At 36.7% G+C, this 72,089-nt stretch overlaps 2 protein-coding genes across 2 annotated transcripts in view; both read left to right on the forward strand.

The window, feature by feature from the left end:
• The first annotated feature begins 17,458 nt into the window (after positions 1-17,458).
• On the forward strand, positions 17,459-39,488 carry LOC134383899 (cystathionine gamma-lyase-like). The gene is made up of 13 exons (XM_063105407.1): positions 17,459-17,548; positions 17,680-17,853; positions 20,913-20,994; positions 22,239-22,334; positions 24,269-24,378; positions 26,559-26,690; positions 30,190-30,247; positions 30,702-30,779; positions 32,042-32,194; positions 33,964-34,085; positions 35,382-35,434; positions 38,562-38,700; positions 38,986-39,488. The coding sequence occupies exons 2-13, from the start codon at positions 17,686-17,688 to the stop codon at positions 39,010-39,012; spliced, it is 1,218 nt and encodes a 405-aa protein (XP_062961477.1). The 5' UTR covers positions 17,459-17,548; positions 17,680-17,685; the 3' UTR covers positions 39,013-39,488.
• A 30,096-nt stretch (positions 39,489-69,584) lies between these two features.
• Positions 69,585-72,089, forward strand: part of LOC134383886 (cystathionine gamma-lyase-like) — a 22,008-nt gene continuing 19,503 nt past the window's right edge. The window contains exons 1-2 of the mRNA XM_063105388.1: positions 69,585-69,686; positions 69,818-69,991. Of these exons, the coding sequence (XP_062961458.1) occupies positions 69,824-69,991 (168 nt within the window). The 5' untranslated portion in view covers positions 69,585-69,686; positions 69,818-69,823. The remainder of the gene's footprint in view (positions 69,687-69,817; positions 69,992-72,089) is intronic.

The following is a 72,089-nucleotide window of genomic DNA, read 5'->3' on the forward strand; positions in this document are numbered from 1 at the left end:
TAGGACTTAGTTTTCTTACTGGTAAAACCAGGGAAAGAACTAAAAACATCTCTAAAATCTCTTCTGTATTAGTTTTGTATTGATACTATAACAAATTACCACAGACTTAGCTTGAATAACATAGATTTACTACCTTACAGTTCTGTAGGTTTAAGAGCATGGAGTTCTTCTCTGGAGGCTCTAGGGGAGAATCCATTTTCTTGCTCACTGGATTGTTGGGAGAATTCGGTTCCTTGCAATTGCATGGCCGAGATCTCCATTTCTGGCTGGCGGTTATCTGAAGGTTGTCCCCAGCGTCTAGAGACCACCACATTCCTCGGCTCCTAGCTTCCTTTCTCCAGCTTCAAAGCCAGCAACAATGGGTCAAGTTCGTCTCCTGTTTTGAATCTCTCCCCTTTTGTCCCATTTCTCTGACCCAGCTAGGAAAGATTGTCCACTTTCAAGAATGCATGTGATTAGAATGAGACTACTTGGATAATCCAAGATGATTTTCTGTCTCAAGGTCCTAAACCTTAATTACATCTGCAAAGTTCCTTTTGCCACGTAAAATGGGTTCATGGGTTCTGAAGATTAGGGCGTGAACAGCTTTGTGGGGGCTATTATATTCTGCATTACCACACCTTCCAATTTTAACATTTTCTTATTTTATGGGGACTAATGTTGAACAAAAGTAAGATAGTGAAAATTGGAGAGGCAGCACTTTGGTTTCACATGCTTAGAAACAATTTTTAACTTGGTCCACCCTGTAGGTAAAAGTTTTTCCCAAGCAGAAGGGAGAGGTCATGGTCTGGAGTAGCCCTGATGCTTCTATGCATTTGAAGGTCTTCCTCTTTCTAGGAGCATTACCTAGGAGGCTAGAAACAGCTAGAAGAGGGTAGGGGTGGGGATTCTGGCTAGGAGAGAGTAGGGGTGGGCTCAGAGCTAAATTTCCAGGTTCTTCTGGAAAAGTTCACAGCCTGCTTGTGTACTTTCTAGTCTGGCATCTGGTTTCACTCCAAATTGCAAAATCAAGCTGATTACGTTTTAGATTGATTATCCCTCACCAGACTTGGTGTAATGGCATACAGCACTGCATTCTTCCTATACCCAGGTCATATCCAAGGTTGACTGAGTCTTAAGATGTGCCTCAGACCTTGGTGGATTCTCACTTACTCCTCAGACCTGTGACAAGCAGGAACCACCCTCTGTATTGAGGTGGATCTAACCTGGTGGTGGGAATGAGCTGTGCTGTTTAGACCATCACTGCCATGTGATTTTCTAACCTGGACACCAGAGGCCAGATTTCCAAAATTAAAAAAAAAAAAAAGTGATACATCTGGAGTGAGAAAATTAGAATCTTCAGCAGCCTGGACATCCCTCCATTGTCCCACTCACCTATCTGCTGGAAAATGTTAGAAATAATTATTATAAAGTGTAATTATTTTAATTCTCAAAACCACATATTTTGTAATACTGTGAAGTATACCTTATACTACATCTCATACACTATGTTTATCTCTAGAATACATTTTTTTTTTCAAATATAAAATAGGGTTACAAGTATGAACTCCGGAGCCATGCTGCCTGAATTTGAATACTGATATTACTTCTCATGTGACTTTAGGCTAATTATTTATCTCCTCTCTTTCCTCATCTCTAAAATAGGGATAGTAAAAGTTAATAACCTAATACCCTGGATTATTTTGAACAATAACTGATATATATAATATTTGTAAAGTGCTTAGCACAGTGTCTGACACATACTAAGCACTCCATAAATAGTGACAATAGAGAATTATATTGTTGCTTTAAAAAACTGAAATAAGAGTTTATTATTGAAACAGAACCATTATTATCCCCATGACATCTAGAAGGAACTTGAAAGTGGTCACTTAGCTAATTAGGGTAGATCCAAGAGCAGAGCTCATTTCCTGCCTCTATCCTAATCCATGCTCCTGTTTCTCAGACTCCTCATAGTCTGTATATGCAATGATGTAGGATGATTTTTTTTCTTCCAATCTTAGGGGAAATCTTTAGGAGAGGAGCATTTGTCTTGTCTCTCCATTCCCCAAATCAGTTATAACCAAATTTGACTATGCTTTTGCTGTGCCATTGCAAAATATGCTTTACAGTTCCTCTTCTGATTTTTCGCTTTTCAAACTGGTAATACTTTTAACATCCCTGGAAGTTGTGAAAATGTGTTTTCCTGCTTCTATGTTTTCTAAAAGATTTATTATTTCAATAATCCTTGGTAAATCTTTAAGTGCATCTGGTCTGGTGCCCAGAGTTTCATTACCAGTGTCAGAAATAGAAAACGACAATTGGCTTATAGGAGGTGGGGAGCATTTCCTAACCAAAAAGCCCTTAAGTACAGTCAGAGAAATCCACTGACATATTTCACTCAAGTTCTCAATAAACATATTCAGCCTGATTTTCTCAGCAGTTCAACAAAATTATATTGTTGGTAAGTGTGTATCTAGATAAGCAAGAGGTTAATTTTAGGAATCCCTCTTTTTTTTCCTTCTTCCTTTTTAAGTAGTTCTCCGAAGTAATTGATTTTAGGGGGTAATATGAGACACAGAAAAAAAGGAAAATAAAAAAATAACCTATAAAAAAATGATAATGACAGAGTCTTCTAAGTTGTTTTGTACTAAATAAGTTTTGAAAATATTAAGCCCCTTTGTACAAAATCTTTCAAAACAAAAACGTCTAAGAGGATGGTTTTTAATTGCAAGAAAATATATGTCATATTCTTTTTACTTTTTCTTAATTCTCCTTGTTTCCTCAAAGCCAAATTTTATCAGTACTTAGTGGATATTGTTTTATTTATTTATTTATTTATTCATTCATTCATTCATTCGTTCATTCATTCATTCATTCATTCATTCATTTATTTCCTCTCCAGTATATTAGTTCTGCCTTCCCCAAATGTCTCATCATCGAGCAAACTAGTCCAGAGGTGTTAACATGGCAGTGGCAGGGTTCTAGGTGAGACTGGAAATGCTCAAGGCTCCTCGAGACCTTGGTCTGGAATTGGCACAGCATCACTTCCATTGCATCCTGTTGGCCAAAGCAAATCACAAGACTAACTCAGATTCAAGGAGTAGGGAAATGGACTCTACCTGCTCACAAGAGGAACTGGAAGTCGTTGAAAGGGAAAAGATAAACAATTAGGGACTGCTTGCAATTAATATATCACAATAATGAAAGGAGTTGTCTAGAATGTCTTTGAGCCATGTATACCTTCCTCTCAAACCTATTAGGTGCTGCCTCTGGCCATGACAGAGCTTCTTAGGATACACTGAGGAGGGATAATGAATAAATCTTTCTCTGCTACGAGACAGAACTAGGAAGTAAGTCACTGAAAGGAGACTAATATATGTAGTATATATGTAATTTAAATTTTACTTTAAAAAAAATACTTGTATTAGGAATTACCAAAAATGACTCTAGCACCGGTCTTCTTACATTCATTCCATCAATGGAGAAAAACGACATTATGAAGAAATGAACACTAAGTTTTCATTCTCTGTAAACTTCTAATAAACAGCAAATCCATTCTGCATTACTTAAAAAGATATTAAATATATATTTAAGCTACAGAAATGGACATTTGTACTTCATTACTTCTGCTTGCAGATGATGTTCATGTTTCTTTCAGATCGAACTCACAGCTCTCAATTTTTATTGTTTTTACCCAGAAAAATCTTCATCTAATGTTTCAGAGCTTTTATGATGTGATTCTGCTAGCTCTCTCTCACTTCCAGTTCCTTTGACGGTTTCTTTTCTGATGTTTTTTGACCCATTCTCTTCTGTGGTCTAGAGAAACATAGATTTGCTAATTTCTCTGCCTGATAAAGTCTGTTTTGTTCATCAATACCATCTAAAATGCCATGATTAATTCTGAGGCCATATTCATATGAAAAAAGCCAAGGGGCGAATTTTGTGTAAATGCAGTGGTTAAAAGAGAGGGATTTATATAATAAAAAATTGTGATTTCATGAACTAGTGAGTTTTGGCCTCTACACGGATTTTTATTTAACGACTTTGTTGTTGAAGATGCACTTTCTTCCCTCACAGCACAATTTCTTCTCTTGTTGATAAGACTGGCAGTGAAAGGATCCTCTGTGTTTATGACATAAAAGTCTGCTGCTACTTCAAGGAAAGTCACACTATGCTTTAATATTACTTCCTTTCATTGAAGAATCAAAATTGATATGGAAGAAAATGTATGAGATAGTTTACTAAGAGGATAAATTATTACTGCAACTAGCAATGGAAGTGATACAAGAGGGAAATAGATAAAGGCTTTCAAGTCATAAAAGAAAAATCACATTTCTTATACCTCCTTGATACTGAAAAAACTTTGTTAAATATTTTTTAAAGATATAGAAGAAAAGAACCAAACCCCCAACCCCTCCCGTCTGTTTCTGTAATCAGGATCACATTTACTTCCTCTGAACATGCCTTATGACTTGGTCTCCCTTTGCTTTTGTATCTCAGGGTCTCTTTGGGGTGAGTGATGATGGGTAGCCAAAAAGACCATTTGTCCTGGGGGTTTCCTTCAAAAGTGGCCTTAAATTTAGACTTCAAATGAAATAGGCATGCATAAACAGATGCTACATTTTTGTAACCTCACATCTTTGCACTTATTTTTACTTTTTAGTACATTGGGAGCCTCAAAATTGAAATATCTCTTGACCTGTGGGAAGGACTGCTTTTCTTTGAATAATAATTTCCTTCCCTTGTTTTTATTACCTTCTGTCAAAATCTAATCCATCCTTCACAAGCCAGCTCAAATATGCCCTCCATGAAGCCATCTCTGGTCTTCTTAGCTGGAAATAATTTATCTCCCCTGTAATCCCATATTACCGATATATACATCTTAATGTCTTTGCACTAGGCTGTGGGCTTCATGTGAGCAAAGGTCTAGTCTTATTCTTCTGTTATATACTTAATGTCTCTTAAAAATTCCAAAAAACTAAATTATTTTTGAGTGAAGGCCTATGATTGCTGTGTTTTGAGAGGCATCTTCTATTAAATGTTATTATTCTCTCTGTCCCAGTCTCTCTTTCTCACTTTCTGTCTTCTGCCTCATGGCTAGCTGGAACCATGGAAGGAATGCTTTACATGCTCTGAAGTCAAAATTTCTGAGCTCATAAGAGTTTTCAGAAAAGAACATGGGATCTGTCATATGTAAACCAGTCTTTGCAGAATTAGATTAGGTGTTCTATGTATTTGCCAAGATTTCCACTAATTTAGCCTCTCCAATATCAGTTTAATTTAGTGTGGAAGCTCAAGAGGTCTCTGCCTAGCTAGCAAATCATTCTGGGCTATTTCCAATGTGGTTAGTGACATCTTCACTTCAGTGTCAGAAAAAAACATTCCCTGGAGTTTTCAAAGGTCATTGAACAGAAGTCCAATTACTTTCTAGATAATGTTTGGCAGTATCATTACGAAGTGGTTTCATTCTGATTGTCTTCCTATTTTTATTGCTCTACCCTACTCATCTTTATGGGATTCTGTCTGCAGTAAACACTATGCCTCTAGGAAATCTTTGCATCACAGAACATACTGGTTCTGAGTTAGTTTTCTCAAGACAATAATTTTAGCACATAAGCCAGCTCTCGTTTGTATAGGTGACATTTTCTCAGGCTTTCCAAGGTCCAGGAAGGTGATCTTGTACACTGACTGAATTTCTCCCCTCTAGAGGGACAGCAATTTTTCTTTCGACCAGCAAGTTAATTTGCCCTGCAGAGCTTTGGAAAAACTCAGGAATATCAGATAATCCAAAACGTAGGTATAAAGTGATAGGTAAAAAAAGGCCCCGCATTGGGGTATAATTTATTAGTCTTTAAAAGTCTTCAATAGTCTGTAAAAGGTTAGATTGCACTGGTCTCCTCCCCCATGGTGGCTAATTAGGTCACTGCCTCTCTTCACTCCTACAGAAGCCTAGAGATTTAGTCTCTGGAGAAACTGACACCAAGGTGCTTCCAAAACCAAGCAGTGGCCTGGTTTTTTGCCTTGGGGTTGTAGTTTGCTGTCTCTGAATTGACAGCTAAGAAGTACTAGATATGAGAGGAAAGTCTTCAGCATGAGACACCAAACAAGTAATCAAACAAACAAAAAAATGCCACACACACACACACACACACACACACACACACACACACACACACACACACACACACACACACACACACTCTCCAGAGAAATAGAGAATCACTGTAGGAAATAGACGATGCAGAGAATGGAAGAAAACTTCAAAGAAATAAAGTCATTAACCTCAGAAAGGTCAAGGCCATTATCCTTAGAAAGTCATAATCATTAATAAAAAACAGAATACTATAAAAAAGGAAAAATCAGAATAGGAAAGAACTCTAGGAAGTTACAACTCTGCTGGAATTTAAAAAAATTCAAAAGAAGAGTTGGCAGGTAAAGTCAAGAAAATCCCTAGAAAAATGAAAAGACAAAATGATAAATAATAGGAGGAAAAAGATGAGAAAATAGGAAGATTAATCTTGTAGGTCCAACATCCTGCCAATATGGGTTCCAGCAAGTGAGAACGGCATAAACAGAAGGGAAGAAATTGTTAATTAAATAGTACCAGAAAACTTTCCAGAATTGAAACACTTGTGATTACAGATTTAAAAAGCCCACTAAATTCCCAGCAAAGGAATATTGACAAACTCTTGCCAAGGGTAATAATCATCATGATATTTCTATAGAAAAAACTACTTCAAAAATTTTCAGAGAGAATAAAGTTTATTTACAAAGGATAGCATCAGACTGTTCAACAAGAATTTTAAAAGCTAAAGGACATAATTTCATGTATGAAAGATAATTAGTTGGATATTACAGTGGAACAAAGCCATTGTGAGATATAAAAACTCCCAGACCTTTACCTCCTACACACTCATCCTTAAGAAGATACTGAGAAATGTGCTTCAACAGAATAAGGGAATAAACTAAAAAATAAAAAGAATTTGGATTTAGAAAACAGCAGATCCAAAACAAAGGTGAAGGGAATTTTCAATATGCCAACAAAGGGAATTCTCAGGATGATGGTTGTTCTAAAAAGCAGTCAGTCTGGATTGGAACAGGAGGTCAGGGGTCAGGAGGAGGGCTGTCTCTAGCCAAACATACGGAATTGAGAAGTTATTTGGCAGGTGTAATCAAATTGAAAAGTATATTGCAAGGCTCCTACAGTGTGTGGGAAATGAAGTGAATGAGAAAAATTTGTACAAGAAAGTAAATGTAGTCATGATACCCCACTTGACTCAGCAGTGATGAATATTTACATAATTATAAAAAAAAACCCTCTGTATTTGGGTTTAAATTGGAGAGAGAGAGAGAGAGAGAGAGAGAGAGAATTTTATCGGGAAGAATAGAAGAAGGGAAAGAGGGTAAGTGAAATAATTTACCATATTGAAAAGTTAGTAAATAACTAAAATCTGATGAGTTGAGAGATAGTGATATATGCATGCTATTTAGAGTTCCAAAAGTAAATATTAAAAAAAACTGTTAAAACTGCAAACAGGACAAGAAAGGTAGCAGGCAAGGAGAACACGGAGTTAACTATTTTTTTTGTTATGATCCTTTCAGCATTTCATAAACCTAAAATTTTTTTGTAAATGTAGTAGTTTGATTAAAAATTAGAAGTGATTAGAACAACTCATTGGGGAAAATTCTGTGTATAATCTTTTTTGTTGATTCTTGATGGTTTCAAAGTAGTTCCATCTAAGAGATGGTAGTAAAAATTTAATGATTATTCCTAAAATTTAAATGTAAGGATTCATTGGATAATTAAAAATAAAAGCTAGAAATCTTAGAAAAGTCAATTTACAATGGTTAAGAGCCACCACACACTTTTCATGTCTTTTAGTAGGATGCACCAAAGTGATCAAAATCCTTGTATAAAGATGGTGTATTATATTTAGAAGGGACCATAGAAATCATTTTGTATTTTATCATTTGTTCTTTTAAGATATTTTACATTGAAAAAACATCCTATTGCCTTGAATAAAGTGTGAATTATATTTTGTTTCACAGCCAGAAATTGATTGTATGAAGAACCAAGTGGTTTGTTACACAATGATACTTGTAGGACTGAGCTGAGGTTGCACATGTCACTTTTTCATCAGTTAGTTTATTCTGTCTTATATAACATTAAGATTGACTTGCTCATTTAAGAGTTGCCCTTATCAAAGGATCCTGCTTAAGTGACCTGAGAATTAGGGCTGTCTTTTCCTTTCAAGTCCTACTTTCTTGGGCTCTTGGATCACTGTGAGTAGCGTGCCAACACCAAAGACATAGCTCTTGGGAAAGCCTTTAATTAAAAATATTCCCCTTCCTGCTCCATAGGCTGAATCAGGAAGTTATTTCAGGTACTAGAAATGATTTGCTGTCCAGTGTGCACATCCAGTCGGGTGAAGGTCTGCAGGGGACTGTATGATCTGTAAGAAGACAGTGTGTGCTACTGGGCAAATTGGAAATAATTACTCTTTCACAGAGAAGTTCTTTGAAGTTGCTGTATGAAGTCAATGCCCAGCATTAGGAAGCACCCACATGAAAGGGTTCTTTCCGTCATCACGGTTGTGCTTACAGAGGGATGACTGCATCGGGTCATTCATCTTCTTTCCTTGGGCAAACAGGTTGTGGAGTTCTGTGCCATGCTTGGCATGTGTCCCCTTCCTATGCCACCAGATTTCAAAGAATGTTAAATAAGATCTGCTTTGATCAGCACATAACTGTTCTTCTGTGGCTTCTCTCAGAAGTCAGACCCATGAAAATGAAATACCTTTTAGAAAACTAGCATAGTTTAACCTCTGAGAGCACTGGGAGCAAATTGAACTTAGAATGCTGACATGTAGCAGGTGACTGCTGAAATATGCCAACAAATGAAGCAGGGAACAGGAGCTGGGGGCTCCCCTCCACGTGGAAGGCGTTCTGAGAGCAAAGCGGTCCCACAGTTTTGTTTTCTGGATGCCAAAACCTACCCTTCACCAGAAGTTAAAAGATTCTTGGGGAAATAAATAATATTCCAAATTTGATACATCTGTGGCCTGAAGAAATGGGAGAAAGTCCTGCTTTACACTTGGGATAAATAGATATATATATACACACACACATACACTCACATATACACACACACATATATGAAATTTTATATATAAAAACTTATATATATAAAAATATAAATAAGTTTTTTTTCCAAATTGAGTTGCTGAGTTTATTCAGATCATATACACCTGTAGAAATCCTGACATCTTTCAAACATGTCTGGAAAGGCTTTGTATCTAACTGAATTGTGTGACAGAATGTTTTATATGTAGGTCATGTCCAAACATGTATTAGTGCATTTATATTTAAAATAAAACTATATAGTTTGCAATAAAAGAAAACCTCATGCTCAGCCGTTATATCCAACCAAGTATTATTGGTTTCTCACGTTCCTCTCTCGTCTTGGAACTCGCTGGGCCTATTTTCCATTCTCTAATTTAGAAATGACAATACCTACCAAATTGGGGTTTTGGAAAATAAAATACTATTATGAGATCTAACTTTGTGAACTGAAAAGCACTACACAGCAAAACATCTAAATCTTAGTGGGGTTTTTTTTGATCCAGAAATGTCATTTTATTCTAGATAATCTCAAGTGTGGAAAATGATATACAAAAAAATTATTCACGTAATATTTCTAATGGTAAAGTTTGGAAATTGCCATAATGTCCATCAACAGGGAACTGATTAATTAAACTATGGTACGTCTATGGAATGCTATGTAAGAAAAGAATGAGGGGACTTCTGTTTCCAGCCATGATGCTGTAATAGAGACAGGATTTACCTCCTACCTTTTCTTTTTTTTCCTTAATGCAAAAAGAACTCTTAAAGATGAATTAGAAAAATCTAAGCAGAAATTTGGTGAAGGGCATGAGCAGATAAGTCACCCACCCCAAAGAAATACATGTGACTAATAAATACATTCTAAGATGTTGTTGGGGGTTGCGGGGGAGTCCTTGGCTCCTGTCAGGACCCCAGGTAGTTGGCTCTAGCACCCAGGTGGGTGGGGGCAGGGCTTGAGGTCCACAGCCCCTTGGGGTATATTTTATGTGGAAAAAATATTTTGTCTTTTAATCTGAAGAAATTGGTTTAAAAAGTTAAGACTCCATTAAGAGATGTATCTTAGTTACCTTGCTGCCAGAGCAGCAGTCTGAAGTTTATCAGCTTGGAGTCAGGTGTGTCTGTAGCCATTCCTTTTCCATTCAATGACACAGTGATTCAAATTCAGGCTCTAGGTACCAGTTTGAAAGCTTGTCCATCTGCCTTCCCTGATTCCTCTAGTCCATCCTGCCCTCTCTCCTTCCTGCTTTCTTCTGCAATTTATTTGCTGTACCAGACATTGGCCTTAAACTAGAAAACACTTTATTGTTTTCAGATTGTTTAAGACATATGAGGGTACTTCAAAAAGTTTACTGCAAAATAGAATTAAAAGATAATACGAATCTTTCCATGAACTTTTTCAAGTATCCTCGTGTTATTCTTGCCTCTATAATGAGATGGTGCAGTTTTTTGATGGCAAGATAGATGCTTTATTTTTCTTTTAATTTTCTGTTATTGCTTAGTACACCTAGCACTTGGCAGGTGCTCAACATTAGGTTGTCTTATATAATTTTATCATCCAAATTGAGACCCTATTAAGAGTGAAAGGGGATGCTATTAGTAGATATGCTAAATCAATAGGTACATATTGGAACATAAGATCAGTTTATCAATGCATATTTTTGACATGGAATTAATTTCTCCAGTGGTTTCCTACTCACGATTTTAAATTTTTATATCATTCTTATTTCAGGAAACTTCCTATTGGTAGTAGGACAGTGTCACTCCCTTTTAAAGCCTTAAAAAAAAAACCCCGAAAAACTGAGATTGTGCTTTCTAAAACCACATTATATGTCTCATGACTTGTTCTCTCTTTATGAGCCATTACATTCTTCATTAATCTACCAATTCGTTTAGCAATAGAATTAGGCAGTATTTCTCCCTTTGAAGAGTATTTCCCAACTCTTGAAGATAGACTTCCCAAGAAGTCATTCTAGCCAAGATATTTCAAATTATACTCCTATTCCTGGATATTGGTTAGTAAATCATTAGTAGGTGTATAATCTGGGGTGGGAGAAAATAGTTTATGGTTATTGAGGTCTGATTATATTCTGGTCACATTACACTATATCTCTAACTATCACGAAGTAGTGCATTCTTTTCTAAACATTGTTTTGTGAAATATTAGGTCTTTGGATGTGTTATTTAATATTACATGAAAACAGCATTCTTTGATGAAGTACACTTCAGAAGTGCTATGTTAAAATTAAAGTTTCTTTACTGCAGAAATTCACCATCTTTAATAAGCAAGCATGCATTGTCAATTTCCAAGAGAAGTCTACAGTAAGCATTTATTGAACCATGGAACTCACTCCCCGTCTTCTTCTTTGACCCTGTCTCCTTTATCCTGAATCAAAGAGCATCAGCTATGCCTTATTTTCTAAAGAATACACTTTGAAAAAATCTAAATTAGTATTACATGTTTCCTTTCCAGATAGAAACAGGCTTCATTACAAGAGAATTCTACAAAGCAGGCTGTTTCCTGATTATAACCACTTAACCAGGCAACTTTAACTACTCTGATATTTGCAACTGGTGACTTAGTAAAGATAACAGAATGGTTTGTTGGGAATCAATAAACCCAGAATTTGTAACATGAAATGTTTACTTCACGTACTTATACTTACAGATTTTAAAGAATTACTAGGGTTTCAGAAATAACCCTCAAGTTTCCTTGCCAATAATCTACTAACACCCATTATCCATTAAAGCAGAAAAGTAGTTTCCGTTCTGATCCTGTTTTTATCTGTTCAGTATATCCCGTGTGGATTCTGTCCCACATACTATGATCTGTCAGTTTCCTCCTTTAAGGCTCTTATTATGGAGCCAGTCTTTGATTATGCACTTCCTTGAAGTGCAATCTTCAAGTATCAAGGTCTTATTAATAGTCTTTTATAAAAGGATATGCCTTCTTCTACTATGTTTGGCAAACCACTGGCTGCTATTTACTTGCATTAATACATAAAAATGACTTCCTGATGTTTCAGTTCTCTGTTGCACATGCTGTATTAGTGGTGGGTTGTTTTATATTTGCTTTGGCAAATTCTACTTGCACTCTGAGTTGAAAATAGAACCTCCTCCCCCTATGTAAAAACCACAGCTGTCATGAGATTAAAAATCCCTTGTTAGCAGTAGTTTCTTAGTGGTATTGTTAAATCCTTCAGCCTCTAGATTAATTTAGCAAACATATAATGAAATCTCTATATGTGCTGTGCCTGTGGTAGGCACAGCAGGAACAATGATAAGACATTTTAAGCCCAGTATTGTATATCTCTGGGTATACAGAGATATACAATATTGCATATCTCTGAGTGGGACAGAGGGAAAATTGAGTTTACATCTGTTTTTGTGTGCAAAGATGCCAAAAAGAGAATGAGGAAGAGAATCTTGGGATAAAGATTGAAAGGAGTGGCAAAAGCATACAATATCTATAATGGCCATTCAGTGAAGTAACTGAAAAATTGTGGCCATCTAATGGAACTTCTGATTGCTTTGAAGGATCAGAGGAGAGAGTCTTAAAGTACTGCTCATTTCTTTCTCATAAAAAAAAAAAATCAGTGAAGAAGTTTAAAATTACTTTTTACTATTTTCTTGACCTATCTTCCACACTAGAATTATTTTATGTATAGAAATTCTTTTGAAATTGCCTCAAGAGAAAACTGTTACAGCAGAAATGAAAGATGGGTTGCAGAAAAGGATGAAGTTAATACTTTTGAAATATTTCATGCTTGGTTTCCCATCCCGAGACTTCTCTTACCCTTTATCATGCTGTTGATAGGCATCATGAATCTAAAGATGTTTCATTAAATCAGTGGTTTTTCCCAAACATTTCTGGACACCGAGCTGCTTGTTTTGCATAGACCTTCCTATGGACACAGTTTGGGGAAGTTTGGTCTGGTAATTACGTCTTATCTGTCAGGCTTTTCTTTCCCTACATACCACAGTCTTTAAAATAATAAAGTCACTTTTCTCTCAAATTTCTCCATATGTCTTCATTGCCAATCCACTGTCCACGTTGGTAAGATTAAATTCAGAGCAGCCCCCCGAGTTTGTCTCATCATGGTTCTCCAGTTGAAAGACTTGAGGGTTGATCTTTCTGCACTTGGAAATACGTGGGGGTGTGCCGCTGGCTATCAGGGAGGTTAAATGCCCTGCAGTGATCCATACAGTGCTGCAACATGGAGAATTTCTCCCTCTAATATGTTTTCTGTATGATATGAAATTGTCAGCAAGTCAAGTCAGGAGATTTTCAACTGCTGTATTACCTGTTGAACAAGACTTCTGCACCTCTGGATAGTTCAAATCACCTGTCATTCTTATATCTTATCTCTGTGCCAGTTTATGAGCTGTGCAAAAAGGTGTTGCCCACTTTCTCCATTGGACCACATGGCCTCTGCATAGTACATCTCCGTAAAGATACTGAAAATATCACTATCTTTCATACAAAAATATCAAAAGGAGCTCTCTGACCTAAGTACTTCTCTGAATCTACTTGCTGCATAACTTTCTCTGGTTTGCCATGAGCTTCTAAGAACCCCCCCCCCCTTTTTTTCTTCTTCATTTAAGTGACTTTATTCATACATATGAAGATATGGTAAAATACTTTCCTTATTCTTTTTCTTGAATCTCTTTCTTTTCCTTCAACTGCTCTGAATGGTTAATTAATTATTTAGTTCAAAATTTTTATTCTTTATTGTATATATTTACGGGCTACAGAGTGATATTTTGATACGTGTATACTATGTGTGATGTTTAAATTGGGGAAATTAGCATATCCATCATCAAAACATTTATCATTCCCCATGTTGGGAATATTTGAACTCCTCTCTTCTACTCATTTAAAATTACACAAGTTATTGTTGATTATAGACACCTAGCACTACTATAGAACACTAGAATTTATTCTTCCTATCTAGCTGTACGTTTGTATCCATTAACAGACCTCTCCCTATTCCTCCCCTCTGCCTACCCTTCCCAGCCTCTAGTAACCACAGTTCTGCTCTCTACTTCTAAGAACTTATTTTGGAGAACTTCCAAGTATTATTATTTTTCCTATTTTTACAGAAAAGGAAACCGAGACTTACATAGGTTAAGTAAATTGCCCTCTCAAGGCCAAAGAGATAGCAGGTGCCAGGGTTGACCTTCAAACCTAAACATTCTGACTCCAAAACTCAGCTGTTTAACTGTTACTCAAAAATGCCTGAGCCAATGCTTCATTACATTTCTCAGTCATATTTGGCTCCTTTTACATCACCCTGGAATGCATCCTGATGATTTCAGGTTATTTCATCCCAAACGCCTGAAACTCTGGGGTCTATTCTCAGCTTAGAAACTCACTGTACCTGTTAGCATGAATATCTCACTTATCTTCTTTGCATCTCATCACTAAAATAAAGCAATTATGCTAGAAATTTGCTCTCCAGTGTCTCTTGACATTAAATTTAATAGTTCCACCAACAGTACTTAGACTTTTTTATTCTCAAGAAATACAATTTTTGATTACATCATCAAAACAGATTCAGGGGTTTTTGTTGCTGTTATTTTTAAAAAACTGTTTACACTGGCAAGTGAAGGTAGGAGTCGTAAGTGCCACCTGGGGGGCTTTGGCCCATTGTAGTGATCTACAAATCCCCCAAATTAAGAATTTGTGTTGTAATGTTTTCCCCTTCCCCCTGCTCCCAAAATACCCTTCATAATTCTCATAACTTCACTGGCAAAAGCCTAAGGAAGAGCAAGATTTTTTCCTTTCAGGTAGAACAAAACAGATCTAATCATTGCCTAAATTTATGCTTGATAATAATAATATTTTATGAACATCCCTCCCAGGTCCTTACTACGTTTTTTTGCTATTCAGTCACAGTATATTTATCCATAACCTGACATTAATGAGAGTAGTGGAGGTCTTTGTGCCTATATGCAAGAAGTACAGTGCTATTTTCATAGTATTTAAGAAGTATTTACTATAAAACTAATAATATACTTTGTATTTTAAAAAATTAAACAGTAAAGAAATGTAAAAAATGAGAATTCTCCCATTTCCTCTAAAATATCTGCCATTGCTGAATCCTATCCCCAAGAGGAGTTAATAGTTTCTTCAGTGTTAGGATAATATTGTTTTGTTGTTTACAAGCTAACTTAATGAAAAGTTAGTATACCCTCCAAACTATACAGCATTACTGTACTTAAAGTGGCTATTAATTAGTCTTTAAAAAAGCTTTTTCTAAATAATTTGCTTAACTGAAACCTTTAAATCAGGTTTTTGATATTATTATTGTTGGAAAGTCAATAAACAATATATGCCCATGGTGTATAACTTGAATACAAAAAGAGAATAAAATGTAAAGAAAGTTATCTTTCTACTGCAGATCCTAGGTCTCTACTACCAGAATGATTTTTGTACATGTTAAAGCATCAATATCTGTCTAAAATGATGCAAGACAATGTACAGTCTTTTGAAAAAGCGTAAGCATGACGTATACATTGCTTTTTACCTTGCTTTGCTGTCTTAGAAATTAGAGATCATGACATACCAGTGCACATCAGTTCTTCTTTCTTATTGGTTATAGTGTAGCCATAACAGAGCTCTACCATAAATGGCTGACCAGTCTCCAAGAGATGGGTAATTAAGCTATTTTCATTATTTTCCTATTCAAAGTAGCAAAAAGACGTAAAATGAACATCCACGCTCATCTTTGCACACATGTAGGAATACACGTGAAGGATAAATCAAGTGACATTTCCTACAAGTGAAATTGTTGAGTCATAGGAAGAGGTATTTCATATCCTTGATAGGTAATACTCAGCTGCCATCTAATAATGTTTCTTCAGTTTATGAGAATAAAATGCCTAATTTACAGCATCTATGTTGGTACATTTTTAAAAGGATGCTTTGTTCTAGTAACACCAAATAAAATGTCCATATGAGTTTTTATCCAACTCTGCGTTTGTAAACAATTATTAGGAGGTAAAATTAACAGGGACTGTTTCAGACCCTCCTGGCCCCTAAGTACCATATCATACATATCACATAAAAATATACCCATGCATAGTTATGTATAACTGAGATGAGTTGCAGTTGACATGTTATATCTTTAAAAGAAAAATAGCTATTAAATAGATATTAATATACATTTAGTGTTTAGGGGTCCATTCATTTTTTCCCCAGCCTTAGCAGTTATGGTAGGCCTCTAAAATTTCCCCGGCCCTTAGGCACTGCTCCTGTAGTGCTTAATGAGTCCTTGGAGCTAACGTGAAAAGCAAATTTCCTCTTTCCATTCTCTTCACATCTTTCTTTTAAACAGTAAAATTTTAAAAGCTGTTTATTCCTTGTTCTTCCTCTTTCTTAGGTGATGTAATAAAGTTTTCAGATCTTCAGCTAAAACTGTACTTTGCAGGAACAGAAATATTCCTAAATTCTCGAGTCCTAGAAAACAGTCACAATAGTAAGTAGGTCAAGTCTGTATTGTTTAGGGCACAAGGAGATTTATGTTTGTTTCAAAGGAGTGAGTGCAGGTGAGTGGTACGTTGTGACTCGGGACTGATTCTTCTGTCCTACAATGATGTTGCTGTCAATTGTGTAACAGCAAAAGCACTTTGTGTAAGGATGCGAGGCTCTAGTAAGTTTTTCAAAGCCACACCATGTTTCTCATCAAGGAGAGTTTCTCCGGGCACTTCAAAAGAAGATAATGATGCCTGAAAAGGCTCAAGCTTGAATAGCTCTTAGGCAGCTGCCAGAGTTCTGCTTAGGCATCCTCACCACAGCAGCTTCGCTATTACTTAAGAGAAACAGGACCCTCACTGTTGTTTCAATCATCGGAAGCACCGCGTCATTACAGAGCTCAGCGTACCTTAAAAGACAGGCTGCCTGTGATGAATGAGAATCCAAGTTGTAAATTTGGCGGCTTGTTACTGTTTTCGTAACTGAATCGCCACGTTGTCGCTTGCGACTTTCAGCACCGCCCTCAGGACAAAAGGGGGGGGGGCAGAGGGAGGGACAGGGGCCGCAGTAAGAGGAGGCTATTTGTGTGGTCTGTTTACAGGTTACTCGGTTTCAACAGCAAACCAGCCTTTCTTCAAATCTCGGCCAAACCTCTGGCCGGATGTCACAGAAACTCCGGCGAGGCTCACAGAAGCCAGCAAGGAAACTTCCTTACGGTCGGTACCCTGGAATTTCGCCCGCAGGGACCAACACCACGTGACCCGCGGACTCTGGATTCACCTCACTTGGAGCACCGGGAAGGGCAGTTGCGACGTCGCTCCAGGCAACGCCTCTGCTACGAGCCAATGAGAAGCGGAGGCCGCGTCGGGGCCTTCTCTCATTGGGCCGCACTGGCTCCGCCCCGTGGTGATCGCAAGCCTCCAGGCCCTCTAAAAAGTCTCAGCCGGAGAGACGCTGTGCCTGGCTTTTGTACGCTCTCTGTCCGCGCAGTTGGCGTGCTTTAGCTCCCTTTCGTCCGATTCTTGTCTCTCCCCAACCCTGACTCCCCGGTTTCCTAGTTAATATATACCTCACTGTTTTCCTGTCTTCTTCCTTCGCAGTGCAGCATGCAGAAAAGAGACGCCTCCCCACGTGGTTTTCTGCCTAGCTTCCAACATTTCGCCACACAGGCCATCCATGAGGGCCAGGATCCGGAGCAATGGACATCCCAGGCTCTGGTGCCCCCTATCTCACTGGCCACCACGTTCAAACAACGGGCGCCCGGCCAGCACTCGGTGAGCTGGGGCTGTCTGGGGCGGTCCAGGGTTGGGCGGTAAGAGAGACGACTTATAAATTAAAAAAGGCATGCAAGTAATTTATAAAATGACTTATAAATTAGGAAGGTACCCGAAAGGATGTTTCAGCACTTTAATCCTTGCAGTACAGCTATGGTCCAGTGATTAAATTTCTTTGGATAAGCTGGACTGAAAGGAGCAGTTTGTCCAACTTTCAGTATAGTTTTGCACTGAAATTCGTATAATTTTGGCAAATGTGCAATTCAAAGCTGAGAGTCATAACTTCTTTGAATTACCTTCAGCAACAAAATTTTAAAGATAGTAAGGCTGAAAAAAATTAAGGGTGTGATAACTGGCCTAGAACCAAAATGCTTTCCAGTAGCTGTATTAAGTTAATAGTTATTGAGTACCTACTATGTGCCAAATACATACATATATGTATGCCATGTATATTATCTGTATTGTCTCATATCTTAGCAAAATCCCTAGTGTGAACTAAATTCTCATTTTTTCTGATGAAATAGCTGAGATTTAGGTTTGTTAAGTAACTAGCCTAAGACTAGTAAGTGCTGGAGCTGGGTTTCAAACTCTGCTCATAGAACCCTACTCCTAGGCTCCAGACCGCACTGTGCTGTACTCCAATAATGTTAGTAATGATTTAACCCATTGCATCATTTAAGCAGTGTTGCTTAGTGATTAAGAGCACAAGTCATACAGTCAAAGGACCTGGGTTGAATTCTGACACAACCTCTTCTGAGCTGGGTGACTTTGAGCAAGTTACTTAATCTATCCTAGCCTCAGGTTGATCCTGAATAAATGAGGATAGTAATAGTACCTACCACATAAGTTGTTTAGATGTATGTAAAACTATATGGTACCTAATAATTTCTCAATGGTAGTTTGGTATTTCGCAGTGTTCTCATTTACACTATTTCCACTTGATCCTCAAAATAACCAGTTCAGAGGGCAAGACAGGAATAATATAAAGTTGTCCCTCAGTATCACTGGGGGATTGGTTCCAGGACTCCTCTCAGATACCAAAATCCAGGGATGCCAAGTCCCTTATATAAAATCTTCTTCTGTATACTTTAAATCATCCCTGGATTACTTATAATTCTTATTACAATGTAAATGTTATGTAAATAGTTGTTATACTATATTGTTTAGGGAATAATGACACGAAAAAAGTGTGTACATGCTCAGTACTGATGGAACCACCCATTTTTTTTTCCAAATATTTTCAATCTGCATTTGGTTAAATTCATGGATAAGGAACTGATGGATATGGAGGGCTGACTGTACTTTTTATAGAAAATGAAATGACCCAGAGTATACATAAATGTCCTGTAAATCCTGTGAAAGAGTCCTCTTTTTTAACTATATAGTTAGCTTTCTTCCTTTTGGTGGCATACTTGATGGATCTTGAAGTATTTAAAAGTTGCTGAGGTTCAGAAGAAGTTAGTTTAATAAACTTTGTAGGTCCAAAACCTTGATTATGCTTTGAAAACCACCTCTGTGTGTTATGTAAGTTAAAGAAAATCCTTATAGACTTAGCTCTTTGATTTGTGAGGTAGAATTCTGAGGGCATTTCTACAACTGGTTTAGAATACTCCTAGCTACTGTATTTTGGAATCAAGATTTGTACACAAGTCTTCTAGGCATGCACTTTGTTCCTGGTGTAGGGTTTAGTGAATGTGGGGCTGCCCAAGCTTTGGAACTTAGTACAAAAGTTAACCATTTAGGTATGATATTAAGAATTAAGTGTTTCAGAAAGTTGGCAGGGGTGGTTAAATCCACAAGACTCTGCTTAATACCTGTAAAATCAGTTAAGAGCATTAAAGGGAAGTTGAGGTGCTGAGTGAGATCTAATTCTCCAGTTCCATTTGGAAAGCCATTAAGTGGGTGAGGTAATTTGCCACTGAACTATGATTCTTTTCCCACCACAAAGTTAAATATTTTCAGTGAATATTAACGGAAACATGGGTACCTTTATGTGGCAACGTGCATATGAATCTAAGCATTTTTTCCTGTCTGGCAGGTACAGCTGCAGGTCATGGTAAGGAGGTGGTGGAGGGGAGTGGTGAAGATATCCTGCAACCCTGTAAAATATAGGGTTTGTCAAAAACGAGGAAACAAAGCACCAATGCTTTTAAAAATGATTAATATTAGTACTTGAAGCTCTTGAATCAGAAACAAGTATAAAGAGCGGTGTTGTTTTGTTATGTGTTATATGAGGCAGAAGGAGACAATTACAGGACTTTGAATCAACTTTCAAATTCTAGGTTTGAATTGTGGCCCTGACACTCCCTATGTACTATAACATTTGGCTTTTCTTTCCTCAAAGCAGGTCATGAGGATTAAATACAATGACTGGATAAATGCATCTTGTATGATGCCATGTGTATAAGGGAGCATAATGCAAATTTTAAAAAAAGTACTGTGTGGAGCTTCTTTGCTAAGAGTTACTCTCTCTTTTTTGTCACTTTTGTAAAGCCAAGGTCTGAAGTCTGAACATTTGTAAGATCTGTTCAGAGTTTCCTGTAACATGCTAAATAGAACTTGCATCACTTATTTCTTAGAAAATAAAATACAGGTTAGAATTAGCTTTACTCTGTTGGCTCACATAATTCCCTTTTCCTAATGTCTCCAGAATAATGGGTAAAGTGAATCTAATATTGCAACAATACTACTAATAAAAACTGCTATTTATGTAGTAGTTAGCATGAGCCAGGAAATATGCAGTGAACTTATATATTATCACATTTTATCCACTCAAAAATTTTGTGAGCTAGACATCTGTATTTTATTTTCATTTTACCTGTTGGCACATAGCTCCTAAGAGGTAGATACAGAATTCCAATCCAGTTTGGGTGACTTCAGAACCTCTCCACACCACTACAGCCACAACACTGTCACACTACTGTCTAATGGCAAGACATATCATGACTAAATAATAGCAAATCATTATGGTAGGATGAACCTGTAGCTATAGAGATATCTATGTTTGGACTCTGGTAAACTTAAATCTCTTAGGATGAACTCTAACTTCTCTTCTTCAGGGTTTTGAATATAGCCGTTCTGGAAATCCCACTAGGAATTGCTTGGAAAAAGCAGTGGCAGCACTGGATGGAGCTAAGTATAGTAAGTAATTTCCATTTCAAAGTTTGTAAAGTGTACAATTCATTTTTAAATGTATAGAGAAAATCATTAGAGGCACAGTCTGTAGAACTGGAGAGAAAGATTTGCTAGTTCAAAACTCTTATTTTACTAAGACATTGAATTCTTTGCCCATGGTCTCTCAGTCGGTGTATAATATGCATATGCGTAATGATCAGATGGAGATAAATATGCGTAATCATCAGATGGAGATAAATATGAAGAGAAGCAGAATGTCGACATTTACTATTTAGTATTCATGTGAATACACTCTTCATCTGAAGCTATCAGTATAAATAGATTAAAATTAACTATTATATAACACTACCTATGAGAATAAGTTTCTTATACTCTGGTTCATTCACCTGATAATTTGTGCCTGACAGTGGCGACAATGGCACCAATGGACGTTTACAGTAGCCGGTAACCCGTGATAATGTGCTCGCAGATATAAGGGATTAATTCTCTGAACCTTTTTTTTTTTCTTGAAGGGAGTAGATTGCAGTTAAATCATCTTCTTGTTGTTTTTACATATATAAATGGTACTAAATAAGGGCAGAATAGTTAATAGAAAATAAGAGTCTAAGTGGCTGGCCAGTTAGCTGAGTTGGTTAGAGCAACGTGTGATAACACTAAGGGCCAGGGTTTGATCCCCATACTGGCCAGCCACCAAAAAAAAAAAAAAAAAAAGGGAAAGAAAATAAGACTAAAGCTTACATCATCATTAAATTTATTAGACACATTTCAGGTCTGATTTTGAGTCTTGTTAAAATATTTGCTGAATTGCATATCCATATTATTAAGGAATAAATCATATCTTAGCTCTATTCCTCAAGTTTGAAATTCTTTCAGTATGATGTTTTAGAACTGTAATTTAATTGGCAATAGACCCTTTATTTCAGATGTTTGTAAAGAGTTATTTCCTTGAAATGTTTCAGAGAAATGTTATAACCAAGGCATAACTGATGTAACACAAAGTATCTGCTCACATCATATATTTTTAACTTTAAAGATACTTAAAAAAAAATCTTTACTTTAAAGATACTTTGTTCTTGAAGGAGAAAGGGAGATTTTGTAATGGTGTTAATCAGGGGACCTCTGGTGACTCAGCAATGAAGGCTGTCCTATCAGCAGAAAGGGGACATAAAGTAATGCATGTAGATACTGTAGGTGTTTTTTAAGTTATAGATCTGACTTTTTGGCTTACTGTAACTTGATTTTTATTTTAGATTTGGCTTTTGCTTCGGGTTTAGCAGCCACTGTGACTATTACCCATCTTTTAAAAGCAGGGGACCACATTATTTGTATGGATGATGTATATGGAGGTAGGTGACCCCTCTTATTCATACCATGTCAACTGGTATTTTAAAGTTAGTAAAGTGAGCCCTGAATTATATTAACAATGTTGCCACTATTATTGATTATTTATTATCTTTTAAAGGTGTGATGGGCACTTCCATGCTGGCTCAGACTTGGCAAAGGAGAAGCATAAACACTTAGGGTCCATGCTCTGGCACTGTTTATAAGAAAGACTGTTTAATAAGAATTTTATTTAAGCTGCTGGAATGAGAATGTAGGACTTGATCAACTTTCATACATATTCTGGTCTAGAGAAAATAATGTTTAGAAAGAATGTGTTCTAGTGTAATTTAAAATTTTTTACCTGCAATGAAGATGAACTCTCAAAGAGCTGAACTCTCATCCATCTCTCCCCTCTTTTATGTTTCTTTTGGAAACTTTTGAAAATCTTTTGAAAGCTATGGACACTTTCCCTCCAGCAAATGTTCTTAAGACTACATCCAGTACTTAGCATTTTAATTTTAGGGGTCTCACAGATTGACTCCTTGAAGCCCATCCATGGATCCAAATTTAAGAACTTCCATTCCAAAGAGTTTAAATGCTATTTAAAGTGGTGAGTGGGGAGTAGACAGGCTTGCCTTCATCTTTAAGCAAGACTGATCTTTGTGTTCAAAACAACAGCAAAGAATTTTGTAAAATGTGCATATATATTTCAAATGCTTCCAAATAATTAAAATGTGACTTCTAGAATATTATTATCATTTTATCTCTCTCCAGTCTGAATAAAAAGTTAAATCTCTGAGTTCCTTGAAGGAAGGGACTCACTCTTAGTAATAATTTTACCCTTCAGAAATTTGCAGAGTGCTTTGTATTTTATCTTAGGTCCTTATTATAGTTTATTGAATTGAAATTATAGAAACCTGAAACCTTCGATTACTTTTATAATGTGCTATAAAACCCTCCTGACAAACATAGGTACAAAATCCTGAGAACTGTTGTTGATTTTTAATAATTCTTGGCATTCTTTTTCAGTCTTATATTACCTAGAGTCAGTCTCTATAACATCAAAAATCAGTTTACCTTTGATCACAGAGTATTTTTCTTGTTGACTATCAGTAATAGCAATTTTTCACTTAAATTTGCATATGTAAAAATCAAATCTGAAACAGTGTTTATAAAAGAAATTATTCTAAGTTGAATGATTAATCTCCTTTTACTTAAAAATCTAATAGTTTGGGCCGGCCCTGTGGCTCACTCGGGAGAGTGCGGTGCCGGTGGCGCCAATCGGATCCTATATAGGGATGGTTGGTGCGCTCACTGGCTGAGCGTGGTGCAGACCACACCTTGCCGAGGGTTGCGATCCCCTTACTGGTCAAAAAAAAAAAAAAAAAAAAAATCTAGTAGTTTGATTTACATTGTCTTATTTTATCTTATTAAATCTTTCAGCGGCACATAACAAAAAGATTGAGAAAGCATAAAGAATAGTAACCAATTCTATCAAAGTATAATCAGATTGAAAAGTTATAAAATAAAAGTGGCAGCAGAAAAAAAATATTGAATATTTATTGTGAACATTTTATCAACATTGGTTCATTTATTTTAGATTTGAGTACTAGAAAGAAATTTTAAAAAAAGATATTGATGTTTCAGGGAGCATGCCACTTAATGTTGAAAAATAAAAATTGGATGTTTTGAGAAACATTTTCCACTTCATGCCACTTCTTGTGGATGTTAAGTGTGTTTTATGTTTTCCTCTTGATCCTTTCACTTAAAGTCCAAATCTTATTATTCTTTCCTATGTTGGATGGCCAAACTATTTAACCTAACTAGAATTGCTTTTAGTTGCATTTTTACTGATGATTGAGAATTCCTTGTATTTTTAAAGTGTTTATATGTATAAGGAATGAACATTTCTTAATACAATGTTCTTTCCATTTTATCTGATTCTCTTCTGCCTCAGGTACGAACAGGTACTTCAGGAAGGTGGCAGCTGAATTTGGATTAAAGATTTCTTTTGTTGATTGTTCCAAAACCAAGTTGCTAGAGGCAGCAATTACACCAGAAACCAAGGTAACTCAGTTAATTTTCAATTTTGTCCATTTTTGCTATGATGTTTGTTTTTATTATTTCTGTTTACTAAAGAGTAAACAAATTTTACTGAAGTAACAAATTTTATCGGAGTAACAAATTTTAATGAAGCTGTTAGGAACATCAGCAAGATTAGGATAGGCCTGGTATCTCTATTGTATTATAGCATAATGGTCAGGTACACAAATTCTGGAGAGGACTTCAAATTCTAATTCTGTATGATAGTTGTTATGTTATCTTGGGCAAATTGTTTTACCAAAGTCTCAATTTCTTCATTTGCAAAATGAGGATAATTATACCTGCTTTAAAGAAAGGTGGTTGTGAGAATTAAATGAGATAATAAATATGAAATGCTTAATACGATACCTAAATACACGGTTAAATGTTAAAAAAATGTCTGTGCAAGAATACACAATTCTTAATTGCATTACCAAGCTAATATTGGTAACAGAAGTCATCACAGAGATTGGATTATAGAAAAGGAAGCTTGCCAAACCCCAAAATGCTGCACACAGTGGCTTTCTCAGGGCTCTAAGGGATACTGCTGCAAGTAATAGAAGTAGAGAATGGGCCACAAGCAGTCTTTATCCTCTATCAGCCTGGGAAGCTTGCATGCCGCCGGAAGGTGTTTTGTGCCTGAGTGAATGGCATATGTGATATTCTTTCTTGGAACCTCATTTAAATTCTGCATGGGTAAAAGAAGGATTAGTGTCTTTTATAAGTCAGCCTTTTCCAACTTTTTGCTAATGATTAAAAGGTTAGAATTGTACCCAAGATTATGCTGCAGTGAATGCTAAAAAACGAAAATCTTTTCTCCTACAAATAATTACTTTGCAGATTAACACAGGGGTGAGCTTTTGGTGATTAAGGTTTGTTTTCAAAGAAACTTGTTTATCTTACATGGGAGAGAAGACCTTAAAATAGCTGGTTTGAGTCTTTTGAAGGGAGGAAAGCAAATTGTAAGTATGTTAAGTCTTGTCAACAGAACTTGATATAGTGGCTTTTTACTGACTTGAATGAATATATTTCTCTCCCTGAAATATCAGGCTTGTTGTCATTTAAAGTAGAATTTTTAAGTCCATGTAAAACATACTTTATATTTATCTACTTATTTAAAATTTTTATTTAAATTTTTTGTAAGTAGGAATAATACATTCTTACACAGAAATTATTTTTATAGATTCTTTAAATAATTAAAGATTTTTATAGAATATGTATTATTTTAACCACCTTATCTTTTCTGTAGTAAAACTCTAGAGTAGGAAGAATATTAAACCAGATTTCTTGCCCCATTTAAGTAATAAGTAATTTTTAAAAAGAATCACTAGTCCTTTTAAAAATAAAGGTCCCCTGTACTGGACAGCCATCAAAAAATAAATAAATAAATAAAAATAAAAATATGTAAATAAATAAATCTGTAGATAATGTATTTCAGTACAGTGGTATCTTGTTCAACAAACAGAATTTTCTTCTTTTCTTTGGACTTCTCAACTATCGAGCATCCTTGTGTGCCTGAATTGTGATGAATTTTGGGATATACAGAGACCTATCATATTGTCTCTTTCTTAAGTAAGCCATAACCAGGTTTTCTGCTGTGAGCATCACTTCTCTCCCTCAGTCTAAAGCCCATGCTTTCTTCAAGTTCTAGGTATTATTTTATATTTTCTAGAGCATCTGATATTATTTAAATTGATATAAAAGGCATTTTTGGCCTTTTATATCATAGGGATAATTCTTTTTAATGAAAATTCTGGGATGTATTCTTACACAATCTGTTATTTATCTTTGAGAACAAAATTTCCAAACACTGAACTATGTCTTTGGAATACATCCTCTTTTCTATGGAAAAATAATTACAAGAATTAACTTTAGCACTCTTTTGCTTTTAAGTACATTGTCTCATTTGATCCTTACATCAACTCTATAAGATAAATATTACCAACACCATTATACAGAGGAAGCATTTGAGGAATATGAAAGGTAAGTTACTTAGCTTTCTTAGAAATTTGTAGGAGAGGCTAGGATCCAGATTTGGACCTTCCAACCTTATCGTCCATGCATTTCCATTATGTAATGTAGCCTTCCAGATTGTTACCACATATGAGATGTAAGTTTGTGAAGTAAATTTTTACAAACTATTGTTATTTACTGAATTATTTTAGCTTGTTTGGACTGAAACCCCCACAAATCCTTGCTTGAAGATGATTGACATTGAGGCCTGTGCACATACTGTCCATAAACACGGAGATATTATTTTGGTTGTGGATAACACTTTTATGTCAGCATATTTCCAGGTAAATGAAAATAAGCTTTTTTTTGTCAGAATTAGTAGACCACACAGATATTTGTAATTAGGAAAGGAAAGATTTGTTTACATTACAGTCATGATCAAACTCAAGAAATCTAATCTTAATTATTGATTAGACAAAGAACTAAATTTGGATCTTTTCTACCATGAGTTAATGTCTTTTCAAACCTATGTTAGTATCTTGTATGGTACATTGTGGTTTTTAACTGTTGTCTCAATTAGAGCTTTCAAGTTCTCCTAGGATGTGTAAAATCTCTGAAGAGATGGCCTTTATGTGATTGTTATCTGCCAATGCCTTACACATAGTAGGGACTTCAATCTTTATGTGCTGGTTAAAAAGCAGTCATATGATTTTTCAGTCACTCTTATGTATTTTTATATATATTATAGGTTACCTTTTATTACCTGGCTAACCTATAATATTCATAAAACTTTTTAATATATGTAAAACTTTTTTAACTGGCTAACCTTTCGAGTAAAAGAAAAAGCTATACTCAATAACATTTCGGTATGACACACATAGTATTTCTCCATTTCTCTTCTTTCTTTCTAGTTTTTCTTCCCTCAGCACCCCATAGACTATTCCTAGCCCTCTGCTTCTTTAACTTATTGGTATTATGATTTCTACTTCATATGTTTTACATTATAGCTTTAATTATGAGGGTACTTCAGAAAGTTCATGGAAAGACTCATATTATCTTTTAATTCTATATTTTCATGAGCTTTTTGAAGTATCCACATATTTATAGTGCTCCTTTCTTAGTCTGTTTGGGCTGCTATAGTAAAATATCCTCAAGTGGGTAGCTTATAACAGAAATTTATTTTTCATAGTTTTGGAGACTGGGAAGTCTGAGATCAAGGTGCCAGCAGATTTGGTGTCTGGTGAGAGTCTGATTTCTGATTCATAGCACCTTCTCATTGTGTCCTCACGTGGTGGAAGGCAGCTCTCTGGGGCCTCTTTTATAAGGGCACTAATCCCGTTCATGAGAACTCTGCCGTCATGACCTAATCACCTCTCAAAAGTCCCCACTACCTAATACCATCCCATTGGTGATTAGGTTTCAACATAGGAATTTGCAGGGGACACGAACATTCAGACCATAGCAGCTTCCTTTAACCTGTCTCTTTTCCTACCTATACCTCTGTACTTATCTCCCCTAGAGTCCAACACTTCCATACATCCTCCATTCCTTTCCTTTCATGTCCATTTTTTTCTAGGTTCTTCCTCTTTTTTACTCCTTTTGGTAGATCGTCTTGTGATCTCTTCATAGTTGACTTCTTGTCTGCCTGTTTCCCACGTGTTCTCCCTCCATTACCTCTGAGTAACCTAACTCTGTTTCCCTTCTTTGTTAAAAGCTACCTTTTTCTTGCTCTTTTCTGCCTACTTGTACGTTGTCATACTTAGTACACTTCCTGTAATTCATTTTTATTCCACAAGGTTCCTGAAACCTAGCTCATTTTCTCAGCTCTTCAATTAGGCAGATATTTACAAGTCCAATTGTTTACCTTGTTTATATTCACCTCATTCTGTTATGGTTCCCTGAAGTTGACCTAGGCTGCTGCCTCCATGTGACTGGCCAACTCCCTGGGCAGTTTGGATAAACCTGTTCTTCACCTCCTGCCATTTTATTCGAAGACATTACCGTGTTTTATTTTCCTTTCATGAAACACACTTCCTGGCTATATTGCGTTCAGAGAGCTTCATGGTCCATCTACCTTGATATATCCTTGGCTTCTACTTGTATCAGGTAAAGCAGTCTGTTTCCAAATGAAAATCTCTTGGCACAATCTGTTGACCCAAGTGATTTTCATTCTTGGCTTCTTTTTCCCACCTTCTTAACTCATATGCCACATACATTAGGCTAGTTAATATAGCATAGGATCACGTTAGGTGAGTCACAGTGAGTCCTGTGTATTCCCAAAAAGATTGCATGAATTTTTTAGCCTGGCCCTGCCCAGGTTACTCATCAGGCCTGGCCCTCTTTCTCCTATTACCATCATTAAATAGCTCCAGTTTTTCTACCTTTCTGTAGCCCACATGACGTTCCTCATGCTGAGGGTTGAGATTTGCTTCATTTCAACTTGGGTTCATCCCAGTTGAATTAATCAGAATTGTATCACCCCTTGGCAGCCACATATATTGGCTCCACAAAGCCATCTCCTCCTGAAAATGTCCTCTCATTGTCTTACCCTCATGAAAACTGAAAATGTTCTCCTTCTTCCCTGGCTTTTGTCTTCTGGATCTTCTGTAAGTCTCACAAAAGGAATAATGGACATATTGGCACAGAATTTCAGAGAGTGCCTCAGGAGTCAGGTAGTCTGGGTATGAGTCCTGGCTCTACCTGCTTTTTAATCTGAGTGATCTATCTCATTTTTCTTGATTCCTTTTCCTCAGCTGTACGAGATCCATCAATTATTAATTTTATTGAGTTAGGTAAATTATTTTGTACTGTGCTTCTGCGAGTTATGTAAAACATTTAGCATGGTACTTGGCACATGTGTGATCCACTGCTGTTACTTATTGGTTTTTATTTTTCCTTCTTGTTTGGCCATAGAGGTTGCAGACTGTTAGCACTGAAAGAGACCTTAAAGACCTTCTTTGACCCTCTCACTGTAGAGATGAGCAAACACATACGTAAAGAGTGCTTTTAGGCAATACCTTACTTAAATCATTCTATTTTTGAAAAACACTAAATGAAAAGGTCTTATATCCAGTTACACTAATATTTTCCAAAGACTGAACAATTCTGGTGAGGTCAAAACACACACTCTTCTATGTTAAAATGTAAATGGAAAGATATTGATAATATACTGTTAAGTGGATAAGTTGATTATAACTTTAACTTTCACTGAAAACAAAGACATTTTTACGACTGAAGGACTAATTTACAGGAAAATTCATGGGAGAAAACGATCCAAATGAGTTTCTTTATAAGTGACTTTATCCTTGGCAAAACTAGTATAATAAAAGTAATTAGGAGTCAAGATCATGACAAACCAATTGTGAATAATCACAGCATACTTCATAAGGTTTAAGTGATTAAAAATCTAAGCAGATTAGTTTACATTTACTTGATATAAAAGTTGCTGAAAGTTTTTCAACTATTTTATGTTTTTAATGAGTCATAAAATGCCAGTGTCTCTGCTGTAGGTAGTAAATTTAGCGGCCGGTTAGCAACTGCTACAAAGAAACAAGTTCAGGAGACCTATTGGCCTGAGTTCATATGCTATTTCCATGAAACTTGTGCCTTCAGATTGAATACTGGGTCCAGTACTTCATATTCTTATTTGGTGAGAGGAAGGCCTTTAAAGGCAAGATAATATCAGAGATCACAGAAAACTTTAAGATGTACGTATTTTTTGCAAAGTTTGTATTGATTAGAATGGGAATGGAATTTAAAATTCCAAATAGGCAAGTAATGAAGCATATTTTTACATGATTTCTCATTTAAAATTTAAAAAAAAACAACTTTTGTTTCTTTCAGCGGCCTTTAGCTCTGGGAGCTGATATTTGTATGTATTCCGCAACAAAATACATGAATGGTAAGATATGCACAGTCTACGCTTTGAATGTTTGATGGATAAATGAAAATAGCGTAGGGTTTGACATTTTGATCTTTTTTCTTCTAGTATTAGTTAGGTTTTTTTCTGTAACTCATGTAGTAAAAACAGTAAAAAAATTATACTTCACTTAAATATGGGATTTCATTTATAGTAGACAAAACTGTGCTCATGATATATGAGGATTAAAATTTACTATAAAAGATTGCTTTTATCCTGCTGACTGCTTAAAAGAAATATTTAGTTTTTATGTAATTTTTATTTTATTGTTCTTGGTATAGCTTTTGCTACTGTCCAGTTGAATAAAGTTTAGTTAAACTTACTTAATAGGGCCTTTTCTCTGAGTGTTTTTTGAGTGAAAGTTACATTTTAGAAATTATAAAATGAAGAATAAACACAAATTGTTTTTAACTTAAATGTTTTTATTTTGTTTTAGGTCACAGTGATGTTGTAATGGGCTTAGTGTCTGTTAATTCTGAAAGCCTCCATACTAGGCTTCGTTTCTTGCAAAACTGTAAGTATTAACAAGTCTGGATTCTCTCTTATGGACTCAGTGACTATATTTGATATTGCATTTCCACTAAATGTTGTGAAGTGATAGCATTCTAATAATTTATGAAGAAATGAGAAATATAGGGGGAAATTCTGATTTGTAGAGGAAAGAAGAAAAATTGAGTTATAAAAATATTAGTTATACCGTAGCAGGGCTTTACGACATGACACAAGTAGTAATCATATCCATGTTAATTTAAATCATAATTTGGTAAAGCCCAAGTGAATTTTTAGTTTTAAGAATTAATGGATTTTTTCTTTTTTAAAAAGACATTTGAAATGAGGGTTTTTGTATACTGTACCTTTTATATCTGGAATGGTGGTTAATTTCAAATAGCATTTAAGATATAAAGTTACATTTTTCAAGAGATGTCTGAACATCATTTTCTGTTCATATTGTTTATTTTATTTCAAATATGGATGAAGATTTAACCATTGCCATTTGACAGATAAGATGCAAACATGATTAGGATTAAAAATGTTCTTCTAGGGGCCGAACCCGTGGCTCACTCGGGAAAGTGCGGTGCTGGGAGCGCCAAGGCCGCAGGTTTGGATCGTATATAGGGATGGCCAGTGCACTCACTGGCTGAGCATGGTGCAGGCGACACTAAGCCTAGGGTTCCGATCCCCTTACCAGTCACAAAAAAAAAAAAAAATGTTCTTCTAGGAAATAGGTATTATAGTAACAGAAGTGGGCACTGAAGAGGGAAACCAAAGCTTATTGCTTGATAAACGTCCTTTCATTTATAAAAAGTAGGAATGAGGTGTGTGTATCCTAGAGGCATGAGAAATCTCAGGCACTTTAGACAAAAGCTAAATAAAATGTTGGTGGAATATTCAGTAATAATAGGAGTTGACCTGCTATTTTTCTCTGTATATTGTAGTACTTTTTCAAAGGAATGCAGGGTTAAACTATGCGCAGTTTGTCATTTCATTGAAATTATAGAAAGGACTATTCATGTCATTGTATTTTTATTTTGTTTTCAGGACATTTATTTCTCCTCTGTTTTTAAAGCACATTTCTCCTCTGTTTTTAAAACACATTTAAAGCATATTTTATGCTTCATTTCATGCTTCTAATTTGATATATTCATTTCCCCTCTAAAACTCAAACATTGAGCTTTGTATCTAGCATCTCAGAGTCAATATAATGAAAAAGAGAGGAAAGAATTTTCTGGGCCTCACTCTGCCTTCAAACTAACCCAAGTTGTGTTCATTTTGCAGCTCTTGGAGCAGTTCCATCTCCTATTGACTGTTACCTCTGCAATCGAGGTCTGAAGACTCTACAGGTCCGAATGGAGAAGCATTTCAAAAATGGAATGGCAGTTGCCCAGTTCCTGGAATCTCACCCTCGGGTAGAAAAGGTTATTTATCCTGGTATGTTAATATCTAAGCAGATATGCTTATAGTAGGATTTTAAGGGTGTCTGGCTATGACAAAACTACTGCAAGGCTCGGAATCCTCACAGTGCAAATTGTCTAGCTCTTAATCCTGTTCATGACTCCAGTAGTAAAGCCAGGTGATCATGCTAGTTGTTGCGGCTTTTACCTGCCAGTAATCCTGCACCGACTGGGCCGATGGTTGAGCTAGGGCTGGGTCTGGAGCTCCCAGACCCCTCAAACCCTTTCACAGACTGGGTCACAAACCCTTCACACGCCAGGCTCGGTCACCAGACCCCTCCATGCCGGGCTGGGTCACCAGACCACTTCACACAGGTCTATGAGCTAGGGAACTGGCCACACGGTCCTTGGAAGCTGAAGGTCTGGAAAAACATGGCCACACAGGGTGGGCACCCAAGGCAGTAAACACCAGCCAAAGCGGTGCCGTGCGGGCACACTCACTCCACCCACAAACACAGTGCTGACTGAACCACCCTGAAACGGCTCCCAGGTGAGGGGAGCCTGACCAAATTGTTCCATTTTCCCAACAAAGGGTTATCCTGAGTATCCTGTTTATCTGTAAGTTAAGTGCTTTCATATACTTTTTATTACTGAACACTGCTGTGTGTCAGGCTCTGTGGTGGGTCTGGTGGAAAGAAGGTATTCATGGTCACTGGCCTGTGTTGCCTGTCGTCTCGTGGAGGCTTGGGTGTCAGGAAACGAGTCCCATAAATTTGATGTTCCTGTGATGGTCTTCAGCTTGAAGGCTTCTGTATACCTATTCTAAATTGCAAGATTGTACTTTTCAGTTGATTTGTTTATAATCTTATCAGTCTGCTATTCAGCATTAGCTCTAACTTTAATCTGTGAGAGGTGTGTCCTGAGTTGAGAGTTGATACTTAGGTGCCAGAATTTTCCTGAAGCTCTTACTTCCTTTTTGAATCCCAGCATCTAGAAATGCTCATGTGGAATTCACAGACTTACATGTTAGTCTTTGAATTTATTTTACCAGTCTTTTAAACTGTGGTGGTCTTAAGTAGTTTTTTTAAAGATCCTTTTGAGGTATCTAGCCATGTAGTGCTGGAGAATTAAGACTGGCCCCATTCCTCAAAGAATTTCGATAAACCAAGGCAGAAATATATATGAGATTAGATGCCCTGTATGTAGTCAAGGTAAAGAGTTGTTGACTGTTGTATGTTTTGAATGGAGGGAGGGAGAAGAGTTTTGAGCAGTGCTTTGAAGAATAATTAGAATTTGTTTAAAGAGTATGGACGAGGCATTTTATTTTTTTTTTGTTTTTAGATTTATTTCAACAAATGCTTATTAATTGCCAACTCTGGGCCAGGCTTTGTACTAGGAACTGGGATTCAATTATATATTAACAAAAGAAGTGGATTAGCCCTCATAGAGGTAGTCTTGTAGATAAGACAGATGTTAAGCAAGAAATTACAGAGGAGTATAATTAACAATGGGGAGAGGGGACACCAAAGAGAATATTCCAGGTTAAAGGGACAGCATGTGCACAGGTCCTGAAATGAAAGGGAATGACAAGCTGGTGTGGCTAGAGCATGGAGAGAATAGAAACAATGAGTCAGTATGAAGCTGGAGATAGACAGGGGCCAGAAACAGTAGTCAGATATGAACGTGGTGTAAAACTCATTATTAGGTTTATTTGCAGTTTCCTTAAGTTAATAGTAAAATTTTTTCCCCCCAAAATGACATGTTTTTTCTCTAAAATAAGACTTTTATTATACCTTATGATTACAGGACTGCCCTCTCATCCACAGCATGAGTTGGCAAAGCGTCAATGCACAGGTTGCCCAGGGATGGTCACTTTTTATGTTAAGGGCACTCTTCAGCATGCTGAGACTTTCCTCAAGAACCTGAAGGTAAACTTTCAAAATAGGTTTTGAAATTGTAGAGGTAAGACCTATTTATAGCAGTTCATAATCTCTCACTTCCTCCCAACCCAGATAATGTTTCTGTACCTGTAGGTCACACCTGTAAACCTCTTTGTCACGAAATGACTTAACCAATGGCACAGTAGTGGACATCTGAATATGTTCATTGACTTAACTCTCCACACATTACTGTCAGTTTGAGAGGGACAGAATGTTCTAATGCATTGGTTTCCAAATTTATTTAGAAGTGAACCCCTTTTTCAAATGAAGTATTATGTTAAACCTCAAAGTTGTGTGCAGTTAGTGCATAGCACAAAGGCTGTTCTGAAATCTATCCTATGAATGTCTTCCAAACCCTGTACCTCCAAGGCTGCATTTGCTTGGGTTAAGGGAAGGGAATGCTTTTGTCTAATTTTCACAAAGGCAGGAGGCTCTCAGGGGTCCTGAGCGAGAGGCCTATGGAACTCCATATACTGGGCTTACCACTGAGCTCATGTAGTAGGCTTTGAAGTTTAAATGCTTTATAGATCTAATGAATAGAATGCTGCCAGATTAGTCAAAGCCCTCCTGTGTCTCAAATTTGTCCACTTTTAAAATCAGAAAGTTAGTAATATACATCTGATTTGATACAGTTATGAGTAATTTTTAAAACATTAGTAAAATTCTATGACACTCTAATATTATGAAAACAGGTTTTTTTGTTTGTTTGTTTGTTTGTTTTTGCTCCAGGAGGGAGTTAAATGGATTTATTGATTTAATAAGTGATGCATATTAGCAAGTAACTATGTATAACTTGGTAGACATTTAGAGATTTTTATTTAAAGTATAACCACAGAGCTAGGTCTTAAATGTAATAATTTTGATGTTTTAGAGCTCATGTTAAGTATTACTTAAGTATAGGGCCAAATTAGGAAGACATAGGAGATTCTCTTTGATCAGCTTTTAATTTTTTTTTTCTTTTTTGGTGGCTGGCTGGTATAGGGGGGTTGAACCCTGAACATTAGCATTATCAGCATCATGCTCTAACCAACTGAGATAACTGGCCAATCCCCAGCTTTTAATTTTTTAAGAGTTTAAAAATAATATGTCTAATTAGTGAAATTGTTTTTACAGACTTTATTCTCATTTTTTTCTTTGAGTGTTTTGCTTAATAATTTAGTTCCTTCATAATTACCACCAATCTCCATCCCCTGTGCCAGGGCCATTTTATTAAAAAGTTTTATTTTTAGAATTTAGTATTTTTATTTTACTGGAAGATCTAAATTTATGTTTTCGTTGCTATAGTTATTTACTCTGGCTGAGAGTTTGGGAGGATTTGAAAGTCTTGCTGAGCTTCCGTAAGTATATTTCTGTTTTGCTTAGTATTTTAAATTTGATGTTGGCTTTAATGACTATTTGTAAAAGGAGTATGATAAAATCAATAATAATTCAAGATATTTAACAGTAAGAATAGCATGGCATTTACTGACTAGAATGGACTGTTACCCAATCAGGATGGAGACTCTGATAAAATTGAATGATGGGCTACTTATCAGTGAGCTGTGTCCTTTAGGTGTTTCTTTACCTGTTCTGCCTACAGAAGATTCCAGCAGTAATTGTTTTCTAGGGTCTCTGACCTCTAACTCAGGGCCTGACTTGGCCTTGGAAGAAAGGTTGCAGACTTTGTTCTGGAAAAGATGTTTTCAAGGCTCCTTGGGAAATAGAGAATATGTCTGATGAAACTCCTCCACCCCCTGGTTTGTTGGAGAAGAGCCCTACTAGATACTGTCAAATCCATTTATTTTCTTTTCTCTGTGGGGTAAACCTTTAATGGCTCCATGTCACCTGCAAGATAAATCCAGGCCCTTCACTATCTGACCCAATCAATTTGTCTAATTTTTCAAAGCATCAGAGGGTATTAGAAGAGGAAGCAGCCTAAGATCATTCAGTCCAAAGGCTTATTTTATAGACAAGGAAACAAAGTTCTAGAATGGTTAGTTGATTTACTCAATTGTCACACATGAATGTTACCAACTTTACTCTTGAGACTTTGCATCAGAAGTAGTGAGAGGAGGTAAAAGGAGCCTAGATGTAGATTTGATACCTGCTTCCCCCAATTACTTAACCATTAAGCTTCAAATCTTTCCATCCATAAAATGGGATTAATAATTAAAGTAATGATTATCATTTATTGATTACCTGTCCCACCAAGCATTCCTGAGCTATATCTTGCCTTTATTGTATGAAGCTGTGACCACATATTATAATTATTGCAGGGGTAAGTCTACAATATTACCTTAATTTTCAGCTGTACCAAATGCACGTGGTGTGTTTCTGTGTTCTAATTTTTATAAACATTTATGGAATAACTATGTACTGGAAGCATTGTGTTGAGGTATATCAGGGATTTCTAAAATCTAGGCATATTTCCTGCCTTCTCATAGTAGTTTGCAGTTATGGGGAATGTCAGGCAGTCTCACAAAGTTAAAAAAAAAATATGATTCCTAAATAATGATTTGAAATAATTCATGTAACACAGATAGCTTTTTGTTAGTTTTTCAAGAAGAAGTCTGCTAGTAAGTCTGCATGCACAAGAGGGCACACTCAACATGTGAGTTGGGTTTATTTCTCATAGTAATGAAATGTATCTTACTTTAAGTCTCTCTTCTTAAAAATAGACCTCTTCTGATTTAGTTAGGAATATAGTTTAAAGTTTCCTTGTCCTTAGGCTGTAACCCTGATGCCAGTGAAATGAGTGAATTTAGATCACGGCTTGTCTATTCTATCAAACCTTCATTCTGTGTCTCCCTCCTATGCTGCAACTAGTGCAGCATTGCAATGAGGAAGGGAGGAAGTGGAGCCAACATGTGCTGGGTTAGTCTCCCAGCCTAACAACATGTATTAACTCTGTGACCTTAGAAAGATTACTTATCCTCTTTCTCAATTTCCTCAATTGTAAAATGTGGATAACACTGTACCTAGCTCTTAGGATTGTTGTGAAAACACAGGAAAAAAAATCCCTAAGCTAATTCCTTGGTTCATACTAAGTACCCAAGAAGTGTTAATTGCTACTATGAAGTATTGTTTTTTACTGGGCATCTTCTACATTCCAGGTACTTGTAAGTATGCTTTACATATATGTTCCTTCAATTAATGCCTGTGACAAACTTTTAAGATAGGTTTTGTATCCAATTTTTTTAAAAAATGAATTAATGCACATAAATCACCCAGTAGAGTACCTGCCTCATGGTAAGCACACAGTGGATGCTATTATTTCAGATAAGGAAATGGTCACTGAGGACAGGTAACCAACTTTTCAAGGCCACACAGCCAGTATATGGAGGGGCTAAGCTTCATACCCAATTCTATTAGTCTCTGAAGACAAAGTTCTTGTTTTTCCATGTGTACTCTCTTTTAAGGAATTAAGAGCTTGCCAGGGCAGAACATTTTAAGGATGATGTTTGTGTGCTGTAAAAACTTCGTTAGAGCAATAGAAGAAGTTACCCAGTTACTCAGACCACAGCTGAGATTTTCTTTCCATGGTCCTGAAATGAGACAGGAGAAAGCAGGTGGGCTCTGATTTTGCTGGTGGTGCACAGGGGAAGGAAAGGTGTTGGTGGCAGCATCCTTATTTGGGTTAGGTAAGACTATACATCTCTCCTCCATTATGCCTCAGCCCGCAGAGATTTCTCCCTCCTCCAACCTCTGGCAGTCCTTTTGTCCAAATTTATTTGGCATTCGCTGTAAACTATTCTGTTTTGTGAATTGTCATAGTCTTTAGCTCCTGCTTTGTTATCTAGGTTAAAGAAAATACCTTATTCTTTTTGGTTTCCCAATTCTTACTATAGTACCTGAAACATAATAGGTGCTTTACCTTTCTTTACACATGTTGTTGATGATGACAAGTTGCTAGATAGTTTGGAAAATCCGTCAAGGTCTCTATGTCATGGGTTATATGCTGGAATTACTGATGCTCAGTGGTTGCTACTGGTGGTCTTAGGTTGTCTTTCTCTGATCTGCCTCAGAAGGCCCAGTTCCAGATTGATCTGTTGATCCAGAGGGAAGTAATTCTGTCAGGCTCTTGGCCCAAGAGGCCTGTTATAAGTAGCTGTCCAGCAGGTTGGTTATGGTGTATATGACTTCTGGCCAAAGCTTCATTCAGGCAGGTGTTCAAATCCACGTGCTGGAAGCTATGCTTTTCCCTCCAGCATGCGGGTGCTTGACAGGTGCCTTCAGTGACTGGATTGAGTATTCCTTACAGTGGTATAAACAAGATAAGAAAATACTGGTTTTCACTTAAAATCATGACTAGAAGAGATAAGCTTCATAATTTTTCATTTTTTTTACCTGTGAAAAATTATAGAGATATGAAAAATTTGATACTTGGAGCAGAAAAAATATGAAGGTAATTGCAACTTGTGAGACAGAAATATGCCTCCACTGACACAATATAGGGATCAAAAATTTGCTTGCATCTTCTTCCAGGGCAATCATGACTCACTCATCAGTGCCTAAGAATGACAGAGATGTCCTTGGAATTAGTGATACACTGATTCGACTCTCTGTGGGCTTAGAGGATGAGAAAGACCTACTGGAAGATCTAGATCAAGCTTTGAAGGCAGCAGTAAGTCTTATTATTTGTGTGCGCATGTGCGTGTGTGTGTGTGTGTATGTGTACATGTGTATGTTTAATCTTGGGGATGGGGTCACTGTATTTACAAAGAATGGCCTCACTGTGAACTCTAAAGGTTTTTTATCCTTTGTGCAATAGGCAAGGTGTATAAATGTGCAGAGAAGTCACTCAAAGTGCAGATTTAAAGGGTGGTAGCATTCAGAAAAGACTTCTTGAGGAGGTGAAGATTTGCCTACAGGTTTAATAACTTGTTTTTCTGGTGCTCTGTTAATATAGCACTCTCCAAGTGGAAGTGGCAACTAGCGTTCCAGAACTGCAATTAGAAGCTGCTTCCTGAGATCAAATCTTCTGAATAATTGAATGGACAATTAACAAGCCTTTGTGGAATTTTCAAGTGAAAATTTTAAGGCACCTTATTACCTTTCACAACTAATCTAGGGATCTTCCCTGTTAAGGGCCGTTTTCTGTATATCTTACTGTAATTGACACGTCGATTATGGTGATACCTTTTTGTTAATCTGCTATACATTTGCCTCTGAAGGAGGTGGGATTTGTGCTGCTTTGGGGGATCATATTCTTTTTATTCAGACTAAGATTTATTTTGGTCATGTTTGCAATATAATGGTAATTCATTTTTGATCTTTTGTGAAGAATTTAAATTCTTTAATGAATGTTCTTAAATCAAATGTGATTTTTTTTCCTATTGTTGAAGGGATCGTATAAAGCAATGGTTTACACTTAATTACCACAAGCCAAAAATCAAATATTTGAAAGTCTACTGTGAAATTTTACTCTTTTAAGGTTATACTTATTATTTAAAAAAAAAAAAAATCTAATTATCAAATGAATCCCATTGTGATATTCCTTTATTATGATGACATTAACCTGTATTCCTGTATTCTTTTAATTCCCAGTTACTGCTCTTAGAGTTCTCAGCCTCTTATGTTCATTTTTACAAATTCAGTTAAATAACTATTATTCCTAAATCTTAGTGTTTGTAGATTAGTTATAAATTCTATACATGGCAGGTAAAAGACCACTTTTATTCAGAGAAATACTGCTTTTTATACTGAAGTAGTAAATTTGTTGAGGCGAGTAATAGTTGAAGAGACTTTCTCCACATCATATTTTTGACACTTGCAAGAGAATGATAGATTAATCACTTGGAATTGCTAATGAATACAAACACCAAGTTAGCAGATTAAACAGTTAAGTTGCTAAGTGACCTTAGCTCATCTATATTGCATATGAGAAATAAATATTTTATTTGCTGCATCATTCAAAAAAAGGAAGATATACTTAGAACTTTTTATAGTTAAAGTGCATGGTCAGCATGTTATATCATCAATAAGCCATAGCTAAATAATTACATTTTTAACATTGTTTTTGTACTAAAGGCTTATAGTATATATCACATCTTATAGTATATGTACTATATATACTATAGTAATATATTTTCTCTTATAGTATATATTACATTTTGTTATCACCATCTGTTTCAGTCAAAAGAAGAACATCATAGAACCTGGTAATTAATAGCGTTAAGTAGGAGGAGAATGAATACATAAGAACACACTCCTATGTATTGTCCACATTCTGAATTATAAAGTGTGGAAATTCTGTCTCTAGAGGCAGCAGCATTTTGAGAGAGAGAGAAGAAATTTATTTTAAAGAATGGCTTTTGGGAGGTGGCAAGTCTGAAATTTGTGGGGCAAGCCGGTTAGCCGAAGATAGTCTTGAGTCTGAAATCCACAGGGCAGACCAGCAAGCTGGAAATACAGGCAGAGATTCTGTGTCGCAGTTTTAAGGATGAATTGCCTTTTCTTCTGGAAACCTCAGTCTTTGCTGTTAAGACCTTCAACTGATGGGATGATACCTACCCACATTATAGAGGCTAATCTCTTTCACTCAAAGTCTACTTTGAAGCATTAATGACATCTAAAAAAATACCTTTACAGCATCATTAGACTGGTGTTTGACCAAACAATTGAGCACCACAGTTGACACATAAAATTAACTATTATAGACACATTCTAGACAATGTTCCTCACTGCCTGAGAAGTTTATTAGGTTTATTAGGGTTTATGAAGTTCACCCACAGCTTTTGGTTATCTTCAAACTTGCCTCCCTCCATTAACATAATTTACACAGATGATGATTCAGTGTTTAAACACAGTGAACCCGGCCCTCCATCCCCTTCATGGTACCTGGCTTTGTAGAGGGGAACGTAACTGGACAGCCACATTTTGGTCAGGTTAGGAAAGGTCAGGCTTCCAGGATACTATTTTCACTGAGTTGCTTTATAGGGCACATTATGCAAAATTCCATTCTAAGCCTTGTGTTCACTATATTCACTGTTGAAATTCTAATAGATTAATATCTCACACCACAGCCAGTGGGTACAATCTTGAGTAGGCACACAGCATCATGTTTGTATTTTATTCAGCTAGATGACATTTAAGAGAAAACCTTATGACGACAGTGAAGTATAACAAACATTTCTTTTGCTTGTGACTCAGTTTGCTCAGTATTTGTACCTGAGAGCTTGTTCATAGCTGACTTTCTGCTACTTTTAAATTACATGGTAAAAGAAAAGAAACCTACTCTTCTCAGTGTCCTTGTAGTACATTTTCTTTTAGTTTTTCAGTTAAATCTATTATAGGTAAGATGGATAAGATGGTCCATTATTTTGGAATATTGTGCCAAAGACTACCAGCTGTGATATGTAAGGGGTAAGTAAGAAAGTAACAATGAAACGTGGAATATTTTCTTAAAAAATTAAGACGTCTTTTTAAATAACAGAGTAGCCTCCATAGAGGAGCCAGGAAACAACCTGGAACTATTTTATTTTGCATAAAAATGGAAATCTTTATATTATTAAGATTTTCATCTTAAAAATATTTTTATAAAGTGAAAATAATATGATTGCTTAATTACTTAGGTGGACCTGAAGAAAATTTCAAGAAAAAAAAACTAAAGCCTTTAACGGACTTTTAAAACACAAAAGGAACACAAATGCTTCATAACAAATCTCTTAGGAGGGAATATTAAAAGAAATTTTTTAAAAGGTGGTTCACATGATTAAACCAAAAGTCATCAATGAATAATGAAGGTATTATTTAAAATAAGGAAACTTCTTTTAGGAATTGTCCAAAGAGAAGTAATAAAAAAGAAGAATTTCCAATTCCACAACAAAAGAAACCCCGATTTCATTTTCTTCAGAATACAACAACGAACTTACTTAGAAAAATATAAGTGCGATAAAAAATATAATTGCTTTTGGGATAGAAATTGACTATTTGAAGAAAGGATTGCTGTATTTCTTCTTTTAATAAACACATCTGACTCGATGTTGACTTACTGCTTGCAAAATCAATTTAAATCTGTTCCATTGAGAAAAGTCAGATATTGCAAACATTCCTGGTCTTTTGAACAGTGGGCCTCTAACAGAACACATATTGCATAGCACTGGGAATTAGAGACTTCTGACTTCATTATTATTTTTATAGTACTTTACATTTCAGTTTCTTCAATTAGAAAAAAAAATCAGGCTTGATTTTTTTTTTTTAATTTACCAGCTCCGTTGTTCACATCTACCTGTTGAATTAGAAGGGACAAGTAGAATTCCTCTTCTACAGAGGAAGAAAGGAAGGCTCTAGTGGTCATGTGACCTTTCTACATCACTCAGCTAGTAAAAAGTGGCAGAGCCGGAGCCAGAACCCTGGTCTTCTGACCTTTTCTTTTCTTTGTTCTAGTGCACTATTCTTAGTCTAGCATAGAGGATTCTTAAACAGATTAGCAAGCCACTTTCTCGAAATGACAAGAGTTGTTACTATGTGATCAAGGCATCAAAACAAAAACTCTAGTTTCTAGTTGGGAAAGAGAATAGTGTGGTGACTATAATGTATGCTGGACATATATCTTATTTATATAGGTTTTATTTCATTTTGAATGAAAGAACTGAGCAAAGTCTAACCTTGGCCTGCTCCTCAGGGGGAGGTCCCTGAAATGAATGTGCTGCACAGCTGGGGATAAAAGGGATGCCTTTCACAGCCTTGTATTATTCTATTATTCAGTTACTAATTATGGACTGGAGATGGGGAGGGGCAGGGAAGTTGAGGGTTGAGGCAGGGGTAACTTCCCTGGTGAAAAGCCCCAGTCAACTGAGGACAGTTCTCTGGCAAAGGGTGGGAGGGTGCCCTGGCCTGATAAAGAAGACCTACAGCATACTACAGCACTCACAACAGGTAGTAAGTCATGCCTCGTTCATTTATATCTAACAACCTCCAAGCTAGACTAAAAAAGTAATCATGGCTATAATGTTGTGATTATTGGTGAGTAATGAAATTGCTCCTTCCTTCCTTCCTCCCTTAATAATGTTTTTCTTTTTGGCAAGAGTATTTTTTTTCCCTAGAGAATTTAAGGAGCTAGAGGGAGGAACTCTTTTTATAGGCTTCCATTATAAAAAAGTAGAAATCAGACTTTCCGAGTTCAAAACCTAGCTCAGGTGCTTACCAGCCATTTGACCTCGATTTAAGCAACTACTTTAAACTACCTAACCTTCGATATCCTTCCTCATGGGTAAAAGGGGGATAATAATAATGCTTGCTTCATAGAGTTTTTCCAAAATCAAGTGACATAATACATGTAAAACATGCCTGTATTAGGTACTCAGTAATTGTTAGCTGTCTCTGTGGCTTCAGTAATAAACCATTGTCAAAATTTTGCATGTATACCTTCAAGTTCTTTCTCTGAATAACATAGACAATGTTTTGAATATTGGAATCATGGCAAATAAAACTGTCCATCCAGCTCTTGTGATTTAGGTTTAGAACACTGTTGTTACTAAGTAGTAGGCTGGTTATCCTGGTTGTATGTGTGGGGGTGATGATGATGAAGGTTCTCTTTAGCCTAGCTACAGGCTGCTTTAACCAGCTGGTGTGAGGATTTTCAAAAAATTGAATATTGGAGGAAAAAGGTCAGAGGACCTGACTGGCCCATATATGTAGCTAATACACACGATAATAGAATATTTTGAAAATATAAAGCAAGCTTAAAAGTTTTATCATTACCAAGTAACAATGTTGCTAATTGTAATGTTATGGAAAGGTTTGAAATTGTTCTTATTATAAAGGCGCCAGGAAAGAAAATTCACTGTTATACATTTTTCATGCTGGATGAGTAGCAGGGAACATTTAAAAAAAATATTTAAAGCCAGATATCCTCTTGTGCTTTTGATTCTCAAAACTCAAGTAGCCTTTGTAAAAGGCAAAATAAACAAAATTGGAAAGAGTGATTTTGTTAAGCAATTAGAGTGGCCGTCTTTTGTTTTGAGTGTCCAGCATCCATTTGACCTTCTTTGGGCAACATATGCCCCGTGGAAAGCCCCAGTCCCCATTATCAGTCACTGGTTTGGTGGGGAGCTCTAGCAGTAAGACAGATTAACCAAAACCAATACAAATATGTATTCACCTGGCTACAGTGAACACTTCATTTAAGCCAGACCATTTAGAGTAAATCTCAGAACATTTATGAGAATTATCAGAAAAGATGCATTCTCATTCCCTGGGACCTGAGCCTGGATGTATGCAATGTAGAGCTGCTGCAGCCATTTCACCACCATGAGGGGAACACCTATCTGGAAATGAAACTTCTCAGAGAAGGCATCTCTGAGAGATGCACAAAAACCAAGCCCTGGTGATATTTTTGAGAAGCAGATCCAGTTATCCTGGAAGCTAGACTTATGCTAGTACATGTCAGTCACATAAACCAATACATTTCCTCTCTAATGGGTAATGAGAATCTTATCTATCTTTGGGTTTTCATTTTTACAAGTTGTGTGTAATAATATCACCATATTTACAGGTTTGATATTATTTTAATCAGGATTCTTTAGAGTAACAGAACTGATAGTGTGTTCATGTGTGTGTGTGTGTGTGTGTGTGTGTGTGTGTGTGTGTGTAGAATTGGTTCATGCAATTATGAAAGCTGGCAAGTCCAAAATCTGCAAGGGAGAGAAGCCGAGGGCAGCTCCTGCTGACAACCAGCAGGAGCACAGGGACCTCAGGAGCTGAGGACAGTCCTTGCAAACATATAGCAGGAATGTGAGGCACTGTCATGTGGGTGGCTGACTGCTGCCACAGACATTGCTGCTGTCGCAGTCTCTGCCACTGCAGGAAGTCTGCTGACCATTTGAATGCTTTGACACAAGCAAGGTCATCAGTAGTGCCCAGGAAAGAGGTGAATGAGCAAAGACACGTGACCCAGTAGCCCAACCCACAGGGGGAATTGTGCTGTCCCCGCCATGGTACCTGGGGTTGGAAGTACATGCACAGCCCACCAACTGCCTTGACCTGGGGAGAAGCACACATGGAAAACCCAGAGTGTGCAGAAACACAGGATAGCCAAATAGTAAGGAAGAAAATTCCCAACCACCAGCAACCCATCCTCCAACCAGAGTAAGCAAGGAACAAAAAAGGAGCCTCTGCCTGTAGGAAAGAAGAAAGAGAAATGCTGCCCATGTGCACATATGGAAACTGAGGGGCTTTAGTATACCCCAGTGCACCCATCAGGGTCATGGGATTCTAGCTAGCATGCCAACAAGTCCTCCCATGGTCACTTGTCCCAGCAAAAGAGCATCAGGGTACCCAGGATCTTTGCTCAATAACTCAAGAGCTCATGCATGTCCTCAAGGACCCAACACAGTGTCACTAACATCAGCAAAAAATCACTAAGATCACTAAGTGCCCCAGTGCCTAGGCCATGGAAACTCTCACATGCAACTCCAACATCAAATACAGCTGAAGTACCCACACACAGACTACACTACTGAGTCTACTCAGAACCAATACTAAAAATCCCCTACTCAGTGGTCAGTAGAAAACACATTTACAGGAGGAAAGCTCTCTCCTCTAAGCCCACTCCAGAGTAATAGGGGAAACAACTGCTCTATGAGACATCCAGACATCAACATAGAGATACTAGAAATATGAAAAAAAAAATGTCACCACCAAAGGAATACAGTAATTCTCAAGTACCAGACCCCATAGAGCAGGACAAGCTTGAAATGACTGAAAAGGAATTCTGAGCAACAATCTTAAGGAATCTCAATGAAATACAAGCAGACTCAGATGACACAATGAAATGAGAAAAAATATCCAGTATATGAAGGAGGAAGTTTACAAAGAGATTAAAACTTTAAAAAAGAATGTAGCAGAACTCTAGAACTGAAGGACTCATTCAACAAAATAAAAAACACAACCCAGACTTAAGCAGCAGTCTAGAGCAAGCAGAAGAATTTCTGATCTTGAAGACAGTCTTTTTGAAATAACCCAGGTGCACAAAAAAAGGCAAAAGAACCCAAAAAATGAAGAAGATCTAAGAGACTTAGCAGACAACCTTAAGCATCCAAACAAACGAATCACGGATATTATGGAAGGAGGGGAAAGGAAAATGAATAGAAAACATACTCAATGAAATAATAGCCGAAAACTTCCTAGGAATAGGGGAGAAATCGACCATCAGATCCAGGAGGCTCAAAGATCCCCAGACAGATTCAATCCAAAAAGGTTCTCTCTGAGACTTATTATAGCTAAACTGGCAAAACTCAAAGAAAAACACAGAATCCTAAAAGCAGCAAGAGAAAAGCTTCAAGTCACATAAAAGGAAGGCCCCATCAGACTAACAGTAGACTTCTCAATAGAAAATCACAGACAAAAAGAGAATGGGAAGATGTATTCAAAATACTAAAAGAAAAAAACTGCTAGCTAAGAATATTATACTCAACAAGGCTATCCTCCAGAAACAAAGGAGAAATTGTGTATTTCCCAGAGAATCAAAAATTGCAGGAGTTCACCAGCCCTACAAGAAATATTGAAAGGAGTCCTGCATTTGGAATCCAAAAAACAATAATCACTACCATTAATACATAAGAAAGAGCAAAACCCACTTGTGGGCCTAAAATGCAAATAAGAGAAAGAAACTAAATCTTACCACCTCCAAAAACCAACAAACACTGAAGACAAACAATGAAAAAGGAAGAAAGGAAAAAATGATACTTAAAACTTCCAAACAAAAATAAATAAAATGCCAGGAATAAGACAATACTTTTCAATAACAGCTCTAAATGTAAATGGATTAGATTCTCCACTCAGAAGGAACAGGCTGACTGATTGGATTAAAAAGGTAGACCCAGCTATATACTGTCTACAAGAGACTCACTTCACCTCTAAAGACACACACAGGCTAATAGTGAAGGGATGGAAAAGGGTACACCATGCAGATGGAAACCAAAAACGAGCAGGAGTAGCTATTCCTATATCAGATAAAATAGATTTTCAACCAAAAACCATGAAAAGAGACAGAGAGCGCCACTATATAATGACAAAGGAATCTATCCAGCAAGAAGACATTACAATCATAAATATATATACACCCAACATGTAAGCACTCAGATATGTGAAGCAAACACTATTAGACCTAAAGAAGCAGATGGACTCCAATACTATAATTGCTGGGGACCTGAACACCCCTGTCTCAGCACTGGAAAGATCATCTAGGCAACAAATCAACAGAGAAACAAAGGATTTAAACTACACTTTAGACCAATTGGACTTGGCACATATCTACAGAACATTTCATCCAACACCTACAGAATGTACATTCTTCTCATCAGCACATGAAACATTCTCCAGGATAGACCACAGGTTAGGTCACAAATCAAGTCTCAACAAATTTTAAAAAGTTGAAATCATTTCAAGTATCATTTTACATCAGTACAGATTAAAACTAGAAGTCAATAACAAGTGAAACTCTGGAAACTACAAATACATGAAATTAAACATTATGCTCCTGAGCAACCTATAGTTCCAAGAAGAAATTAAACAGGAAATCAAAAATTTTTTGAAAAAAATGAAAAGAAAGACACATCATACTAACAGCCTGTGGTATACTGTAAAAGCAGTACAAAGAGGGAAGTTTATTGCAATAAATGCTTCCATCAAAAGAAAAGAAAGATTTCAAATAAACAACCTAACACTACACCTCAAAGAACTAGGAAAACAAGAACCATCCCATCCCAAAATTAGTAAATGGAAAGAAATAAGATTAGAACAGAACTAAATGAGCTAGAAACCCCCAAACAGCACAAAAGATCAATGAAACAAAAATTGTTTTTTTGAGAAGATAAACAAAGCAGACAAATCATCAGCTGGGCTGAAAAAGAAAAGAGTAGACCCAAATAATGGAAATCAGAAATGAAAAAGGAGACATTACAACTGATACCACAGAAATATACTGAATCATTAGAGACGGTAAATTTTTGTATGGACACATACAAACTACCAAGACTTAACCAAGAAGAAATAGAAAACCTGAACAGACCAATAACAAGCAATGAGATTGAGGCAATAACCAACAATCATCCATAACCCAACCAAGAGGAGGCCAGGACTGGATGGCTTTACTGTTGAGTTGTGCCAAACTTTTAAAGAGGAATTAATACCAATTCCCTTCAAAGTATTACAAAAAATTAAAACTGTGGCCATTCTCCCAAATTCATTCTATGAGGCCAGCATTACCATTATACCAAAACCAGACAAAGTGCAACGTAAAAAAGAAAACTACAGGCCGATATCTTTAATGAACATAGACACAAAAATCCTCAACAAAATAGTAATCAGAATATAGCAACACATCCAAAAATTTATACACCATGATCAAGTGTGATGATCCCAGGGATGCAAGGATGTTTCAACATATGCATGCTGATAAATGTAATACACCACATCAACCAAATCAAGGAAAAAAATCCATATGATTATCTCAATAGATGCAGAAAAGTATTTGACAAAATCCAACATTCCTTATTGATAAAGATTCTCAGCAAATTAGGTATAGAAGGAAAGTTTCTCAACACAATAAAAGCCATCTATGACAAACCCACTGCCAATATCATCCTGAATGGGGAAAAACTGAGCACTTTTCCCTCAAGAACAGGAATGAGACAAGGATGCCCACTTTCACTACTCTTCTTTAGCATACTTTAGAAGTACTAGACAGAACAATCAGGAAAAAGAACAAAATAAAGGGCATCCAGATTGGAAGAGACAAAATCAAAGTGTCCCTGTTTGAGGATGACATGATCCTGTATACAGAAAAACCTGCAGACTCTACCAAAAAACTCTTAGAGCTGATAAACGATTTCAGAAAAGTTGTGGGATACAAAATCAACAAACAAAAATCTGTAGGATGTTTATACTCCAATAACAAACTAGCAGAGAAAGAGATCAAGAAAGCTAGCCCATTTATAATGGTCACCAAAAAAGTAAAATACCTAGGAATCAATTCAACCAAGGAGGTGAAAGATCACTACAATGAGAACTACAAATCACTGCTGAAAGAAATTAAGAAGGACAGAAAAAGATGTGAAGACATTTTATGCTCTTGGACTGGAAGAATTAGCATTGTTAAAATGTCCATACTACCCAAACTGATATACAGATTCAATGCAATCTCCCTCAATATACCAATGATATTTTTCATAGAAATAGAAAAAAACAATCCTAAGATTCATATGAAATAACACAAGATCCCAACCAAATAGCTAATGCAATCTTGAGCAAAAAAAAAAAAAAAAAGCTAGAGGCATGACACTCCCTTATTTCAAACTGTGCTACAAAGCTACAGTAACCAAAACAGCATGGGACTAGCATAAAAATAGTCACTCAGCATGGGCTACAAACACAATTTGTGGTAATGGGCATGCTGCCAGTATGAATGGCCTTCACATCTTGGACACAAGGGGTGACAACCAGCTTTTTATCTCATGAATATTCATAATCAATAAAAAATATATAGTCACTCAGACCAATGGAACAGACTAGAGATCCCAGAAATCAACCCACATACTTATTTATAGTCAGCTGATCTTTGACAAAGGCAACAAAAACATACATTGGTGAAAAGACTTCCTTTTCAATAAATGTTGCTGGGAAAACTGGACATCCATATGTAGAAGAATGAAACTAGACCTGTACCTCTCACCACATACCAAAATCAACTAAAAATGGATTTAAGACTTAAATATAACACCTGAAACTATAAAACTCCTAAGAGAGAACACAGAGGGAAAACCTCAAGAAGTAAGACTGAGCAAAGACTTTATGAATAAGACCTCAAAAGCATAAGTAACAAAAGAAAAAATAAACAAATGGGATTATATCAAACTAAAAAGCTTCTGCACAGCAAAGCAAAGAATTAACCGTGCAAAAAGACAACCTACAGAATGGGAGGAAATATTTGCAAACTATACATCTGACAGGTTATTAATATTCAGAATATCCAAAGAACTCAAGCAACTTAACAGTAAAAAAAGAAGTAAACTGATTAAAAAATGAGCAAAGGAGCTGAATAGGCATTTTGCAAAGGAAGATGTACAAATGGCCAATAAGCACATGAAAAAATGCTCAACATCACTAAATATCATGGAAATGCAAATCCAAACCACACTGGCATATCACCTCATTGCAGTTAGACTGGCCATTATCAAAAAGAGAATAACAAATGCTGGTGAGGATGTGGAGAAAGGGGTGCCCTCCTACACAGTTGGTGGGACTGTGAAATAGTACAGCCATTATGGAAAACAGTATGGAGGTTCCTCAAACAACTACAGATAAAACTGCCATATGGTCCATCAGTCCCACTGCTGGGTCCATACCTAAAGGAAAGGCAATCATAATATTGAAGGGATACCTGCACTCCCATGTTTACTGCAGTACTATTTACAATAACCAAGAGTTGGAACCAACCTGATTGTCCATAAAAAGACAACTGGATAGGGAAAATGTGGTATATATACACAACAAAATACTATTCAGCCATATAAAAGAATGAAATTCTGCCATTTGTAGCAACATGGATGAAGTTAGAGAAAAGTATGTTAAGTGAAATAAGCCAGGAAGAGAAAGAGAAAGTCCACATGTCCTAACTAAACACATAAACAAATATATTAAAAAAGAAAGAAAGATATAGCAATCACAATAATTCTTTGAACTTTCTTAAAGAGAGAACAGAAATGCAGACACCAGAGGTGGGAAAGGGGTAGTGGTATTAGCGAGAAGTTGATAAATGGTCACAAAAAATGATTGCTTTGTGTGATGTTGAATATACTAATTATTATTTTTTTTGAGCATCTCATACTGCAGACAGGTATTGATATTCAATGCTGTACCCCCCAGACATGTACCATCAATTATGATTGAATAATAACAAAATCTGCAAGGGCTAGTGGGGGGAGATGGCTGGACACCCAGGGAAGTGCTAATGTTGCAGTTCAAGTAGATCATTTGTTGGAGAATTCCTTCTTGCTCCAGGGAATCCAGTCTTTTGTTCTATTCAGGTCTTCAACTGATTGGATAAGGTCCACCATGTTATGGAGGGTAATCTACTTTACTCAAAGTTCACCAACTTAAATGTTAAAATTATCCAAAAACTCCATTGCAGAAACACTCAAAATAATGTTTGGCCAAAATCTGGGCACTGTGGCCCACCCAAATTGACACCTAAAATTGGCTATCACTGATATCTAGCACTAATAATGGCCAAGGTTTACTTAGCTCTTACTATTTGCTAGGCATCTGGGTAAGTATTTTATAAGCATCCTTTCAATGAATTCTTATACAGTTTCTTGAGGCAGGTCCTATCATTATCATTATTTTTACAAATGGGGAGCTAACACCAAAGGCAAGGAAGAAACGTGTGTAAGGCCATACAGCTAATAGACGGTAGAGCCAGGACATGAACCTGATTTGTATGATTTCAAAAACCCATGTTCTTAATAAATAAGACATATTGCCACCTCAAGGCTACCAATTTGTTTGGCATGTTTTGGTCATTTTTGGCAGAATACTCTAACAGCATGGGGGGAATGTAATCAAGAGACATAGCCTCTTTTATTTTTCCATTTGATGTTTATTGAGCTATAACTGCTGGGGATGCGTTCAGTGCAAGAGATATCATATGGAGTAAGACAAAAACATTGCCCTCAAAAATTTAGCCGGGAGTTCAAAGAAGTCGACAATGTGCTTAAGTATTCATGGGGTACTATGAGACCACACAGTAGGGACAACCAGTCCTGGATGGCCAGGAAAACTTCCTGAAGAAAAAGGCATCCAAGATGAATTTTGAGGGCAGAGTTAAGTGTTAGCCAGATGAACGGAGTTGGAAGGTCATCCCACAGCATAGCTAGGACTTAGTTTTCTTACTGGTAAAACCAGGGAAAGAACTAAAAACATCTCTAAAATCTCTTCTGTATTAGTTTTGTATTGATACTATAACAAATTACCACAGACTTAGCTTGAATAACATAGATTTACTACCTTACAGTTCTGTAGGTTTAAGAGCATGGAGTTCTTCTCTGGAGGCTCTAGGGGAGAATCCATTTTCTTGCTCACTGGATTGTTGGGAGAATTCGGTTCCTTGCAATTGCATGGCCGAGATCTCCATTTCTGGCTGGCGGTTATCTGAAGGTTGTCCCCAGCGTCTAGAGACCACCACATTCCTCGGCTCCTAGCTTCCTTTCTCCAGCTTCAAAGCCAGCAACAATGGGTCAAGTTCATCTCCTGTTTTGAATCTCTCCCCTTTTGTCCCATTTCTCTGACCCAGCTAGGAAAGATTGTCCACTTTCAAGAATGCATATGATTAGAATGAGACTACTTGGATAATCTAAGATGATTTTCTGTCTCAAGGTCCTAAACCTTAATTACATCTGCAAAGTTCCTTTTGCCACGTAAAATGGGTTCATGGGTTCTGAAGATTAGGGCGTGAACAGCTTTGTGGGGGCTATTATATTCTGCGTTACCACACCTTCCAATTTTAACATTTTCTTATTTTATGGGGACTAATGTTGAACAAAAGTAAGATAGTGAAAATTGGAGAGGCAGCACTTTGGTTTCCCATGCTTAGAAACAATTTTTAACTTGGTCCACCCTGTAGGTAAAAGTTTTTCCCAAGCAGAAGGGAGAGGTCATGGTCTGGAGTAGCCCTGATGCTTCTATGCATTTGAAGGTCTTCCTCTTTCTAGGAGCATTACCTAGGAGGCTAGAAACAGCTAGAAGAGGGTAGGGGTGGGGATTCTGGCTAGGAGAGAGTAGGGGTGGGCTCAGAGCTAAATTTCCAGGTTCTTCTGGAAAAGTTCACAGCCTGCTTGTGTACTTTCTAGTCTGGCATCTGGTTTCACTCCAAATTGCAAAATCAAGCTGATTACGTTTTAGATTGATTATCCCTCACCAGACTTGGTGTAATGGCATACAGCACTGCATTCTTCCTATACCCAGGTCATATCCAAGGTTGACTGAGTCTTAAGATGTGCCTCAGACCTTGGAGGATTCTCACTTACTCCTCAGACCTGTGACAAGGAGGAACCACCCTCTGTATTGAGGTGGATCTAACCTGGTGGTGGGAATGAGCTGTGCTGTTTAGACTATCACTGCCATGTGATTTTCTAACCTGGACACCAGAGGCCAGATTTCCAAAATTAAAAAAAAAAAAAAGTGATACATCTGGAGTGAGAAAATTAGAATCTTCAGCAGCCTGGACATCCCTCCATTGTCCCACTCACCTATCTGCTGGAAAATGTTAGAAATAATTATTATAAAGTGTAATTATTTTAATTCTCAAAACCACATATTTTGTAATACTGTGAAGTATACCTTATACTACATCTCATACACTATGTTTATCTCTAGAATACATTTTTTTTTTCAAATATAAAATAGGGTTACAAGTATGAACTCCGGAGCCATGCTGCCTGAATTTGAATACTGATATTACTTCTCATGTGACTTTAGGCTAATTATTTATCTCCTCTCTTTCCTCATCTCTAAAATAGGGATAGTAAAAGTTAATAACCTAATACCCTGGATTATTTTGAACAATAACTGATATATATAATATTTGTAAAGTGCTTAGCACAGTGTCTGACACATACTAAGCACTCCATAAATAGTGACAATAGAGAATTATATTGTTGCTTTAAAAAACTGAAATAAGAGTTTATTATTGAAACAGAACCATTATTATCCCCATGACATCTAGAAGGAACTTGAAAGTGGTCACTTAGCTAATTAGGGTAGATCCAAGAGCAGAGCTCATTTCCTGCCTCTATCCTAATCCATGCTCCTGTTTCTCAGACTCCTCATAGTCTGTATTTGCAATGATGTAGGATGATTTTTTTTCTTCCCATCTTAGGGGAAATCTTTAGGAGAGGAGCATTTGTCTTGTCTCTCCATTCCCCAAATCAGTTATAACCAAATTTGACTATGCTTTTGCTGTGCCATTGCAAAATATGCTTTACAGTTCCTCTTCTGATTTTTCGCTTTTCAAACTGGTAATACTTTTAACATCCCTGGAAGTTGTGAAAATGTGTTTTCCTGCTTCTATGTTTTCTAAAAGTTTTATTATTTCAATAATCCTTGGTAAATCTTTAAGTGCATCTGGTCTGGTGCCCAGAGTTTCATTACCAGTGTCAGAAATAGAAAACGACAATTGGCTTATAGGAGGTGGGGAGCATTTCCTAACCAAAAAGCCCTTAAGTACAGTCAGAGAAATCCACTGACATATTTCACTCAAGTTCTCAATAAACATATTCAGCCTGATTTTCTCAGCAGTTCAACAAAATTATATTGTTGGTAAGTGTGTATCTAGATAAGCAAGAGGTTAATTTTAGGAATCCCTCTTTTTTTTCCTTCTTCCTTTTTAAGTAGTTCTCCGAAGTAATTGATTTTAGGGGGTAATATGAGACACACAAAAAAAGGAAAATAAAAAAATAACCTATAAAAATACGATAATGACAGAGTCTTCTAAGTTGATTTGTACTAAATAAGTTTTGAAAATATTAAGCCCCTTTGTACAAAATCTTTCAAAACAAAAACGTCTAAGAGGATGGTTTTTAATTGCAAGAAAATATATAAATGTCATATTCTTTTTACTTTTTCTTAATTCTCCTTGTTTCCTCAAAGCCAAATTTTATCAGTACTTAGTGGATATTGTTTTATTTATTTATTTATTTATTTATTTATTTATTTATTTATTCATTCATTCATTCATTTATTTATTTCCTACCCAGTATATTAGTTCTGCCTTTCCCAAATGTCTGATCATCGAGCAAACTAGTCCAGAGGTGTTAACATGGCAGTGGCAGGGTTCTAGGTGAGACTGGAAATGCTCAAGTCTCCTCGAGACCTTGGTCTGGAATTGGCACAGCATCACTTCCCTTTCATCCTGTTGGCCAAAGCAAATCATAAGGCTAACTCAGATTCAAGGAGTAGGGAAATGGACTCTACCTGCTCACAAGAGGAACTGGAAGTCAAATTGAAAAGGAAAAGATAAACAATTAGGGACTGCTTGCAATTAATATATCACAATAATGAAAGGAGTTGTCTAGAATGTCTTTGAGCCATGTATACCTTCCTCTCAAACCTATTAGGTGCTGCCTCTGGCCATGACAGAGCTTCTTAGGATACACTGAGGAGGGATAATGAATAAATCTTTCTCTGCTACAGAGACAGAACTAGGAAGTAAGTCACTGAAAGGAGACTAATATATGTAGTATATATGTAATTTAAATTTTACTTTAAAAAAAATACTTGTATTAGGAATTACCAAAAATGACTCTAGCACCGGTCTTCTTACATTCATTCCATCAATGGAGAAAAACGATATTATGAAGAAATGAACACTAAGTTTTCATTCTCTGTAAACTTCTAATAAACAGCAAATCCATTCTGCATTACTTAAAAAGATATTAAATATATATTTAAGCTACAGAAATGGACATTTGTACTTCATTACTTCTGCTTGCAAATGATGTTCATGTTTCTTTCAGATCGAACTCACAGCTCTCAATTTTTATTGTTTTTACCCAGAAAAATCTTCATCTAATAATGTTTCAGAGCTTTTATGTTGTGATTCTGCTAGCTCTCTCTCACTTCCAGTTCCTTTGACGGTTTCTTTTCTGATGTTTTTTGACCCATTCTCTTCTGTGGTCTAGAGAAACATAGATTTGCTAATTTCTCTGCCTGATAAAGTCTGTTTTGTTCATCAATACCATCTAATATGCCATGATTAATTCTGAGGCCATATTCATATGAAAAAAGCCAAGGGGGCGAATTTTGTGTAAATGCAGTGATTAAAACAGAGGGATTTATATAATAAAAAATTGTGATTTCATGAACTAGTGAGTTTTGGCCTCTACACGGATTTTTATTTAACGACTTTGTTGTTGAAGATGCACTTTCTTCCCTCACAGCACAATTTCTTCTCTTGTTGATAAGACTGGCAGTGAAAGGATCCTCTGTGTTTATGACATAAAAGTCTGCTGCTACTTCAAGGAAAGCCACACTATGCTTTAATATTATTTCCTTTTATTGAAGAATCAAAATTGATATGGAAGAAAATGTATGAGATAGTTTACTAAGAGGATAAATTATTACTGCAACTAGCGATGGAAGTGATACAAGAGGGAAATAGATAAAGGCTTTCAAGTCATAAAAGAAAAATCACATTTCTTATACCTCCTTGATACTGAAAAAACTTTGTTAAATATTTTTTAAAGATATAGAAGAAAAGAACCAAACCCCCAACCCCTCCCGTCTGTTTCTGTAATCAGGATCACATTTACTTCCTCTGAACATGCCTTATGACTTGGTCTCCCTTTGCTTTTGTATCTCAGGGTCTCTTTGGGGTGAGTGATGATGGGTAGCCAAAAAGACCATTTGTCCTGGGGGTTTCCTTCAAAAGTGGCCTTAAATTTAGACTTCAAATGAAATAGGCATGCATAAAAAGATGCTACATTTTTGTAACCTCACATCTTTGCACTTTTTTTTACTTTTTAGTACATTGGGAGCCTCAAAATTGAAATATCGCTTGACCTGTGGGAAGGACTGCTTTTCTTTGAATAATAATTTCCTTCCCTTGTTTTTATTACCTTCTGTCAAAATCTAATCCATCCTTCACAAGCCAGCTCAAATATGCCCTCCATGAAGCCATCTCTGGTCTTCTTAGCTGGAAATAATTTATCTCCCCTGTAATCCCATATTACCGATATGTACATCTTAATGTCTTTGTACTAGGCTGTGGGCTTCATGTGAGCAAAGGTCTAGTCTTATTCTTCTGTTATATACTTAATGTCTCTTAAAAATTCCAAAAAAATAAATTATTTTTGAGTGAAGGCCTATGATTGCTGTGTTTTGAGAGGCATCTTCTATTAAATGTTATTATTCTCTCTGTCCCAGTCTCTCTTTCTCACTTTCTCTCCTCTGCCTCATGGCTAGCTGGAACCATGGATGGAATGCTTTACATGCTCTGAAGTCAAAATTTCTGAGCTCATAAGAGTTTTCAGAAAAGAACATGGGATCTGTCATATGTAAACCAGTCTTTGCAGAATTAGATTAGGTGTTCTATGTATTTGCCAAGATTTCCACTAATTTAGCCTCTCCAATATCAGTTTAATTTAGTGTGGAAGCTCAAGAGGTCTCTGCCTAGCTAGAAAATCATTCCTGTGGATATACTCTGGGCTATTTCCAATGTGGTTAGTGACATCTTCACTTCAGTGTCAGAAAAAAACATTCCCTGGAGTTCTCAAAGGTCATTGAACAGAAGTCCAATTACTTTCTAGATAATGTTTGGCAGTATCATTACGAAGTGGTTTCATTCTGATTGTCTTCCTATTTTTATTGCTCTACCCTACTCATCTTTATGGGATTCTGTCTGCAGTAAACACTATGCCTCTAGGAAATCTTTGCATCACGGAACATACTGGTTCTGAGTTAGTTTTCTCAAGACAATAATTTTAGCACATAAGCCAGCTCTCGTTTGTATAGGTGACATTTTCTCAGGCTTTCCAAGGTCCAGGAAGGTGATCTTGTACACTGACTGAATTTCTCCCCTCTAGAGGGACAGCAATTTTTCTTTGGACCAGCAAGTTAATTTGCCCTGCAGAGCTTTGGAAAAACTCAGGAATATCAGATAATCCAAAACGTAGGTATAAAGTGATAGGTAAAAAAAGGCCCCGCATTGGGGTATAATTTATTAGTCTTTAAAAGTCTTCAATAGTCTGTAAAAGGTTAGATTGCACTGGTCTCCTCCCCCATGGTGGCTAATTAGGTCACTGCCTCTCTTCACTCCTACAGAAGCCTAGAGATTTAGTCTCTGGAGAAACTGACACCAAGGTGCTTCCAAAACCAAGCAGTGGCCTGGTTTTTTGCCTTGGGGTTGTAGTTTGCTGTCTCTGAATTGACAGCTAAGAAGTACTAGATATGAGAGGAAAGTCTTCAGCATGAGACACCAAACAAGTAATCAAACAAACAAAAAAATGCCACACACACACACACACACACACACACACACACACACACTCCAGAGAAAAAGAGAATCACTGTAGGAAATAGACGATGCAGAGAATGGAAGAAAACTTCAAAGAAATAAAGTCATTAACCTCAGAAAGGTCAAGGCCATTATCCTTAGAAAGTCATAATCATTAATAAAAAACAGAATACTATAAAAAAGGAAAAATCAGAATAGGAAAGAACTCTAGGAAGTTACAACTCTGCTGGAATTTAAAAAAATTCAAAAGAAGAGTTGGCAGGTAAAGTCAAGAAAATCCCTAGAAAAATGAAAAGACAAAATGATAAATAATAGGAGGAAAAAGATGAGAAAATAGGAAGATTAATCTTGTAGGTCCAACATCCTGCCAATATGGGTTCCAGCAAGAGAGAACGGCATAAACAGAAGGGAAGAAATTGTCAATTAAATAGTACCAGAAAACTTTCCAGAATTGAAACACTTGTGATTACAGATTTAAAAAGCCCACTAAATTCCCAGCAAAGGAATATTGACAAACTCTTGCCAAGGGTAATAATCATCATGATATTTCTATAGAAAAAACTACTTCAAAAATTTTCAGAGAGAATAAAGTTTATTTACAAAGGATAGCATCAGACTGTTCAACAGGAATTTTAAAAGCTAAAGGACATAATTCCATGTATGAAAGATAATTAGTTGGATATTACAGTGGAACAAAGCCATTGTGAGATATAAAAACTCCCAGACCTTTACCTCCTACACACTCATCCTTAAGAAGATACTGAGAAATGTGCTTCAACAGAATAAGGGAATAAACTAAAAAATAAAAAGAATTTGGATTTAGAAAACAGCAGATCCAAAACAAAGGTGAAGGGAATTTTCAATATGCCAACAAAGGGAATTCTCAGGATGATGGTTGTTCTAAAAAGCAGTCAGTCTGGATTGGAACAGGAGGTCAGGGGACAGGAGGAGGGCTGTCTCTAGCCAAACATACGGAATTGAGGAGTTATTTGGCAGGTGTAATCAAATTGAAAAGTATATTGCAAGGCTCCTACAGTGTGTGGGAAATGAAGTGAATGAGAAAAATTTGTACAAGAAAGTAAATGTAGTCATGATACCCCACTTGACTCAGCACTGACGAATATTTACATAATTATAAAAAAAAAACACCTCTGTATTTGGGTTTAAATTGGAGAGAGAGAGAGAGAGAGAATTTTATCGGGAAGAATAGAAGAAGGGAAAGAGGGTGAGTGAAATAATTTACCATATTGAAAAGTTAGTAAATAACTAAAATCTGATGAGTTGAGAGATAGTGATATATGCATGCTATTTAGAGTTCCAAAAGTAAATATTAAAAAAAACTGTTAAAACTGCAAACAGGACAAGAAAGGTAGCAGGCAAGGAGAACACGGAGTTAACTATTTTTTTTGTTATGATCCTTTCAGCATTTCATAAACCTAAAATTTTTTTGTAAATGTAGTAGTTTGATTAAAAATTAGAAGTGATTAGAACAACTCATTGGGGAAAATTCTGTGTATAATCTTTTTTGTTGATTCTTGACGGTTTCAAAGTAGTTCCATCTAAGAGATGGTAGTAAAAATTTAATGATTATTTCTAAAATTTAAATGTAAGGATTCATTGGATAATTAAAAATAAAAGCTAGAAATCTTAGAAAAGTCAATTTACAATGGTTAAGAGCCACCACACACTTTTCATGTCTTTTAGTAGGATGCACCAAAATGATCAAAATCCTTGTATAAAGATGGTGTATTATATTTAGAAGGGACCATAGAAATCATTTTGTATTTTATCATTTGTTCTTTTAAGATATTTTACATTGAAAAAACATCCTATTGCCTTGAATAAAGTGTGAATTATATTTTGTTTCACAGCCAGAAATTGATTGTATGAAGAACCAAGTGGTTTGTTACACAATGATACTTGTAGGACTGAGCTGAGGTTGCACATGTCACTTTTTCATCAGTTAGTTTATTCTGTCTTATATAACATTAAGATTGACTTGCTCATTTAAGAGTTGCCCTTATCAAAGGATCCTGCTTAAGTGACCTGAGAATTAGGGCTGTCTTTTCCTTTCAAGTCCTACTTTCTTGGGCTCTTGGATCACTGTGAGTAGCGTGCCAACACCAAAGACATAGCTCTTGGGAAAGCCTTTAATTAAAAATATTCCCCTTCCTGCCCCATAGGCTGAATCAGGAAGTTATTTCAGGTACTAGAAATGATTTGCTGTCCAGTGTGCACATCCAGTCGGGTGAAGGTCTGCAGGGGACTGTATGATCTGTAAGAAGACAGTGTGTGCTACTGGGCAAATTGGAAATAATTATTCTTTCACAGAGAAGTTCTTTGAAGTTGCTGTATGAAGTCAATGCCCAGCATTAGGAAGCACCCACATGAAAGGGTTCTTTCCGTCATCACGGTTGTGCTTACAGAGGGATGACTGCATCGGGTCATTCATCTTCTTTCCTTGGGCAAACAGGTTGTGGAGTTCTGTGCCATGCTTGGCATGTGTCCCCTTCCTATGCCACCAGATTTCAAAGAATGTTAAATAAGATCTGCTTTGATCAGCACATAACTGTTCTTCTGTGGCTTCTCTCAGAAGTCAGACCCATGAAAATGAAATACCTTTTAGAAAACTAGCATAGTTTAACCTCTGAGAGCACTGGGAGCAAATTGAACTTAGAATGCTGACATGTAGCAGGTGACTGCTGAAATATGCCAACAAATGAAGCAGGGAACAGGAGCTGGGGGCTCCCCTCCACGTGGAAGGCGTTCTGAGAGCAAAGCGGTCCCACAGTTTTGTTTTCTGGATGCCAAAACCTACCCTTCACCAGAAGTTAAAAGATTCTTGGGGAAATAAATAATATTCCAAATTTGATACATCTGTGGCCTGAAGAAATGGGAGAAAGTCCTGCTTTACACTTGGGATAAATAGATATATATATACACGCACACACACACTCACATATACACACACACATATATGAAATTTTATATATAAAAACTTATATATATAAAAATATAAATAAGTTTTTTTTCCAAATTGAGTTGCTGAGTTTATTCAGATCATATACACCTGTAGAAATCCTGACATCTTTTAAACATGTCTGGAAAGGCTTTGTATCTAACTGAATTGTGTGACAGAATGTTTTATATGTAGGTCATGTCCAAACATGTATTAGTGCATTTATATTTAAAATAAAACTATATAGTTTGCGATAAAAGAAAACCTCATGCTCAGCCGTTATATCCAACCAAGTATTATTGGTTTCTCACGTTCCTCTCTCGTCTTGGAAGCTAACTCACTATGCATCTGTCAGTACATTGCTTCACCTCGCTGGGCCTATTTTCCATTCTCTAATTTAGAAATGACAATACCTACCAAATTGGGGTTTTGGAAAATAAAATACTATTATGAGATCTAACTTTGTGAACTGAAAAGCACTACACAGCAAAACATCTAAATCTTAGTGGGGGTTTTTTTGATCCAGAAATGTCATTTTATTCTAGATAATCTCAAGTGTGGAAAATGATATACAAAAAAATTATTCACGTAATATTTCTAATGGTAAAGTTTGGAAATTGCCATAATGTCCATCAACAGGAAACTGATTAATTAAACTATGGTACGTCTGTGGAATGCTATGTAAGAAAAGAATGAGGGGACTTCTGTTTCCAGCCATGATGCTGTAATAGAGACAGGATTTACCTCCTACCTTTTCTTTTTTTTCCTTAATGCAAAAAGAACTCTTAAAGATGAATTAGAAAAATCTAAGCAGAAATTTGGTGAAGGGCATGAGCAGATAAGTCACCCACCCCAAAGAAATACATGTGACTAATAAATACATTCTAAGATGTTGTTGGGGGTTGCGGGGGAGTCCTTGGCTCCTGTCAGGACCCCAGGTAGTTGGCTCTAGCACCCAGGTGGGTGGGGGCAGGGCTTGAGGTCCACAGCCCCTTGGGGTATATTTTATGTGGAAAAAATATTTTGTCTTTTAATCTGAAGAAATTGGTTTAAAAAGTTAAGACTCCATTAAGAGATGTATCTTAGTTACCTTGCTGCCAGAGCAGCAGTCTGAAGTTTATCAGCTTGGAGTCAGGTGTGTCTGTAGCCATTCCTTTTCCATTCAATGACACAGTGATTCAAATTCAGGCTCTAGGTACCAGTTTGAAAGCTTGTCCATCTGCCTTCCCTGATTCCTCTAGTCCATCCTGCCCTCTCTCCTTCCTGCTTTCTTCTGCAATTTATTTGCTGTACCAGACATTGGCCTTAAACTAGAAAACACTTTATTGTTTTCAGATTGTTTAAGACATATGAGGGTACTTCAAAAAGTTTACTGCAAAATAGAATTAAAAGATAATACGAATCTTTCCATGAACTTTTTCAAGTATCCTCGTGTTATTCTTGCCTCTATAATGAGATGGTGCAGTTTTTTGATGACAAGATAGATGCTTTATTTTTATTTGAATTTTTTGTTATTGCTTAGTACACCTAGCACTTGGCAGGTGCTCAACATTAGGTTGTCTTATATAATTTTATCATCCAAATTGAGACCCTATTAAGAGTGAAAGGGGATGCTATTAGTAGATATGCTAAATCAATAGGTACATATTGGAACATAAGATCAGTTTATCAATGCATATTTTGACATGGAATTAATTTCTCCAGTGGTTTCCTACTCACGATTTAAAATTTTTATATCATTCTTATTTCAGGAAACTTCCTATTGGTAGTAGGACAGTGTCACTCCCTTTTAAAGCCTTAAAAAAAAACCCTGAAATGGGCCGAGCCCGTGGCGCACTTGGTAGAGTGCTGCGCTGGCAGCGCGGTGACTCTCCCGCCGCAGGTTCAGATCCTATATAGGACTGACCGGTGCACTCACTGGCTGAGCGCCAGTCACGAAAAAAATAAATAAATAAATAAAAATAATAAAATAGGATTAAAAAAAAAAAAAAACCCGGAAAACTGAGATTGTGCTTTCTAAAACCACATTATATGTCTCATGACTTGCTCTCTCTTTATGAGCCATTACATTCTTCATTAATCTACCAATTTGTTTAGCAATAGAATTAGGCAGTATTTCTCCCTTTGAAGAGTATTTCCAAACTCTTGAAGATAGACTTCCCAAGAAGTCATTCTAGCCAAGATATTTCAAATTATACTCCTATTCCTGGATATTGGTTAGTAAATCATTAGTAGGTGTATAATCTGGGGTGGGAGAAAATAGTTTATGGTTATTGAGGTCTGATTATATTCTGGTCACATTACACTATATCTCTAACTATCACGAAGTAGTGCATTCTTTTCTAAACATTGTTTTGTGAAATATTAAGTCTTTGAATGTGTTATTTAATATTACATGAAAACAGCATTCTTTGATGAAGTACACTTCAGAAGTGCTATGTTAAAATTAAAGTTTCTTTACTGCAGAAATTCACCATCTTTAATAAGCAAGCATGCATTGTCAATTTCCAAGAGAAGTCTACAGTAAGCATTTATTGAACCATGGAACTCACTCCCCGTCTTCTTCTTTGACCCTGTCTCCTTTATCCTGAATCAAAGAGCATCAGCTATGCCTTATTTTCTAAAGAATACACTTTGAAAAAATCTAAATTAGTATTACATGTTTCCTTTCCAGATAGAAACAGGCTTCATTACAAGAGAATTCTACAAAGCAGGCTGTTTCCTGATTATAACCACTTAACCAGGCAACTTTAACTACTCTGATATTTGCAACTGGTGACTTAGTAAAGATAACAGAATGGTTTGTTGGGAATCAATAAACCCAGAATTTGTAACATGAAATGTTTACTTCACGTACTTATACTTACAGATTTTAAAGAATTACTAGGGTTTCAGAAATAACCCTCAAGTTTCCTTGCCAATAATCTACTAACACCCATTATCCATTAAAGCAGAAAAATAGTTTCCGTTCTGATCCTGTTTTTATCTGTTCAGTATATCCCGTGTGGATTCTGTCCCACATACTATGATCTGTCAGTTTCCTCCTTTAAGGCTCTTATTATGGAGCCAGTCTTTGATTATGCACTTCCTTGAAGTGCAATCTTCAAGTATCAAGGTCTTATTAATAGTCTTTTATAAAAGGATATGCCTTCCTCTACTATGTTTGGCAAACCACTGGCTGCTATTTACTTGCATTAATACATAAAAATGACTTCCTGATGTTTCAGTTCTCTGTTGCACATGCTGTATTAGTGGTGGGTTGTTTTATATTTGCTTTGGCAAATTCTACTTGCACTCTGAGTTGAAAATAGAACCTCCTCCCCCTATGTAAAAACCACAGCTGTCATGAGATTAAAAATCCCTTGTTAGCAGTAGTTTCTTAGTGGTATTGTTAAATCCTTCAGCCTCTAGATTAATTTAGCAAACATATAATGAAATCTCTATATGTGCTGTGCCTGTGGTAGGCACAGCAGGAACAATGATAAGACATTTTAAGCCCAGTATTGTATATCTCTGGGTATACAGAGATATACAATATTGCATATCTCTGAGTGGGACAGAGGGAAAATTGAGTTTACATCTGTTTTTGTGTGCAAAGATGCCAAAAAGAGAATGAGGAAGAGAATCTTGGGATAAAGATTGAAAGGAGTGGCAAAAGCATACAATATCTATAATGGCCATTCAGTGAAGTAACTGAAAAATTGTGGCCATCTAATGGAACTTCTGATTGCTTTGAAGGATCAGAGGAGAGAGTCTTAAAGTACTGCTCATTTCTTTCTCATAAAAAAAAAAAATCAGTGAAGAAGTTTAAAATTACTTTTTACTATTTTCTTGACCTATCTTCCACACTAGAATTATTTTATGTATAGAAATTCTTTTGAAATTGCCTCAAGAGAAAACTGTTACAGCAGAAATGAAAGATGGGTTGCAGAAAAGGATGAAGTTAATACTTTTGAAATATTTCATGCTTGGTTTCCCATCCCGAGACTTCTCTTACCCTTTATCATGCTGTTGATAGGCATCATGAATCTAAAGATGTTTCATTAAATCAGTGGTTTTTCCCAAACATTTCTGGACACCGAGCTGCTTGTTTTGCATAGACCTTCCTATGGACACAGTTTGGGGAAGTTTGGTCTGGTAATTACGTCTTATCTGTCAGGCTTTTCTTTCCCTACATACCACAGTCTTTAAAATAATAAAGTCACTTTTCTCTCAAATTTCTCCATATGTCTTCATTGCCAATCCACTGTCCACGTTGGTAAGATTAAATTCAGAGCAGCCCCCCGAGTTTGTCTCATCATGGTTCTCCAGTTGAAAGACTTGAGGGTTGATCTTTCTGCACTTGGAAATACGTGGGGGTGTGCCGCTGGCTATCAGGGAGGTTAAATGCCCTGCAGTGATCCATACAGTGCTGCAACATGGAGAATTTCTCCCTCTAATATGTTTTCTGTATGATATGAAATTGTCAGCAAGTCAAGTCAGGAGATTTTCAACTGCTGTATTACCTGTTGAACAAGACTTCTGCACCTCTGGATAGTTCAAATCACCTGTCATTCTTATATCTTATCTCTGTGCCAGTTTATGAGCTGTGCAAAAAGGTGTTGCCCACTTTCTCCATTGGACCACATGGCCTCTGCATAGTACATCTCCGTAAAGATACTGAAAATATCACTATCTTTCATACAAAAATATCAAAAGGAGCTCTCTGACCTAAGTACTTCTCTGAATCTACTTGCTGCATAACTTTCTCTGGTTTGCCATGAGCTTCTAAGAACCCCCCCCCCCTTTTTTTCTTCTTCATTTAAGTGACTTTATTCATACATATGAAGATATGGTAAAATACTTTCCTTATTCTTTTTCTTGAATCTCTTTCTTTTCCTTCAACTGCTCTGAATGGTTAATTAATTATTTAGTTCAAAATTTTTATTCTTTATTGTATATATTTACGGGCTACAGAGTGATATTTTGATACGTGTATACTATGTGTGATGTTTAAATTGGGGAAATTAGCATATCCATCATCAAAACATTTATCATTCCCCATGTTGGGAATATTTGAACTCCTCTCTTCTACTCATTTAAAATTACACAAGTTATTGTTGATTATAGACACCTAGCACTACTATAGAACACTAGAATTTATTCTTCCTATCTAGCTGTACGTTTGTATCCATTAACAGACCTCTCCCTATTCCTCCCCTCTGCCTACCCTTCCCAGCCTCCAGTAACCACAGTTCTGCTCTCTACTTCTACGAACTTATTTTGGAGAACTTCCAAGTATTATTATTTTTCCTATTTTTACAGAAAAGGAAACCGAGACTTACATAGGTTAAGTAAATTGCCCTCTCAAGGCCAAAGGGATAGCAGGTGCCAGGGTTGACCTTCAAACCTAAACATTCTGACTCCAAAACTCAGCTGTTTAACTGTTACTCAAAAACGCCTGAGCCAATGCTTCATTACATTTCTCAGTCATATTTGGCTCCTTTTACATCACCCTGGAATGCATCCTGATGATTTCAGGTTATTTCATCCCAAACGCCTGAAACTCTGGGGTCTATTCTCAGCTTAGAAACTCACTGTACCTGTTAGCATGAATATCTCACTTATCTTCTTTGCATCTCATCACTAAAATAAAGCAATTATGCTAGAAATTTGCTCTCCAGTGTCTCTTGACATTAAATTTAATAGTTCCACCAACAGTACTTAGACTTTTTTATTCTCAAGAAATACAATTTTTGATTACATCATCAAAACAGATTCAGGGGTTTTTGTTGCTGTTATTTTAAAAAAACTGTTTACACTGGCAAGTGAAGGTAGGAGTCGTAAGTGCCATCTGGGGGGCTTTGGCCCATTGTAGTGATCTACAAATCCCCCAAATTAAGAATTTGTGTTGTAATGTTTTCCCCTTCCCCCTGTTCCCAAAATACCCTTCATAATTCTCATAACTTCACTGGCAAAAGCCTAAGGAAGAGCAAGATTTTTTCCTTTCAGGTAGAACAAAACAGATCTAATCATTGCCTAAATTTATGCTTGATAATAATAATATTTTATGAACATCCCTCCCAGGTCCTTACTACGTTTTTTTGCTATTCAGTCACAGTATATTTATCCATAACCTGACATTAATGAGAGTAGTGGAGGTCTTTGTGCCTATATGCAAGAAGTACAGTGCTATTTTCATAGTATTTAAGAAGTATTTACTATAAAACTAATAATATACTTTGTATTTTAAAAAATTAAACAGTAAAGAAATGTAAAAAATGAGAATTCTCCCATTTGCTCTAAAATATCTGCCATTGCTGAATCCTATCCCCAAGAGGAGTTAATAGTTTCTTCAGTGTTAGGATAATATTGTTTTGTTGTTTACAAGCTAACTTAATGAAAAGTTAGTATACCCTCCAAACTATATAGCATTACTGTACTTAAAGTGGCTATTAATTAGTCTTTAAAAAAGCTTTTTCTAAATAATTTGCTTAACTGAAACCTTTAAATCAGGTTTTTGATATTATTATTGTTGGAAAGTTAATAAACAATATATGCCCATGGTGTATAACTTGAATACAAAAAGAGAATAAAATGTAAAGAAAGTTATCTTTCTACTGCAGATCCTAGGTCTCTACTACCAGAATGATTTTTGTACATGTTAAAGCATCAATATCTGTCTAAAATGATGCAAGACAATGTACAGTCTTTTGAAAAAGCGTAAGCATGACGTATACATTGCTTTTTACCTTGCTTTGCTGTCTTAGAAATTAGAGATCATGACATACCAGTGCACATCAGTTCTTCTTTCTTATTGGTTATAGTGTAGCCATAACAGAGCTCTACCATAAATGGCTGACCAGTCTCCAAGAGATGGGTAATTAAGCTATTTTCATTATTTTCCTATTCAAAGTAGCAAAAAGACGTAAAATGAACATCCACGCTCATCTTTGCACACATGTAGGAATACACGTGAAGGATAAATCAAGTGACATTTCCTACAAGTGAAATTGTTGAGTCATAGGAAGAGGTATTTCATATCCTTGATAGGTAATACTCAGCTGCCATCTAATAATGTTTCTTCAGTTTATGAGAATAAAATGCCTAATTTACAGCATCTATGTTGGTACATTTTTAAAAGGATGCTTTGTTCTAGTAACACCAAATAAAATGTCCATATGAGTTTTTATCCAACTCTGCGTTTGTAAACAATTATTAGGAGGTAAAATTAACAGGGACTGTTTCAGACCCTCCTGGCCCCTAAGTACCATATCATACATATCACATAAAAATATACCCATGCATAGTTATGTATAACTGAGATGAGTTGCAGTTGACATGTTATATCTTTAAAAGAAAAATAGCTATTAAATAGATATTAATATCCATTTAGTGTTTAGGAGTCCATTCATTTTTTCCCCCATCCTTAGCAGTTTTGGTAGGCCTCTAAAATTTCCCCGGCCCTTAGGCACTGCTCCTGTAGTGCTTAATGAGTCCTTGGAGCTAACGTGAAAAGCAAATTTCCTCTTTCCATTCTCTTCACATCTTTCTTTTAAACAGTAAAATTTTAAAAGCTTGTTCTTCCTCTTTCTTAGGTGATGTAATAAAGTTTTCAGATCTTCAGCTAAAACTGTACTTTGCAGGAACAGAAATATTCCTAAATTCTCGAGTCCTAGAAAATAGTCACAATAGTAAGTAGGTCAAGTCTGTATTGTTTAGGGCACAAGGAGATTTATGTTTGTTTCAAAGGAGTGAGTGCAGGTGAGTGGTACGTTGTGACTCGGGACTGATTCTTCTGTCCTACAATGATGTTGCTGTCAATTGTGTAACAGCAAAAGCACTTTGTGTAAGGATGCGAGGCTCTAGTAAGTTTTTCAAAGCCACACCATGTTTCTCATCAAGGAGAGTTTCTCCGGGCACTTCAAAAGAAGATAATGATGCCTGAAAAGGCTCAAGCTTGAATAGCTCTTAGGCAGCTGCCAGAGTTCTGCTTAGGCATCCTCACCACAGCAGCTTCGCTATTACTTAAGAGAAACAGGACCCTCACTGTTGTTTCAATCATCGGAAGCACCGCGTCATTACAGAGCTCAGCGTACCTTAAAAGACAGGCTGCCTGTGATGAATGAGAATCCAAGTTGTAAATTTGGCGGCTTGTTACTGTTTTCGTAACTGAATCGCCACGTTGTCGCTTGCGACTTTCAGCACCGCCCTCAGGACAAAAGGGGGGGGGGCAAAGGGAGGGACAGGGGCCGCAGTAAGAGGAGGCTATTTGTGTGGTCTGTTTACAGGTTACTCGGTTTCAACAGCAAACCAGCCTTTCTTCAAATCTCGGCCAAACCTCTGGCCGGATGTCACAGAAACTCCGGCGAGGCTCACAGAAGCCAGCAAGGAAACTTCCTTACGGTCGGTACCCTGGAATTTCGCCCGCAGGGACCAACACCACGTGACCCGCGGACTCTGGATTCACCTCACTTGGAGCACCGGGAAGGGCAGTTGCGACGTCGCTCCAGGCAACGCCTCTGCTGCGAGCCAATGAGAAGCGGAGGCCGCGTCGGGGCCTTCTCTCATTGGGCCGCACTGGCTCCGCCCCGTGGTGATCGCAAGCCTCCAGGCCCTCTAAAAAGTCTCAGCCGGAGAGACGCTGTGCCTGGCTTTTGTACGCTCTCTGTCCGCTCAGTTGGCGTGCTTTAGCTCCCTTTCGTCCGATTCTTGTCTCTCCCCAACCCTGACTCCCCGGTTTCCTAGTTAATATATACCTCACTGTTTTCCTGTCTTCTTCCTTCGCAGTGCAGCATGCAGAAAAGAGACGCCTCCCCACGTGGTTTTCTGCCTAGCTTCCAACATTTCGCCACACAGGCCATCCATGAGGGCCAGGATCCGGAGCAATGGACATCCCAGGCTCTGGTGCCCCCTATCTCACTGGCCACCACGTTCAAACAACGGGCGCCCGGCCAGCACTCGGTGAGCTGGGGCTGTCTGGGGCGGTCCAGGGTTGGGCGGTAAGAGAGACGACTTATAAATTAAAAAAGGCATGCAAGTAATTTATAAAATGACTTATAAATTAGGAAGGCACCCGAAAGGATGTTTCTGCACTTTAATCCTTGCAGTACAGCTATGGTCCAGTGATTAAATTTCTTTGGATAAGCTGGACTGAAAGGAGCAGTTTGTCCAACTTTCAGTATAGTTTTGCACTGAAATTCGTATAATTTTGGCAAATGTGCAATTCAAAGCTGAGAGTCATAACTTCTTTGAATTACCTTCAGCAACAAAATTTTAAAGATAGTAAGGCTGAAAAAAATTAAGGGTGTGATAACTGGCCTAGAACCAAAATGCTTTCCAGTAGCTGTGTTAAGTTAATAGTTATTGAGTACCTACTATGTGCCAAATACATACATATATGTATGCCATGTATATTATCTGTATTGTCTCATATCTTAGCAAAATCCCTAGTCTGAACTAAATTCTCATTTTTCTGATGAAATAGCTGAGATTTAGGTTTGTTAAGTAACTAGCCTAAGACTAGTAAGTGCTGGAGCTGGGTTTCAAACTCTGCTCATAGAACCCTACTCCTAGGCTCCAGACCGCACTGTGCTGTACTCCAATAATGTTAGTAATGATTTAACCCATTGCATCATTTAAGCAGTGTTGCTTAGTGATTAAGAGCACAAGTCATACAGTCAAAGGACCTGGGTTGAATTCTGACACAACCTCTTCTGAGCTGGGTGACTTTGAGCAAGTTACTTAATCTATCCTAGCCTCAGGTTGATCCTGAATAAATGAGGATAGTAATAGTACCTACCACATAAGTTGTTGAGATGTATGTAAAACTATATGGTACCTAATAATTTCTCAATGGTAGTTTGGTATTTCGCAGTGTTCTCATTTACACTATTTCCACTTGATCCTCAAAATAACCAGTTCAGAGGGCAAGACAGGAATAATATAAAGTCGTCCCTCAGTATCACTGGGGGATTGGTTCCAGGACCCCTCTCAGATACCAAAATCCAGGGATGCCCAAGTCCCTTATATAAAATCTTCTTCTGTATACTTTAAATCATCCCTGGATTACTTATAATTCTTATTACAATGTAAATGTTATGTAAATAGTTGTTATACTATATTGTTTAGGGAATAATGACACGAAAAAAGTGTGTACATGCTCAGTACTGATGGAACCACCCATTTTTTTTCCCGAATATTTTCAATCTGCATTTGGTTAAATTCATGGATAAGGAACTGATGGATATGGAGGGCTGACTGTACTTTTTATAGAAAATGAAATGGCCCAGAGTATACATAAATGTCCTGTAAATCCTGTGAAAGAGTCCTCTTTTTTAACTATATAGTTAGCTTTCTTCCTTTTGGTGGCATACTTGATGGATCTTGAAGTATTTAAAAGTTGCTGAGGTTCAGAAGAAGTTAGTTTAATAAACTTTGTAGGTCCAAAACCTTGATTATGCTTTGAAAACCACCTCTGTGTGTTATGTAAGTTAAAGAAAATCCTTATAGACTTAGCTCTTTGATTTGTGAGGTAGAATTCTGAGGGCATTTCTACAACTGGTTTAGAATACTCCTAGCTACTGTACTTTGGAATCAAGATTTGTACACAAGTCTTCTAGGCATGCACTTTGTTCCTGGTGTAGGGTTTAGTGAATGTGGGGCTGCCCAAGCTTTGGAACTTAGTACAAAAGTTAACCATTTAGGTATGATATTAAGAATTAAGTGTTTCAGAAAGTTGGCAGGGGTGGTTAAATCCACAAGACTCTGCTTAATACCTGTAAAATCAGTTAAGAGCATTAAAGGGAAGTTGAGGTGCTGAGTGAGATCTAATTCTCCAGTTCCATTTGGAAAGCCATTAAGTGGGTGAGGTAATTTGCCACTGAACTATGATTCTTTTCCCACCACAAAGTTAAATATTTTCAGTGAATATTAACGGAAACATGGGTACCTTTATGTGGCAACGTGCATATGAATCTAAGCATTTTTTCCTGTCTGGCAGGTACAGCTGCAGGTCATGGTAAGGATGTGGTGGAGGGGAGTGGTGAAGATATCCTGCAAC

The sequence above is a fragment of the Cynocephalus volans genome, chromosome 8, assembly GCF_027409185.1.
Source record: "Cynocephalus volans isolate mCynVol1 chromosome 8, mCynVol1.pri, whole genome shotgun sequence".
Classification (NCBI taxonomy): Eukaryota; Metazoa; Chordata; class Mammalia; order Dermoptera; family Cynocephalidae; genus Cynocephalus; species Cynocephalus volans.

Excerpts from the sequence above, each read along its gene's own strand:
- LOC134383899 (XM_063105407.1), top strand. The coding sequence starts at position 17,686 with ATGCAGAAAAGAGACGCCTCCCCACGTGGTTTTCTGCCTAGCTTCCAA. Across the intron at positions 20,995-22,238 it reads ACTGGATGGAGCTAAGTATA|ATTTGGCTTTTGCTTCGGGT; the intron begins GTAAGTAATTTC and ends TTTTTATTTTAG. Across the intron at positions 34,086-35,381 it reads CTTTCCTCAAGAACCTGAAG|TTATTTACTCTGGCTGAGAG; the intron begins GTAAACTTTCAA and ends TCGTTGCTATAG.